A 72,089-nucleotide genomic window follows, 5' to 3' on the forward strand; every position below is an offset into this window, starting at 1 on the left:
GCACATGATTTGCTAGCAGAGTAAATGTTAATGTCATTATATTCTTGCTTGATAAGGCTGTGAACTTTTCTTTTATGAGCAGGTGCTGAAAAAGGTCATATTTACACACTGACATTTTTCCAACTATAAAATACATATTTTAAATGTTTCAAAAAATATTCTTTTTTTTGCATATTTCAAATGAATTGGTGTTCTTTTTATGTTTTATAGTTTTTTTCTTTCTAACTTTTAGGTTCAGGAATACATGTGCAGGTATGTTATTTAGGCAAATTGCATGTCATGGGGGCTTGGTTTACAGATTATTTCACCACCCTGGTAATAAGCATAGTACCTGATAGGTAGATTTTTGATCCTCACCCTTCTTCCGCACATCACCCTCAAGTAGGCCCCAGTGACTGTTGTTCCCTTCTTTGTGTCTATGTGTACTCAGTGTTTAGGCTTTAAGTGAGAACACGTAGTATTTGGTTTTCTATTCCTGTGTTAGTTTGCTTAGAATAATGGCCTTCTCCTGTGTCCATGTTGTTGCAAAGGGTATGATTTCATCCTTTCTATGGGTGCATAATATTCCAGGATATATATGTACCACATTTTCTTTATCCAGTCTACCACTGATGGGCATTTAGGTTGATTCCATTTCTTTGGTATTGTGATTAGTGCTGTAAAGAATATATGTGTGCATGAGTCTTTGCGACAGACTTATGTTCCTTTGATTACATACCCAGTAATGGGATTGCTGGGTTAATTGGTAGTTTTGTTATTATGTATTTGAGGAATTGCCACGCTGTTTTCCACAGTGGCTGAACTGACTTATGCTCCCACCAACAGTGTAAAAGTCTTCCTTTTTCTCCAGGACCTTGCCAGCCCCTGTTATTTTTTGACTTTTAAATAATTGATATTCTGATGGGTGTGAGATGGTATTGAAGAGTCCATAGGAAGAAGCTGGGACACAAAAAAGTAATGCAGTAAGAGTAAGGCAGAAATTTACTGCCAAGAAGCAGAGTCCCATGTGTAGGATAGGTGGTGGTGCTTCTCTGCTCCCCTCACCCCTGCAACATGATGCTGACTTCCAAATTGTCAGGGAGACCCTTTGCCCTTGTGACCTTGGGACAACGCTGTTGGTGGAAATCTGAGAACTTCCCAAGGACAGAACACTGAATGGCCAGCTTGTGCTGGTGCACCTGCAACTCCCTTTAGGCCTGAACTGAGATGGCTGATGCCATACTGATTATGCACCTGTTGTGGGCCACTATTTTGCCCAGGGAACCTTGACCCTTTTGTTGCCAAATTACCTGATCTCTCACAAACATACCCAAGAACCTCTCGTGACTTTGGCAACCACAAGAGACCAGTGGTCCCTGGGGAACTGCAGGGTCCCTGGAAATCTAGCCCTGGTGCAGATCACCCCTGGGAGAAGGGGAAGCACAGCTTGCCAAGGCCCCTGTTGAGACAAAGAAAATGTAGGTACAGTACCAATTGCTAAAGGGCGTGGCACCAGTGGCCAGGCATAGACATTGAGAGGGTGTCATCTCTCACTCCCCCATCTACCATTGTGGATACAGCAGAGGCTTTCCCCAATGGGGACTGTTGTGAATGCACTTGGAGAGAGCCTTTCCAGCATTTTTGTAGTAGCTGCACCACTGTGAAAAGTGAGCTCGTGACTCTCAGTCTTACATTAAAACTGGGGCCCATTTCCTGCTCCTTATATAGAGTGGCAGTGTCCTGACAATGAAGGGAAACACAAGCCATAAGGCTCTCTGCTCTAAACTGGGAGAAAAGGTTTTGCTCTAAGTCCATTTTGGTGGTTGCTGCCAGAGGGACGTTTCTGCAAGCTTCTGTTGCACCAGGAGCCAAAAGACAATGTCTTTATGAACTGAAGTTTATCAGCGCTGAGACAGAAGCATGATAGGGAAGTTGACCACATTCCTGACTGCAGAGGACAAGGAGCTGGTGCAGCCTCCATCCCCACATCAGAGACCTCAGTGAACCCCAACATTATTGTCGCCACCACCCCATCATCAACAATTGGTTGACTCGCCTCATTTCTGTGCTACCTGAGGGCAATCCAGTTCTTACCCTTAAGTGCTACCTACTGGACTGGAGACTGAACTGTACCTGCAAATAAAAAAACCTGCCGTTAGAAAGGCAAGGTGCTAGAGCATGAGATAACCTTACTGAGACCTTCACACTCCCAGCCCTGTAGATGATAGTGTGTCGGTTCATATACTCAGCACAATGCAACAACAAGCAGCATTTGAGAAAGCCACCACACAAGAGCAGTCCATAACCACAGAACCAACGTTGGCCCTCTGAAAACACCAAGAAAGGAAGCTGAACAATCATACACCACGTACACCACAGTCAAACCCTCAAGGAAAACAGGAATAGAAAATTTAAGTCTCATCCAAATGATAGAAAATTCAAATATGGCCGGCACGGTGGCTCACACCTGTAATTCCAGCACTTTGGGAGGCCGAGGTGGGTGGATCACGAAGTCAAGAGATCAAGACCATCCTGGCCAACATGGCGAAACCTTGTCTCTACTAAAAATACAAAAATTAGCTGGACATGGTGGTGCACAGCTGTAGTCCCAGCTATTTGGGAAGCTGAGGCAGGAGAATTGCTTGAACACGGGAGGTGGAGGTTGCAGTGAGCCAACATTGCCCCACTGCGCTCTAGCCTGGTGACAGAGTGATACTCCATCTCAAACAAACAAACAAACAAACAAAAGTTCAAATATAAGAAGTGACAGCTCCTTCATATGAAAAAGAATCAGGGCAAAACCTCTGGCAGTACAAAAAGAGTGTTTTGACACCTCCAAAGGATCACACTAGCTTTCTAGCAATGGATCCTAACCAAAGTGAAAATTCTGAAATGACAGATAAAGAATCAAAGTATTGACGGCAAGGATGTTCGATGAGATCCCAGAAAAAGTTGAAAATCATGCAAAGAAACCAGAAAAACAAGAGCTATATTAAAAAAAAAACAAAACAACAACAACAACAACAACAACAACAAAAAACTTCTGGAAATGTAAACTTCACTAAAGGGATTTCAAAATTATTTCTTCTTCTTGGTCTACTCTAGTGGTAAAGCTTTTAATTTTTCTAAGAAGAAAGAATATAAGAGCTTGAAGACTAGTCTTTTTTTTTTTCTTTTTTATTATACTTTAAGTTCTAGGGTACATGTGCACAACGTGCAGGTTTGTTGCATATGTATACATATGCCATGTTGGTGTGCTGCACCCATTAACTCATCATTTACGTTAAGTATATCTCCTAATGCTATCCTTGCCCCCTACCCCCCACCCCACAACAGGCCCCAGTGTGTGATGTTCCCCTTCCTGTGTCCAAGTGTTCTCATTGTTCAGTTCCCACCTATGAGTGAGAACATGCGGTGTTTGGTTTCTGTTCTTGCGATAGTTTGCTGAGAATGATGGTTTCCAGCTGTATCCACGTCCCTACAAAGGACATGAACTCATCCTTTTTTATGGCTGCATAGTATTCCATGGTGTATATGTGCCACATTTTCTTAATCCAGTCTGTCACTGATGGACATTTGGGTTGATTCTAAGTCTTTGCTATTGTGAATAGTGCCGCAATAAACATACGTGTGCATGTGGAAGACTAGTCTTTTGAATTAACCCAGTCAAACAAAAATAAAGAATTACTAAAAATGAACAAAACCTTTGAGAAATAGGGGATTATGATTTATAGATATTCCTGAAATAAGAGAAGAAAAAAGTGATCAATCTGGAAAACATATGTGGGGGAATAATTCAGGAAAATTTTCCTAATCTTGCTAGAGAGACCAAAGAAATCTGCATCCACATAAAAGAAATTCAGAGAACACCTACAAGGCACTACATAAGATGAACATCACCAAGACATATACTCATGAGTCTATCCAAGGTCAACACTAAAGAAAAAATCTTAAAGGCAGCTAAATAAATGGGCCAAATTATCTATAAGGTAAAACCTATTAGACTAACAGCAGACATCTCAGCAGAAATCTTACAAGCCAGAAAAGATTGCGAGCCTATTTTCGGTTTTCCAAAGCAAAAAATCAACCAGCTAAGAATTTTACATTCAACCAAACTAAGCTTGATAAACAAAGTAGTCTTTCCAGACAAGCAAATGCTAAGAGAATTTGTCATCACTATACCAGTCCTACGAGAAATAATCAAAGAAGTTATAAAGATAGAAACATAAAAACCCTAGAGGAAAACCTAGGTAGTACCATTCAGGACATAGGCATGGGCAAAGACTTCATGTCTAAAACACCAAAAGCAACGGCAGCAAAAGCCAAAATTGACAAATGGGATCTCATTAAACTAAAGAGCTTCTGCACAGCAAAAGAAACTACCATCAGAGTGAACAGGCAACCTACAGAATGGGAGAAAATTTTTGCAATCTACTCATCTGACAAAGGGCTAATATCCAGAACCTACAAAGAACTCAAACAAATTTACAAGAAAAAAACAAACAACCCCATCAAAAAGTGGGCAAAGGATATGAACAGACATTTCTCAAAAGAAGACATTCATACAGCCAACAGACACATGAAAAAATGCTCATCATCACTGGCCATCAGAGAAATGCAAATCAAAACCACAATGAGATACCATCTCACACCAGTTAGAATGGCGATCATTAAAAAGTCAGGAAACAACAGGTGCTGGAGAGGATGTGGAGAAATAGGAACACTTTTACACTGTTGGTGGGATTGTAAACTAGTTCAACCATTATGGAAAACAGTATGGTGATTCCTCAAGGATCTAGAGCTAGATGTACCATATGACCCAGCCATCCCATTACTGGGTATATACCCAAAGGATTATAAATCATGCTGCTATAAAGACACATGCACACGTATGTTTATTGCGGCACTATTCACAATAGCAAAGACTTGGAATCAACCCAAATGTCCATCAGTGACAGACTGGATTAAGAAAATGTGGCACATATACACCATGGAATACTATGCAGCCATAAAAAAGGATGAGTTTGTGTCCTTTGTAGGAACATGGATGCAGCTGGAAACCATCATTCTTAGCAAACTATCACAAGAACAGAAAACCAAACACCGCATGTTCTCACTCATAGGTGGGAACTGAACAATGAGATCACTTGGACTCGGGAAGGGGAACATCACACACCGGGGCCTATCATGGGGAGGGGGGAGGGGGGAGGGATTGCACTGGGAGTTATACCTGATGTAAGTGACGAGTTGATGGGTGCTGACGAGTTGATGGGTGCAGCACAGCAACATGGCACAAGTATACATATGTAACAAACCTGCACGTTATGCACATGTACCCTAGAACTTAAAGTATAATAATAATAAGTAATAATAATAAAAAAGATAGAAACAAAAGGGTGACACTTGCTACCATAAAAGTTCACATAAATACAAAGTGTTTAGGTCCTATAAAGCAAGCACAATTGAGAATACAAAGCAAGTAGCTCGCAATACTATGACAGGAAAATAAAAAAAAAAACAACCCTCACATATCAATATTAACCTTGAATACAAACTGCCTAAATGCTCCAGTTAAAAATGCAGGTTGGCAAATTGGATGATAAAACAAGACCATCTACTGCCTACGAGAAACCCACCTAATGTGTAAAAACAACCAGAAACTCAAAGTAAAAGGACACAAAAGAATATTTCATCAAATAAAAAATAAAATGGAACACAGGTTACTATTCTTATATCAGATAAAGCAGACTTTAAATCAAAAACAGTAAAAAAAAAAAAAAAAAAGACAAAGAAGGGCATTATATAATGATAAAGAGTTTAATTCCACAAGGTGGCTTAATATATATATATATGTAACACCAGAGCATTCATATTTATAAAACAAATATTACTAGATGTAAGAAAGTAGATAGCAGCCATAAAGCAATAGTAGGAAATTTCAGTACTCCACTGACAGCATGGACATATCATCAAGGGAGAAAACTAACAAACTCTGGACTTAAGTGGGGCTCTTGACTGAATGGAGCTAATAGACATATAAAGAACATACCACTCAACAAAGACAGAATATACATTTTTCTCATTTGCTTATGTAACATTCTCTAAAATTGACCATATAATTTGCCATAAAGCAAGTCTCAACAAATTCAAAAAAATCAAAGTCATATCAAGTGTCTTCTTAGACCACAGTGGAATAAAATTAGAAATCAATAGCAAGAGGAACTCTCAAAAGCACACAAAGATACAGAAACCTCCCAATGTGAGATCCAGCCACATTGTAGTTGCATTTGACTGGACAACCAGGTCTAAACCTCTCTGAAATGGCGCTCCCAGAGACAGAGGCAGGACCAGGTTGCCATCTTTGCTGTTCCACAGTCTTCACTGGTGATACCTCCAGGTACTGGAAAATCCAAGGCAACTAAGGATTGGAATGGGCCCCTAGTATACCACAGCAGCCTTATGGAAAAGTGACCAGACTGTTATGTGGGTGCCCATTCCCAAATCTTCTCACTGAGAAGGTTCTCCAGGCCTGGGTCTCCAGCCACCTTCCACCAGAGCTATTGAGCCACTAAAAACTCAGCAACCTCCTGGACAGAGCTTCCAGGGGCAACTGAAAGCCTCTCTGTTACTGCCTTTGCAGTGGAAGGAACTGCCCTTGCTACCATCAGACTAATGAAGAAGCAAATACCCTAAATGCTTTACCCACACCTCCAGAAAGTTGAAGTTGACCCAAGGAGAAGAGGCCAATCCATCTCCCACAGGTCCCACACAGTCCACACTGCTTGTCACCAGACAGAGAAACCCTGGCTTAGGCCCAAAGCACAGGACACCTATCTTGGGTTGATTGCACTGAGCAATTGCTGACCTGCATCTGTCTTGGGAGGAGGCTGCAGGAGACAAGCAAAATGTCCTTGGCCAAAACCAATATTAAGGTCCCTTTCTCTGCACCTCTAAGCTGGGGAAGGAATAAAAACACTGAGATCTCCCCAGAGCTGCAGTAGGCAGCTCTGGAGTGCCAAGTCACAATCTCCAGCCAGTACTCAAGAGGGAGAGAAACCCACACACTTTCAGAGCATTGAGAGAAAACATAGCTCTGGTGGAAGGTGGCTCCCCTAGGGGAGCCACACAACCAAGCAAGAATCTACCAACTAACCAATAAGCTGAAATGCTACCTACTGAATCATACCCCAAAACTTTAACACTAAAAATATCTCACTAACATTCTCCCCTCTGAAACCAGAGACAAGAAGTAAGCTTCAAATAAAGACCCAGCACTAAGCCTTGTCCCAGTGAAAACATCCAGAAAATAAATCTATTAACTGTACTCAATCTACATGGCAGTTAAAGGAATGCCCACATGCAGAGATGAGAAAGAACTATAGTAACTTAAATGGCCACAGTGTCATATGTCCTTTGAACAACAGCACCAGTTCTCCAACAAGAGTTCTTAACTAGACCAAACTGGCTGGAATGGCAGAAATAGAATTAAAAATATGAATAGGAATGAAGATCATCAAGATTCAGGACGATGACAAAACCAAATCCAAGGAAAATAAGGATCACAATGAAGCAATACAGGAGTTGAAGATGAAATAGCCAGTATAAAAAAGAATTTAACAAATCTGACAGAATTGAATAGCACAATACAAGAATTTCACAATGCAATCACAGGTATTAACAAAAGAATAGACCAAGCTTAGGAAAGAATCTCAGAACTTGAGGGCTAGTTCTCTGAAGTAAGACAGACAAAAACAAAGAAAAAAAATAAAAAGGAATAAACAAAACCTCCAAGATGTATGGGATTATGTAAAGAGGCCAAATATATGAATCATTGACATCCCTGAAAGAGAGGGGAGAAAGCAAACAATTTGGAAAACATATTTCAGCATATTGTCCATGAAAACTTCCCCAACCTTGCTAGAGAGGCCAACAGTCAAATTCAGGACATACAGACATCTCTTGCAAGATTCTACACAAGATCATCCCCAAGACACATAATTACCAGCTTTTCCAAGGTTGAAATGAAAGAAAGAATGTTAAAGGCAGCTAGAGAGAAAGGACAGGTCACCTACAGAGGGAACATCATCAGGCTGACAGTGAACCTCTTAGCTAAAACCCTACAAGCCACAAGAGACTGGGGGCCTATATTAAACATTCTTAAAGAAAATAGAATTCAACCAAGAATTTCATATCCAGCCAAACTAACCTTCCTAAGCAAAGGAGAAATAACACCCTTCTAGATAATCAAATTTTGAGGGAGTTTCTTATCATCAGACTTGCCATACAAAAGATCTTGAAAGAAGCACTAAATATATAAAGGAAAGACCGCTACCAGTTAATACAAAAACACACTCAAACACACAGACCAGTGCCACTATACAGCAACCACACAAACCACACAAACCAACACAATAACCAGCTAACAGCACAATGACAGGATCAAATCCACAGGTATCAATAATAGCCTTGAATTTAAACAGGCTAAAGGTCCCACTTTTTTCTTTTTCTTTTTCTTTTTTTTGGAGACAGGATCTAACTCTGTTACTGAGGCTAGAATGCAGTGTGTGATCTCAGCTCACCCCAACTGTCTCCCAGGCTCAAGCCATCCTCCAACCTCAGCCTCCTGAGTAATTGGGACTACAGGCATGAACCACCACCACGCCTGGCTAATTTTTGTATTTTTTGTAGAGATGGGGTTATGCCATGTTGCCCAGGCTGGTCTCAAACTCCCGAGCTCAAGAAATCCACCCCCCCTCGGCCTCCCAAAGTGCTGAGATTATATGTGTAAGCCACTGCATCTGGTCTAAATGTTCCACTTAAAAGGCACAGAGTGGCAAGCTGGATAAACAAGCAAGACCCAATGGTATGCTGCCTTCAATAGAACCTTCTTACACAGAATGAAATCCATGGGCTCAAAATAAAGGAATGGAGGAAAATCTATGAAGCAAATGAAAAAAGGAAAGCAGCAGGGGTTGCAATTCTAGTTTCAGACAAAAGAGTCTTTAAACCAACTAAGATCAAGAAGAAAAAGAAGAACATTACATAATGGTAAAGGATTCAATTCAACAAGAAGCTCTAACTATTTTAAATATATATGCACCCAGCACAGGAGCATCCAGACTTATACAGCGAGTTCTTGGAGACCCACAAAGAGACACAGGCACCCACACAGTAATAGTGGGAGACTTCAACACTCCACTGACAGTATTAGACAGATCATTGAGGCAGAAAATTAACAAAAATAATCAGGACCTGAACTCAACATTGGACCAAATGAATTTGATAAATTTCTAGGAACTCTCCACACAAAACAACAGAATTTACATTTTTCACATTGCCACATGGTACATACTCTAAAATTGAGCACATATTTGGATATATAGCAATCCTCAGCAAATGCAAAAAAACTGAAATTATACCAAGCATACTCTCAGACCAACATGCAATAAAAATAGAAGTCAAGACTAAGAAATTCACCCAAAACTATGCAATTAAATGGAAATTAAACAACATGCTCCTAAATGACTTTTGGGTAAATAATGACATTAAGGCAGAAATCAGGAAGTTCTTTGAAACTAATGAGAACAAAGACCCAACATACCAGTATCTCTTAGACACACTTATGGCAGTGTTAGCAGGGGACTTCCTAGCACTAAATGATCACATTAAAAAGTTAGAAAGATCTCAAATTAACAACCTAATTTCACAACTGAATGAATTAGAGAAGCAAGAACAAATCAACCCCAATGCTAGCCAAAGACAAGAAACAACCAAAATCAGAGCTGAACTGAAGGAAATCAAGACACAAAACAACATTCAAAAGATCAATGAAACCAGGAGTTGTTTTTTAGAAGAAATTAATAAGATAGGTATATCCCTAGCTAGACTAATAAAGAAGAAAAGAGAGAAGATGCAAATAAACACAATTATAATTGAGGAAGGGAATGGTACCACTGACTCCACAGAAATAAAAATAACCACCAGAAACTACTATGAACAACTTTATGCACATAAACTAGAAAACCAAGAAGATGGATAGATTCCTGGCACATACAACCTCCCAGGACTGAACCAGGAAGAAAATGATTCCCCAAACAGATTAATAATGAGCTCCAAATTTGAACCAGTAGTAAATAGCCTTCCAATCAACAAAATGCCCAAGAGCAGATGGATTCACAGCCAAATTCTACCAGATGTACAAAGAAGAGTTGAAATCATTCCTACTAAAACTATTCCAAAAAAATTGAGAAGGAGGGACTCCTCCCCAACTCATTCTATGAGGCCAGCATCATCCTGATACCAAAACCTGTCAGAGAGATGCAAAAAAGCAAAACAAAGCAAAACAAAACAAAAAAACTTTAGGCCAATATCCTTGATGAATATTGATGCAAAAATCCTCAATAAAATACTTGCAAGCTGAATCCAGCAGCACATCAAAAATCAAAAAGCTTATCCACCAAGATCAAGTAGGCTTCATCCCCAAGATGCAGAGTTGGTTCAGCATACGCAAATCAATAAATGTGATTCATCACATACCCAGCACTAAAGACAAGCACTACATGATTATCTCAATAGAGGCAGAAAAAGCTTTCAATAAAATTCAACACCCCTTCATGTTAAAAACTCTCAATAAACTGGATATTGAAAAAAAATATTTCAAAATAATAAGAGGCATTTATGACACTCCCACAGCCAACATCATACTGAATGGGAAAAAGCTGGAAGCATTCCCCTTGAAAACTGGTAAAACACAAGTTTGCCTTCTCTTACCACTCCTTTTCAACATAGTATTGGAAGTCCTAGCTAAGCAAGCAAGAGAAAGAAATAAAGATTATCCAAATAGGAAGAGAGGAAGTCAAATTATCTGTTTGCAGATGACATGATTCTATATCTCAAAATCTTATAGTCTTGGCCCAAAAGCTCCATTAGCTGGTAAGCAACTTCAGCAAAGTTTCAGGACACAACATCAATGTGTAAAAGTTCATAGCATTCCTATGCATCAATAGCAGTCAAGCCAAAAATCAAATCAGAAAGGCAATCCCATTCGCAATTGCCACAAAGATGAATAAAATACCTAGGAATACAGCTAACCAGGAAGATAACATATCTCTACAATGAGAATTACAAAACACTACTCAAAGAAATCAGGAAAGACACAAATACATTGAAAAATATTCCATGCTCACGGATAGAAATAATCAGTATTATTAAAATGGCCACACTCCCCAAGCAATTGACAGATTCAATGCTATTCCTATTAAATTATCAGTGACATTCTTCACAGAAGTAGAATAAACTACTTAAAAATCCAAATGGAACCAAAAAGGAACCTGAATAGTTAAGACAATGTTAAGCAAAAAGAATAGAGCTAGAGCCATTGTTACCCAACTTCAAGCTATACTACAGGGCTACAGAAACCGAAACGTCATGCCATTGCTACAAAAACAGGCACATAGGCCAATGGAACAGAATACAGAGCCCAAAAATAAGGCTGCACACCTATAACCCCGTGATCTTCGACAAAGCTGACAAAAAAAGCAATGGGGAAAGGACTCTTTATTCAATAAATGGTGGTGGGATAACTGTTTAGCCATATGAAGAAGATTAAAGCTGAACTCCTCCCTTACAACATATAAAATATCAACTCAAGATAAACACTTAAATGTAACACCCAAAACTATAAAAACTCTGGAAAACGATCTAGGCAATACCATTCTGAACATGGAAACAGGCAAATATATGACAAAGGCACCAAAACCAATAATAACAAAGGCAATAATTGACAAGTAGAATCTAATTAAATTTAGGAGTTTCTGTGCAGAAAAGGAAACCTGCAGAATGGCAGAACATTTTTTCAAATTATGCATTTGACAAAAGTTTAATATCTAGAATCTATAAAGAACTTCAACAAATTCACAAGAGAAAAACAACCCCATTAAAAATTGAGGCATGAACAGACTTTTTAAAAGAAGGCATAAATGTGGCAAACAAGCATATAAAAAAAAAGCTCAACATCACTGATTGTTAGAAAACTGCAAATCAAAACCATGATGAGATACCATCTCACACCAGTCAGAAGGGCTATTGTTAAAACGTGAAAAAATAACAGATACTGGCAAGTTTTCACAGAAAAGGGAACACTTGTACACAGTTGGTGGGAGTGTAAATTAGTTTAACCATTGTGGAAAGCAGTATGGTGATTCCTCAAAGAGCTAAAAGCAAGCCTACCATTCCACCCAGCAATCCCAGTATTGTGTATATACCCAGAGAAATATAATTATTCCACCATAAAGACACATGCATGTGTATGTTCATTACAGCACTATTCACAATAGCAAAGATAATGAATCAACCTAAATGCCCATCATTGGCAGATTGGATAAAGAAAATGTAGCACATTTACCTATGGAATACTAGGCAGTCATAAAAAATAGTGAGATCATGTCTTTTTCAGGAACGTGGATGCAGCTGGAGGCTATTATCCTTCTCAAACAAACACAGGGACAGAAAATCAAATACCACATGTTTTTACTTGTAGGTGGGAGCTAAATGATAAGAACCTATGAACACAAAGAAGGCAACAACAGACACTGGCATCTACTTGAGGATGGAGGTCAGAAGGAGGGAGAGAAAAAGAAAAGAAAAGATAACTACTGGGTGCAGGGCTTAATTCCTGGGTGATGAAATAATCTGTACAATAAACCCCCATGACATCAGTTTACCTATGTATCAAATCTTCACATGTACCCTCAAACCCAAAAAGTTAAAAGAAGGAATAAAAGAAAAGATTCAAATAAACATAATCAGAAATGATAAAGGCAACATTACAACTGATACCACAGAAACACAACAGATCATCAAAGATTACTAAGAACATCTCTGTGTGCACAGCCAGAAAATCTAGAGTAAATGGATAAATTCCTGGAAACATACAACCTCCCAAGATTGAACCAGAGCAAAATAAAAATACCAAACAGAGCAATAACAAGTAATGAAATTGAATCAGCAACGAAAAAAAATACCAACAAATAAAAGCTCAGGACCAGATAGATTCCCAGCTGAATTTTACCAAACATAGAAAGAAGAGCTGGTACCAACCTTACTGAAACTATTCCAAAAAAAAAAAAAAAAAAAATGAGGAGGAGAGATTCCTCCCTAACTTATTATATAAAACCAGTAGCATCTTCATACTAAAATCTGACAAGGACACAACAAACAAAGAAAACTGGAGGCCAATATCCCGATAAACATACACACACGAGTTTTCAGCAAAATAAAAGCAGTCCAAATCCAACAGCACATCAAAAAGATGATCATGATCAAGTGGATTTTTGATCATGATCAAGTGGGTTTTATTCCAGGGATGCAAGGATGGTTCAACATATGCAAATCCATAAATGTGATTCACTACATAAAGAGAAGCAAAGAGAAAAACCATATGATCATCTCAATAGATGCAGAAAAAGGATTTGATAAAATCCAACATCCCTTCATTATAAAAACAATCAACGAACTATGCATAGAAATAACATACCTCAAAAATAATGAGTCATATATGACACACTCACAGAAAAGATCATAATGAATGGGGAAAAGTTAAACACACTTTCCCTGAGAACTGAAAGAAGGCAAAGCTCTTCTTTCTCACCACTCCTATCCAACATAGTACTAGTACTAGTAGTCCTAGTGCGAGTAAACAGGCAAAAGAAACAAACCAAATGATTCTAAATAGAAAAAGAGGAAGTCAAACTATCTGTGAACACTGATAACATAATCTTATACCTAGAAAACCTTAATGATTCCTCCAAAAGACCCTTAGACTTGACAAATGACTTTGGTAAAGTTTCAGGATACAAAATTCGTATACAAAAAGCAATAGCACTTCTATACCTCAACAATATAAAAGCTGAGAACAAAATCAAGAACTCAGTTCCATTTACAATAGCTAAAAAATAACTGGGAATACATTTAATGAAAAAGTTGATAGACTTCTACAAGGAGAACCTTAAAACATTGATAAAATGAATTGTAGGTTAAACAAACAAATGGAAAAACATTTTATACTCATGGTTAGGGGGAGGCAATACTGGTAAGATAACTGTACTGTCCAAAGCAATCTACAGACTCAATGCTATTCCTGTCAAATTACCAATGTCATTTTCACAGAATTAGAAAAAGCACCACAAAATTCACATGGAACCAAAGAAGATCCCAAATAGCCGTATATAGCAATCTTTAGCAAAAAAAAAAAAAAAAAAAAAAAAAAGCTGGAAGCATCACATTACTTGACTTCAAATTATACTATAAGGTTATAGTAACACAAACAGCATGTTACTGGTATAAAAATAGACACATAGGTCAGTAAGACAGGTTAGAAAACCTAGAAATAAAACAACATACCTATAGCCATATGATCTTTGAAAAAATCAACAACAATAAACAATGGGGCAGGACACCGTCTTAAATAAATGGTGCTGGAAAAACTGGCCAGCCTTATGCAAAAGAATGAAACTGAACCCTTATCTCTCACCATATACAAAAGTGGACACAAGATGGATTAAAGATTTAAATGTAAGACCTAAAACTATAAAATTACTAGAAGAAAATATACAAAAAACTATTCTGGCCATTGGCCTAGGCAGAGAATTTATGAAGACCTCAAAAGCAAATGCAAGAAAAAGTAGACAAATGTAACTTAGTTAAACTAAAGAGCTTCTCCATAGCAAAAGAAACAATGAGCACAGTAAACAGACAATGTACACAATGGAGAAAATACTTGCAAACTATGCATCAGAAAAAGGACCAATATCCAGAATCTATAAGCAATTCAAACAAATCAACAACAAAATACCAAATAATCCAATTAAAAAGTGGGCAAAGGATATGAAGAAATATTTTTCAAAAGAAGATATACAAGTGATCAAAAACGTATGAAAAAAATGGTCTTCATCAGTAGTCATCAGAGAAATTCACATTAAAATCACAATGAGATACCACTCATGCCAGTCAGAATGGCTATTATTAAAAAGTCCATAAACAACAAGGTGAGGATGTGGAGAAAAGGGGAGAAACGGGAACACTTATATACTTTCAGTGGGACTGTAAATTAGTACAACATTTATGGAAAACATTATGGAGATTTCTCTAGGACTAAAAATGGAACTACCATTTAATCCAATAATCTCACTGATGGGTATCTACCCAAAGGGAAATAAATCATTATATCAAAAAGATGTCTGCACTCATGCGTTTATCTCAGTATTGTTTACAATAGCCAAGAATAGGAAATCAACCCACGTGTCCATCAACAGATAATTGGATAAAGAAAATATGGTATATTATGGAATACTACACAGCCATAAAAACAATGAAATCATGTCTTTTGCAGCAACATGGTTGAAAATGGAAGCCATTATCCTCAATGAAATAACTCAGAAAAAGAAAGTCAAGTACCACATGTTGTCACTTGTAAGTGGGAGCTAAACAATGGGTACACATTAACACACAGAGTGGAATAATAGACATTTAAAACTATGAAAAGTAGTAAGGTGGGAGTGGGTAAAGGTTGAAAAATTACCTATTGGATACAGTGTTTACTATTTGGGGAAAGGATACACTAAAAGCCCGGACTTCAGTACTATGCAATATATGCATGGAGGAAATCTGCATTTGTACCTCCTAAATATATTTTAAAACAACACAGAACAAAACTAAGCAGCATCTATTAAACTACTGCCACTTCAGGCAATATGGTTTTCACATGCGGAGATGAATGCTCATAGTTGCTAAATGCTCTGGCTTTGTAAGGGTAGCTAGACATTCAAATTTTAATATGAACTCTCCCGAGTTTTAACTGTTGGCAAGTAATTCAGTTTTAAAAATTACAAAACACTGTATGGGCCAACAAAACACACCCATGAACTGCAGGCAGATTATGGGACTCTCCTTTGCCACTTCTATTAAAAAAATGCTTACGTATCTCAGAATACAATTAGCTTCAATTTACAGAGTTCACAAAATTATAAATCTTAAATCAATTGCTTAGGCAACACAAGAAATCAGTATCCCAGTTCACTTAAAAGCATACCTTTTGTTTTTCATCTTTTGTTTAACCTGCTTCTTATCTGAGTGTACCTTGTCTTTACGCAGTTGTTTCTTCAAGCAGTTGGGTTGGGTTTTATTAGATATATTTTAAGAAGGAAATTTTATGTTACAATTTTTTTTGTTGGCCCTCTTGTAAATATAGTGGTCTTATAATGTAACAATATTTAATCGTAAAATGTTATGGAAATACCAATGTAGTAATATGCTTATTGATGTGGGCAACCATTAAAATTATATTTGTGTATTAAAAAGCTTTCATATTAGGAAAAATCTGAAATTTCTATTTTTCCATTAATTTTTTGAACAAATACGGATTTTTCAGATAATGTAAATAAGATATTTTTCTGTATTTTAATTATTTTTTTCAATTTTTCTTTTGGATACAGGAAGTATTATGCACAGATTTGTTACATGGGAATATTGCATGTTGCTGAGGTTTGGAGTACAGATCCCATTATCTAGGTAGTGAGCATAGTACCTCATAGGTAGGTTTTTAGCACACCCCTTCCCTCTACACTCTAGTAGTTCACAGTGTCTAATATTAACATATTTATGTCCATGTGTACTCAGGGATTAGCTCTCGCTCATAAGTAAAAACATGCAGTATTTGGTTTTCTGTTCCTGTGTTAATTTGCTTAGGGTTATAGCCTCAAGCTCCATCCATGTTGCTGCAGAGGACATAATCCCATTTTTTTTTATTGTCATGTAGTATTCCATGGTATATACGTGCCACATTTTCTTTATCCAGTCTACTGTTGACGGACATTTAGGTTGATTCCATGTATTTGTTACTGTGAATAGCGCTGTGATGAAAATACACATGCATGTGTATTTTTGGTAGAATGATACATTTTTTTGGGGTATTTACCCAGTAATGGGATTGCTAGGTTGAATGGTACTTCTGTTTTTTTTTTTTTTTTTTAAACAGAGTCTCACTCCCATTACCCAGGCTGGAATGCAGTGTTGTGCTTGTGGCTCATTGAAGCTCAAGTGATCCTCCCACCTTGGCCTTTCAAGTAGCTGTGATTACAGGTACGCACCACCATTCCTGGCTAATTTTTTGTATTTTTAGTAGAGACGAGGTTTTGTCATGGTATCCAGGCTGTTCTCAAACTCCTGGGCTCAAGCTATCCACCTACTTTCAGCCTCCCAACGTGCTAGGATTATAGGTGTGAGCCACCACACTTGGCCTGTTTTGAGTTCTTTGAGAAATCAGACACACAGAAATCTCCTGAGTGCTTTCCACAGTTGCTTGACTAATTTACATTTCCACCAACAGTGTGTAAGTGTTCCATTTTCTCTGTAGTCTCACAAACATCTCTTGTTTTTTGACTTTTTAGTGATGCCCATTCTGACCAGTATGAAACGGTATCTCATTATGGCTCTGATTTGCATTTCTCTAATAATTAGGAATGTGGAGCGTTTTTTATATGTTTGTTGACTGGTTGCATGTCTTCTTTTGAGATGTATATGTTCATAATAGGTTTGTTTTGTTGTTGTTGATTTGTTTAAGTTCCCCATAGATCCTGCATATTAGGCCTTTGTCAGATGCATAGTTTGCGAATGTCTTCTCCCACTCTGTAGATTGTCTCTTTGCTCTGTTGATAGTTTCCTTTGCTGTGTAGAAGCTCTTTAGTTTAATTAGGTCCCATTTGTCTATTTTTGTTTTTGTTGCAATTGCTTTTGGGGGCTTAGCCAAAAATCTTTACCAAGACCAATGTCCAGAAGAGAATTTCCTAGGTTATCTTTCGGGATTTTTATAGTTTGAGGTCTTATATTTAAATCTTTAATCGATCTTGAGGTAATTTTAATATATGAAAAACGTAAGCGTCCACCTTCAATCTGCATGTGGTTGGCCAGTTATCTCAGCACCATTTATTGGATAGAGTCCTTTCCCCATTCCTTGCTTTTGTTGCACGTGGCAAAGATCAAATGGTGATAGATGTGTGGCTTTATTTCTGAGTTTTCTATTCTGTTACGTTGGTCTATGTGTCTATTTTTGTATCAGTACTAAACTGTTTTGGTTAACGTGGCTTTACAGTATAGTTTGAAGTCAGGTGGTGTGATGTCTCCAGCTTTATTCTTTTCGCTTAGGATTGCTTTGGATATCTGGGCCCTTTTTTTGTTTGTTTTACATGAATTTTGGAACAGTTTTTTTCTAGTTTTGAGAATTACTTTGGTAGTTTGATAGGAGTAGCATTGAATCCGTAGATTTCTTTGGGCAGTACGACCATTTTTATAATAAATTCTTCCAATTTATGAGCATGGAATGTTTTTCCATTTATTTGTGTCATCTCTGATTTACTTCAGCAGTGTTTTTTGGTTCTCCTTGAAGAGATCTTTCACCTCCTTGGTTAGCTGTATTCATTTTTTTGTGGCTCTTGGAAGTGGGATTTTGCTCTTGATTTCACTCTTAGCATGGACATTGTTGCTGTACAGAAATGCTACTGATATTTGTACTTTGATTTTGTATCCTGAAACTTTACTAACATCATTTATAAATTCTAGGAGCGTTTTGACAGAGCCTTTAGGGTTTTCTAGGTACAGAATCATATAATCAGTGTGGATTCTTCTTTTCCTATGTGGATGCCTTTTATTTCTTTCTCTTCCCCGATTGCTCTGGCTTGAAATTCCATTAATATGTTGAATAGGAGTGGTGACAGTGGGCGTACGTGCTTGGATCCAGTTCTCTGGGGGAAGGCTTCCATCTTTTGCTCATTCAGTATGCTGTTGGCTGTGAGTCTGTCATATACTGCTCTTACTATTTTAAGGTATGTTCTATGCATAGTCTGTTGAAGATTTTTATCATGAAGGAACGTTGGATTTTATCAAAAGCTTGTTCTGCATTTATTGAGATAATCATATGGATTTTGCTTTTGGTTCTGAATGTTTATGTGATGAATCACATTTATTGATTTGCATATGTTGAACCAGCCTTGCATCCTTTGAATAAAGCCTATGTGATTGTGGTATTAACTTTTGGATGTGCTACTGGATTCAATTTTCTAGTATTTTGTTGAGGTTTCTTGCATCTATGTTCATGAAGGATATTGTCCTCTGGTTTTCTTTTTTTAATTGTGTCTCTGCCAGCTTTTGGTATTAGACTGGCTTCATGGAATAAGTTAGAGAGAAGCCCTTCTTCCTCAAGTTGTTGGAAGAGTTTCAGTAGGATTGATATAACTTTTTTGTTTGTATATCTGGTATAATTCAGCTGGGACTCAATCTGGTTCAGGGATTTTTTTGGTTGGTAAGCTCTTTATCATTAATTCAACTTCAAAAGTTGAAATTTGTCTATTCACAACTTCAATTTCTTTGTGATTCAATCTTGCCCGGTTGTGTGTTTCTGGGAATTTATTCATTTCCTCTAGATTTTCTAATTTGTGTGCATAGAATTGTTTCTAGTAGTCTCTGAGGATCTTTCGTATTTTTGTGGGATCAGTTGTAATATTACCTTTGTCATTTCTGATTCTGCTTATTTGGATTTTCTCTTTCTTTTTCTTTGTTAAGCTAGCTAGGGGTCTATCAGTTTTTTTAAAAACCAACTCTTTGTTTTATTGATCTTCAGGATAAATGTTTACATCTCCATTTTATTAAGTTCTCTAATTTTCATTGTATCTTTTATTTTGCTAGCTTTGGGTTTGGTTTGTTCTTCTTTTCCTAGTTCCTTTAGGTGAAAAGTTAGATTGTAAATTTGAGATCTTTCTGACTTCTTGATGAAAGTGTTTAGGGGTATAAACTTTCCTCCTAACACAGCTTTGGCTGCATTCCAGATATTTTGGTAAGTTATGTCCCTATTTTCATTAATGTAATATAACTTTTTTTCTGCACTAATCTCAATGTTCACCAAGGAGTTATTCAGAAATAAGTTGTTTAATTTCCATGTATTTATGTAGTTTTGAGAGATGTTCTTGGTATTCATTTCTATTTTTATAGCACGGTGGTTCAAGAGTGTGCTTGGCATGATTTTAATTATTTTAAAGTTATTGAGACTTGTTTTATGGCAAAGCATGTGGTTGATCTTGGAGGATGTTCTGTGTGCAGATGAGAATAATGTATATTCTGTGGTTTTGGGGCAAAGTGTTCTATAGATTTCTATTAGGTCCAATTAGTCAAATGCTGAAGTTAGGTCCATCATTTCTTTATTAGTTTTTTTGCTTTGATGATCTAATACTGTCAGTAGCCTGTTGAAGTCTCCCATTATTATTGTGCGGTTGTCTAAGTCTTTTTGTAGGCCAATAAGTTGTTTTATGAATCTGGGTGCACCAGTGTGAGTTCATGAATCTTTAGAATAGTTATGGCTTCTTGTTGGATTGTACCTTTATCATTACGTAATGCCCTTCGTTGTCCTCATTTTTTATTGGCTTAAAGTCTCTTTTATCTGACATAAGAATAGTGACTCCTGCTCTTTTTTGTTTTTCATTTGCATGGTAGATCTTAATTCACCCTTTTACTTTGAGTGTGTGGGTGTTGTTACATGTGAGCTGGGTCCCTTGAAGACAACAGATGGTTCAGTCTTATCTTTTTGTCCAGCCTGAGCCTGTGTGTCTTTTACATGGGGTTGTTAGCCCATTTATGGTCAAGGTTAGTGTTGATATTTGAGATTTTTATCCTGTCATAGTGTTGTTAGCTGGTTGTTGTGTAGACTTAACTGCACTGTTGTTTTATAGTGTCAGTAGGCTATGTGCTTACGTGTATTTTTGTGGTAGCAGGTGTCATTCTTTTGCATCCATATTCAGCATTCCCTTAAGGACCTCTTGTGAGGCTGGTCTAATTGAAATGTATTCCCTCAACATTTGTCAGAGAATAATTTTATTTTTCCTTCACATATGAAGCTTAGTTTGACAGGATACAAAATGCTGGGTTGAAATATCTTTTTTATGGACACTGAAAATAGGCCCCCAATCTTTTCTGACTTCTAAGGTTTCTGCTGACAAGTCTGCTGTTATCCTGATGGAGTTCCTTCTCTAGGTGACCTTACCCTTCTGTCTAGCTGACTTTAAGATTTTTCTTTTGCATTGACCTTGGCGAATCTGATTACTACGTGCCTTGAGAATGATTGTCTTGTATAGTATCTGGCTGGGGTTCTCTGTATTCCTTTTATTTGCATATTTACCTCTCTAATGACATTAGGGAAATTTTCATGGATATATCCTCAAATATATTTTCCAAGTTTCTTATTCTCCCTTTCTCTCAGGGATGCTAATTAGTTGTAGATCAGCTCCCTTCATGGAATGCATATTTCTTGGAGGTTTTGCTCATTTTTCTTAATTCTTTTTTCTTTATTTTTGTCTGTGTTGTCTCAAAGAACCAGTCTTTTAGTTCTAAGATTCTTTCCTCAGCTTGGTTTATTCTGCTAACACTTCTGATTGCATTATAAAATTTTTATAGTCAATTTTTGAGCTCAGTAAGTAGTCTTTCTTAAAACGAACATTTAATCTTTTAGCTCTCGAATAATTTTACTAGATTGCTTGGCTTCCTGGGATTGAGTCTCAACTTTCTCCTAGATCTTGATGAGCTTCCTTGCCATACAGATTGTGAATTCCATTTCTGTCATTTCAGACAATTCACACTGATTAAGAATTATTGCTGGGGAAGCTGTGGGCTCATGTGGAGGTATGGGGACACTGACTTTTTGAATAGCTAGAGTTCTTGCACTGATTCTTTTTCATTTCAGAGGGCTGTTTTCTTTTATTTTTACTTTTTTTGAGACGGAGTCTCACTCTGTCGCCCAGGCTGGAGTGCAGTGGCACAATCTCGGCTCACTGCAAGCTTTGCCTCCCGAGTTCACGTCATTCTCCTGCCTCAGCCGCCCGAGTAGCTGGGACTACAGGAGCCCGCCACCACGCCCGGCTAATCTTTTTTTTTTTTTTTTTTTTTTGCATTTTTAGTAGAGACGGGATTTCACCGTGTTAGCCAGGATGATCTCGATCTACTGACCTCGTGATCTGCACGCCTCGGCCTCCCAAAGTGCTGGGATTACAGGCGTGAGCCACTGCGCCCGGCCTGAGGGCTGGTATTATTTTAATTTTGGTGTAAATTGAGTATATTCATTGGCTTTGTTTCTAGAAGTTTTCAGAAGATTAAGGTCTGTACAGGGTCTTTGTTGTTCAATGCTTGCTCTTGGTTTTGCAGGGGGCAGAATTAGTAATTATTGGTGCTGTAGTTTGGGCTGCAATCCAGTAGATGGCACTTGAGAGCAATGGACCGTAGACAAATTACTACAAGTGGTTCCTCTGTGTTTGCAGCTGTGTTCCCTTCCCCGGGCACTGGTCAGAAAGAGAAACCAGCCCTAATGTTTAGGCACCCCACCTGGGGTTCCCAGCTTCCTCTCTCTCCAACCTCAGCAACTGTGTCTTTTCTCCATCCACATTCAGCACTTTCTCTCCAAAGATCTCTTGGGATTGGGAGTGGCACTTCCCAACTGCATCTAATTGACCATCCTGTAATTGTGACACTGTGTCTACAAGAGATGCCAGCTTCCTGACTTTTATCGCATTTTGATTTCTTACTGAGCAGCAAAAGGCCAGGTTCTTCTCACACACTGCTTGGGGTAGCCACTGTCACACTCACCCTCCAGGAGCTCAGGACACTGCCTTTTTATTCATTAATTATTTTATACATTCTACTTTTATTTTAGATTCAAGGGGTACATGTGTAAGTTTGCTACCTGGGCATGCTGCATGATGCTGATGTTTGGGGTGTGATTGATTCTATCACCCAAGTAGTGAGCACAGTAGCCGATAGTTTTTCAACCTTTGTCCGTCTCCCCACCTCCCTCCTCCGTTCCCAGTGTCTACTTATTGCCATCTTTATGTCCAAAAATACCCATTGTTTAGCTCCCACTTGCAAGTGAGAACATGTAGTATTTGGTTTTATGTTCCTGCATTAATTTGCTTAGAATAATGTCCTCCAGCTGCATCCATGTTTGGCAAAGGACATGATGATTTGGTCTTTTTTATGGCTGTGAAGTATTCCGTAGTATATATACCACATTTCCTTTATCCATTCCATGGTTGATGTGCACCTGGGTTGGTTCCATGTCTTTTCTACGGTGAATAGTTCTGTGATGGACATATGTGTGCATGTGTCTTTTTGGTAGACTTACTTTCTTTTGGACATATGCCCAGTAATGGGATTGCTGGGTTGAATGGTAATTCTGCTTTAAGTTCTTTGAGAAATCACCAGACTGCTTTCCACTGTGCTGAACTAATTTACATTAGAACCAACAGTGCATAAACATTCTCTTTTCTCTGAAGCCACACTAGCCTCTGTCATTATTTGACTTTTTAATAATACCCATTCTCACTGTTGTGAGATGGTATTTCATTTTGGTTTTGATTTGCATTTCTCTGATGATTAGTGATGATGAGTGTTTTTTCATGTGTCCATTGGCCACTTACATATATTCTTTTGAGAAATGTCTGTTCATGTCTTTTGTCTGTTTTTAAAAGGGTAATTTGTTTTTGAACTGCTTAAATTCCTTATAGATTCCAGATATTAGACCTTTGTTGGATGCATACCTTATGACTGTAAATAATATTTTTATTATGTATTCAGTGTGTAATTCTTAGAAATATTGCTTTGAATATGCTTTATATTTTTGATAAGTATTTATTTGCATTTCTTGAAAAATACATGTTTCTCCTTTTCTTAGTAGAAAATGACCCAGAATTCCAGAAGTCAGAATAGAATCTAAGTGAGGAACCTGGAACACAACACTTTTAGCATAAATTATTTAACAACAACAATTTTAACAATTTATGACCATGTTTGATACATCACTACCTGAATGGGATGTCCCTTTTTGTATAATTTATTATGTTGCTCTGATATTGTTTTTCCTAATGGGGTAGGAACCTGTTTGTGTGACTGATTTCTTCACGGGAGCGTTATTTGACTTTTTCACTGAACTACAAATTCCTACATGTAAAGGTATGTTTTTCATTTTTAAATACATTTTGTTTTACTTTTTTCTTATAAAATTAAAGTCTCCTAGTTGAAGAGTTAATGATTGTTTTTTAACTTTTAAGTTCAGGGGTACATGTGCAGGATGTGCAGGTTTATTACATAGATAAATGTATGCCATGGTGGTTTGCAGCACAGATCATCCCTTCACCCAGATATTAAGCCCAGTATCCATTAGCTATTCTTCCTGATGCTCTCGCTCCCCACACGCCTCCTGCAGGTGCCAGTATATGTTGTTTCCCCCCACACGTGTCCATGTGTTCTCATCGATCAGCTTCCGTTATAAGTGACAACACACGGTATTTGGTTGTCTGTTCCTGCATTAGTTTGCTGAGACTAATGTCTTCCAACTCCATTCATATCCCTGCAAAGGACATGGTATTATTCCTTTTTATGACTGCATAATATGCCATGGTGTATATGTACCACATTGTCTTTATCCAGTCTATAATTGATGGGCATTTAGATTGATTCAATGACTTTGTTATTGCAAATAATGCTGCAATGAACATACACGAGCATGTATCTTTATAATAGAATGATTTATATTCCTTTGGGTATCTATCCAGTAATGGGATTGCTGGGTCAAATGGTATTTCTGCCTCTAGGTCTTTGAGGAATTGCCACACTGTCTTCTACAATGGTTGAACTAATTTACATTCCCACCAACAGTGTAAAAGTGTTTGTTTTTCTCCACAACCTTGCCAGCATCTTTTTTTTTTTTCACTTTTTAATAATAGCCGTTCTGATTGATGCAAGATGGTGTATGAGTCCATTCTCATGCTGCTATGAAGAAATACTTGAGACTGGGTATTTTATACAGAAAAGAGGTTTCATTAACTCACAATTCTGCATGGCTGGAAAGGCCTTGGGAAACTTACAAACATGGCAGAAGGTACCACTTCCCAGGGGGTAAGGAGAGAGAATGAGTGCTGAGTGATGGGGGAAGCCCCTTATAAAACAATCAGTTCTCATGAGAATTCACTTGCTATCATGAGAACAGCATGGGCGAAACCACCCCCATGATTCAGTTATCTCCACCTAGTCCAGCCCTTGACATGTGGGGATTATTACAATTCAAGGTGACATTTTGGTGGGGACATAGAGCGAAACTGTATCAGATGTTATCTCATTGTGATTTTGATTTGCATTTCTCTAATGATCAGTGATGTTGAACTTTCTTCATATGTTTGTTTGTTGAATGTATGCCTTCTTTTGAGAAGTGTCTGTTCACGTCCTTTGCCCAATTTTTAACGGTTTTTTTTCCTTGTAAATTTGTTTAAATTCCTTAAAAATAAAATAAAATACATTTTAAATTGACATTTTTAAAAATAAATAATGATGCTTATTGGCATCTCAATATAAATGTAGGGAGAAGCTTGTAATAGAGCAAACGTAAAGAAGCAAGGAGGTGACCATAACTCAAAATACCCTTGAGAGTTTTGTAACTTAGCATAAAGCTTATGTTACCTGACAGATCACTGAAATTATATTAGTTTTTATTAGAACCATTTTTATGTGTTCTTATTTGTATTACTATTGATCTTGTCTTAATGAGCCAGACTTTGTTTTTCTGTCATTTGTAAGCAGGGCTAGTGTTCTCTGAAAGCATACAAGAACATTTTTAGCTCAGATTTTCCACTTTTTAAGATGGTCATTTCAGAAAGCTCATTTTAGTGCATGTGTCATAACTTTAACTCTGGAGTTTGCCATTGATCTTCAATACACAATATCTGAAAATTCACCATGTCTATTAAGTTGGTAATTTTTTTCAAGATCTATTATATAATAATTCAGTGTTTCTTTGAGCTGTCTTCACCAACACTTTTAGAAGTTCAAGGCTACTAACCTAGCAAGTTATGAGCACCAAATTCTCACTTACTTCCTCTCATGATTTCTCATTTTATAATTGATTCTACAAGCTGAACTATTTTACTTTTCTTTCAGCATTTCCTTTTCAATATAGGTTATTTTTCATTGACCACTTCGTCTTCTTAGAAGTTATATATCTTAAATATTTAGGGAAAGACATTCTACCTCATGAAGTTTCCTACTGTTAGACAATTCTCCTCTCTTCTTGACATTTTTAATGAGGTTTTTAAACAAAGGACAATTTTTATTCCTAGTTCTGCTTTGGGATTATATGACATACAAACAGCAGATACACATCTGCCTTAATGAAGCAAAGATGCGACTGTGGAAATTTACATCTTTCTTTGTTTGCTCCAAATAAATAAGCCAATATAAAGGTTGCTCTCCCATTCCTAAGCAACCAACAGCTGCTCCAGCAGTAGTTGGCACAAATTGGCATCCTTGCTGACATTTTTAGAGGCATAGCCAAAGGGTAAATGAACCTACAATTTAGCCTAGACTATTTCCATGACAGGTGTGCCTACAAAAGAAGTTCAGGATCATTTTAAAGGATTTGTGTAGAAAATACAACACAGCTGCTGAGACCTGTTAGTACTGTGTAAAGGCACTCCTATTTCCAAGACAGTTAATTTGATCATTTTTTGAGGGTCACAATCTACATGGCATGAACAATAGGTTCTTTCTGAGAGAGTTTAAAATAAAATATAGTATAATTTTTAAAGGCTGGTGTTGTTACTACAAAATAGAAAAGCTCTTTCTTTCCAGTGAGGTGAATTACCATGCTGTACCTGTACTAGGCATATGAATAGCGCAATTCATGTATAAAGATAGCTTCAAAACATGAGGCTGTCTTGTGAAAGGAATATCATTTTTAAAGTATAAGCATGAAGGATTTTTCAAAGATGAGTCTTTTTCTCAGAGTAATGTTGCATACAAACTGAAGATTGCCTGTTCTGTTGGATTGTATAATGAAAAATCAATCAGTTTAATGGTTGACAAACTTTGACATTCAAATAAAAATGTTGCTGCTATTTTCATAAAGACCTGTAGGCAAAACGAGATTCCATGACTTTAATTTATGCAACAGCAAATGTCTGCCAAAACATTGTACAAATGACTGTATAATGAGGCAATAATAACAGAAAGAATCAAGGGAAAGGGAGCAGACACCAAACTTTTCCACTTCTTGTAGATTGCAGAACTGCTTTGACAAAACCAAATGAAATAAACTAAAAATGTCCCTCTGCTCTCTCATTACACCAGTGAATTTTGTTTGTGGAGAAATTCTTTTAAATTCTTTGTTATGATGCTTTGGTTATACTGCCCCTATCTTTTCCTCTTTCACAAAATAGATCATTTAAAACTTCCTTTCTTATGTTTAAAATGTATTCTTTCTCTCCTGTGTCTTAGATGAGCTTATAAGTGATCTTTTTCAACTAAGCCTTATGGCAACAAAAGAAAACACTAGAGGTCCTAATTAGTAAAATTGCCAATATTATTAGTCTCAGACATTACCAGTTGCTTTGATGCTGATAGTATGAGAAATCTTAGTATATGCTCCCTGTGTAGTCTGAATGAGACTGTTTCTATTTTATCCAGGTGTCACATGGGGCTTAAGCATATTTGCAAAGGAGAGACTATAGAGATGTCAATGAATTTAAGCTGAGTGCATAGAGATGAACAGAAATAGGGAGGGCTGTTTAGTGAAAAAATGGTTAGGTACTTAGTGTAGAGGCTCAATGAGTTTGAAGAATTAATGATGTGGGGGAAATTAAGTAATTGAACAAAAATTTAAGGAATTTGGGGTTAGAGTAGAATACTTAAATTTAATACTTTGGAGGCAATGCAATGATTGTTGATGGGTAGAGTGTAACAACGGGGGTTAGTGGTTAAGGTGGACAGGAGGAAGAAATCATTAAAGGGAGAATACATCAACACTGAAAAGCAAGAATTTTGTATATATTATCTAAATGAATGTTGTAGTTATCAATAATGCTAATAGTATTCATGATGGAGAGAGAGGAAGGCAATGAGCCAAGTGCTAAAGATGGAAATGAATGGGGAGAAGTAAGCAGCATTTTAGTAGTTAACAATGACAAGGAAATGCAGCAGATGGCATGACTGTTAGCGTAAACTCCATAGGATCTTCAAAGGAAAAAGGGGAAATGGTTTTGAAGCAGCAATGTGGAGCAAGGAAGATATCTATTTTACCTCAGACTCTAGGTTACATGGGTGTGAAAGTTAAAATAATCACCTTTTGGAAGGACTTCAGGGAAAGTAGTATCCCCATTGGATACCTAGGTTTCGGTTAAAGCAAGAGGGTGGAAGGAATGTTAAGAATTTTAAAGCATTGTGAAGAGTAATAACAAAAAATGGCAGACTACGAAGTTCTAGGCTCTGGTTCTACTGCAGAAATATCAGGAAATAATAAGAAACTGACTAAAATAAACTTATAGGATTGTTGGAAAATAGTCAAGGAGCTACAGCAATCAAGTAAATGCCCAAAAAAAAGTCATATTCAAAATGGTAAGATATTTTGTGGCATTTTTACCTCATTTGTCCCAGCCCATCCCAGGTACAGCACAATATTGGTTTGGAGGAGGAGGCAGTCCAACTCTCAGTTCCATCTTTTGACTGAAGGGAGTTTATCCAACTTTATGTGTGAACTTTTAACCGCTTTAGGGGCTGCATGAAGGACCAGTTTGTTTCACCATCTCAGATCTCAGGTGGGAAAAGCAGCAGACACAGTTTGGGAAATGTGTAGATAGATGGACTGTAAATGTGTGGACCCCTAGGGCAAATAATTATCGATGGAAACATCTAATAGACCATCTAAGGCCCTGAAAAGAAGCTAGGGCGAGACTTTTAGGAAATTAAGACATTGAAAAGCAACCACGTGTATGTGAGACTCAAATAGTCACACATAGGTCCAGGCAGAATGCATGCTCAGAAAAGACCTGAGAAGAACTTAAGTTTTCACTTCAGAATAATTGCAAGACCCATAATACAGTCAGCTAATTAGTGAAGGACTGCTTTGGCAAAAAGCCTGTCTGCAAAGACTGAGAAAGATGACTTTTTTTTTTCAAATGCTAAATTTTTAATAAAAAGTTTATAACGCATAAAAGAAATAGAAAAATGTAGCCATTGAAAGGAAAAAAAAATGTCAAAAACCATCCCAGAATAATGACAGGCATTGGATTTACCAGGCAAATACATTAAGACAACTATTTCAAATGTCCTCAATGTGCTGAAGAAAAACACAAAGAACTAAACTAAATAAGGAGAATGATAATACGTTAAAATGAGACTATTGACAAAAGATAAAAATTATAGAAAGGAAACAAATATCATTGGATTGGAAAAAAATACTTTTTGTTACTATGATGATATGACTGAAAACAATCCATAGATTCAATTAATCACTATCAAAATTCCAGTGACATTTTTGGGGGAGCAGAAATAGAAAAACTTATGCTAAAACTTACATGAAATTTCAAGGGATGCTGAATATATAAAACATTTTTTAAAAAGAAAAACAAAACTGGACGACTCACACTTCCTGACTTCAAAACTAATTACAAAACTATAGTAATAAAAAAAGTGTGGTATTGACAAAAGCACAGACATATAAGACTAATGGAATAGAATAAATAATTCAAAAATAAAATTTTCTATATATGGTCAAATGATTTTCAATGAGGATGCTAAGACCATCCAATGGAGAAAAGGATAGTGTTTTCAACAAATGGTGGTGGAAAAACTGGATATCTATATGGAAAAGAATAAAACTGGATTCTTACCTTATACCTTATACAAATATTGAGAACATTAATTGAAGACCTAAACATAAGTGCTAAAATTGTAAAACTCTTAGACAAAAAATAAGGACAAATCTTATATGTGCCTGCTTCCCCTTAACCTTTCACCATAACTGTAAGTTTCCTGAGGCCTCCCCAGAAGCAGAAGCCTCTACAGCCTGCAGAATGATGAGCCAATTAAACCTGAAGATGTGCCTGCTTCACTTTCACCTTCTGCCATAATTGTAAGTTTCCTGAGGCCTCCTCAGGAGAAGCAGCCTGTACAGCCTACAGAACTGTAAGCTGATGAAACCTTTATTAAAAAATAAATTACCCAGTTTAAGATATTTCTTTATAGCAATGTAAGAATGGACTAATACAGACAACATCAAGAGAATGAACTAAGGCAACACGTAGAATGTGAGAAAATATATCTGTTGAGGGATTAATGTCCAGAATACATTAATATAAAGAATGCCTACAACTCAACACAAAAACCACCCATTGGAAATGGGCAAAAGATTTTGGTAGACATTTTTCTAAAGAAGATATGCAAATGGCCAATAAGCATATAAAACATCACTAATCCTTAGGAAAATGCAAATCAAGCCACAATAAGATACCACCTCAGAAGGATTGGAACTGCTATTTAAAAAAACAAAACAACAAAAAATAACAGACATTTTTGAGAATGTAAAGAAATGGAAACTCTTGTGCATTGTTGCTGGGAATGTAAAATGGTGCAGTTACTATGGAAAATAGTACAGTAATTCCTCAAAAAATTAAACTTACAATTATCATATGATCCAGCATTTCTACATCTCCGTCTCCCTCTTTCTGTCTCTCTCATTCTCTCTCTCTCTCTCTATGTGTACATATATGTATCAGAAATATTTAAAAGCAGTGACTTGACTAGACATCTGTACAACAATGTTTATGGCAGCATTATTCACAATAGTCAAAATGTAGAAATGACCTAATTTTCCACCACAGTTAAATGGATAAACAAAATATGGCAATACATAAAATGGAATAATATTCAACCTTGAAAAGGAATGAAATTCTGACCAATGCTATAACATAGATGAAGCTTGAAAACATTATGGTGATATAAGACAGACACAAAGGACAAATACTTTAAGAATCCAGTTATACCAGGCACCTATGATGGTCATCCATAAAGACAGAAAGTAGAATGGTGATTTCCAAGACCTGAAGGGAGGGGTAAATGGAGACTTACTGTTTAATGGGTATAGAATTTTTAGTTTTGGAGGATGAAAATATTCTGGAGGTAGTGATAATGATTGCACAACAATGTGAATGTAATTAGTGCCACTGAACTGCATCTGTAAAAATGATTCAAATGATAATTTTCATGTTATGTATATTTTACAACAATGAAGAATAACAATTTAAAGACAACTTTTTTAAAATTTTAATTTGAAATGTACGTTGTTTTTTTCTTCTGATTATAGATTGTGAGTTGCCAGAGGATATGGTGAATAAACTCAGGGTGGGAAAGGGGTGTGAGATTGGTACAGACTGGGAGTAGCATAGAGACAAGAGGTAAGTGGTCGAGAGATGACCTGGGAACCTAGGTTTCCTGTGGTGACTGAGGAAAAATGTAGGCAACTCAAAATTGGGAGGTGATCTGGGTATGGAGAGATTTCATGAAGAAGGTACTGCAAAAATCTTAGAATATCGGCTTTTTATTGGATCATGATTGTTTAATAAAGGCAATATAGAAGAATTGTTTCCCTTATGAAATTTTGGTTTCTAACAAAAAGAGAATTGAATCATGTTTCTACCACTTACCATCAGTGCAGTCCTTTGACTAAAGTTTTGGAACTTATTTTTTCAACTGTAAAATAACAATGATAAGACTTACCTGAAGCAGCTGTGTGACTCTGAGGCAATTACATAGTTAGATGCAGTTAAGTGCTGAATATATTGTCAATACTAAATACTGTTGAGAACAGGCCCCCAAATCTGGCCATAAACTGGCCCCAAAACTGGCTGTAAACAAAATATCTGCAGCACTGTGACATGCTTGTGATGGCCTTGACGCCCATGCTGGAAGGTTGTCAGTTTATCAAATGAGGGCAAGGAACACCTGGCCCACCCACGGTGGAAAACCGCTTAAGTCATTCTTAAACCGCAAACAACAGCATGAGCGATCTGTGCCTCAAGGACATGTTCATGCTGCAGATAACTAGCCAGAGCCCATCCCTTTATTTCAGCCCATCCCTTTATTTCCCATAAGGGATACTTTTAGTAAATCTTATGACTGGCTTTATGTCAATAAATATGCAAGTAAATCTCTGTTCTAGGCTCTCAGCTATGAAGGCTGTGAGACCCCTGATTTCCCACTCCACACATGACGTTTCTGTGTGTGTGTCTTTAATTCCTCTAGCACCACTGGATTAGGGTCTCCTTGACCGAACTGGTCTCGGCAAAACACAATGGTTAACTTTGTTTTGATTGTTGTAATTATTCTTATATCCATTATTATAATCATCCTTCTCTTTTTCTGAAGAACTGTAGTAGTATAAAAGGCCTGGGAATCTCTCTCTTTTAAAGGAAAGAGAGAGGGGCATAGGTGAGAAATTGCTGGAGATGAAACTAAGCTCATCTTTCCATTTTGATATGGGTTGGCTCTGTTAATGTAATTGATGAAGAAAGAACGCTCATGAGAAGTTTAGAAAACATTAAGGGAAGAAATATGATAGTTAAAGGCTGTGGCTCCACACAATTGAAGATTCTATTATATCAAAACAATAAAAATGTATTTTTGTTTATTAGTATAAACTTCAATGCATCTGAGTATTCTAAAATCATTTTTTTCTTATTTCATCAGAACTACATTTTCACTGTTGAAAATTATAAATTTCAGGTAAGCAGAGACAAAAATAAGAATGACACATGAGCTCCTAAAACCCACAGATAACCACTATTTACCTTTATGCATAGCCTCACAGTTTTTTTCAAGTCATATATAATCTTTCAAATAAAAATAAGATCCAATGCCATATACTAATTTAAACTTGAATTTTTTACTTAATACAAAATCTTGAACACATTCCCATGTCAATAAATACAGGGTTACACTGTTACTTTTTAGGTATATAGTATTCTGTTGTGTGAAAATACCGTAATTTATTCAACAGTTTTATTGTTGTACATTTAGTTTATTTTCATTTTTCACTATCAAAAATGGCACAGTAGTGAACATATTTTTAAGTAGATTTCTATCCATCCTATATAATTTTCTTTACATAAGTTGTTGGGGAGAGATTCCTGAACCAAAAGTTATGTAAGATGGTAAGGTGTACATCAATAAAGAGGAATGTCATTGTGGTACCTGGAATCAGAAAGGCATGAGTTAGAATTCCAGCACCTAAATTTACTAGCTGTGTGATCTTGGGGAAGTTTCTTAACTTACTATGATTCTGTTTTCTCAGTGAGTTATTTATTCTCAATCTCTGTAATAATATAAATAAATATTTGCTTGTCACATAGGGTGGTGTGAGAAAATACATGTGAACTGCTCAGCAAAGTGCCAGGCATCTAGTAAGACTTGTTGAAATATATCTTAATATATTTAAACTGTATGTATTATTCAATATAGCTACAATAAACACTATAATGCAAGGTCCTAGAAGTAACAATGAGGCCCCTTCACAGTTCTGAGTTAAACTAATAAAGGCAACACACAATGGATGGACTCAGGCACATGCAAATATCACAAGAGAAAGAGTGTCTTCCAACCCGAAAGGAGGAAGAGAGTACTAGACTGCAGCCTAATCAATGGTATTGACAAGGCCAAATATTCTAATAACAGAAAAGAATTTGTCAATTTGGAAATAAAATACGTTTATTCAGGGTAGGTATTATAGGGGCATGATCTAGGAGAAAAGCTATCAGTGAACTAACATGAATGTTTGTTCAGTTGGTCTATCTTTCCAGTGAAGATGGATTAATTACTATCCTAGCTGGAAGACAGTAGCCATCAAAATCATCCAACTCATTCCCTTGCTGTATCACCAGGTTTATTTGATCACCTTCTGATTATAATGTGGCTTTCCATGTAAACTTTCCTATAGAGAAGATAATGTATGTATGTAAGGGAATAAATGAATCTATGTATTCCAGCCCTTGTAACAACTGTACTCTAAGAGTAACTTAGTAAATTGGTATTCTATTTCATATTTCAGTATTTTTGTGAATTTGGTGGGCAAGAACTATTCCCCCAAATTTTTGCTATCTTAGAAGCAGTATCAAGACTCAGTTTCTTGCCCTAAAAAGCTACATCAATTTAGCAATCCCATCTATCTCTGTCCTCTCTGTTCCCAAAGCTGTTTTCAGTCAAAGAGGATAATATTCCCAGAGATAAGTGCCATCAAAGGTATCAAATGACTGTGTTTCTATACTATTGTGTATGACACAAACCCTATTCCCTGAGTTCTGGACTTCCAATTCAAAAATATTTTGATCAAATAACTATTTGAATCTGTCCTGAGTTTCAAATGTCTGTATTAAAACATAAAAGACAATGATTGTTTTTTTCCTCCTCTGGTTCTATTGTAATAACACTTTCTTATTAGGCCTATAATTCCAGAATCCTTCCAAACAAAGGCAGTTGTATCCTGGAAAGTGGTATTGCATAGCACTTTAGAGGCTGGGTGTAGCTCAGTCAAGACCAGAGGAAAATGCTCTCCATTGAGCTCCAATATTGCCCCAGATCACTGGAGGCATTTCTGTTTCTTATAGAACACATGATGGCTTTGGTGACCTTTGTATGACACCCTCATAATTCATTCACCCTGCACCACAATTTCTGTCCTCTCTTGTATTTTATTTTGACTCCTTATTGGTAGGATATTCTCTGACTGCTCTCTATTGAGATAAAGATAGGTAAATGCCAACTTCTCCATATGGATTATGTGGGTTACTTTGAAGTTCGAATAGACAACCTTAGCTATTTTGGTATCATTGATAGGTCTCTCTGGCAAAATCATCCTCTTTGACTTAAATCAGCTTTGGGAGCAAGGAGGGTAGAGAGAGATGGGTTTGCTAAATTAATCCTAATGATCAATGGAATGGCAAACATGACAACAAGCTTAGTCTCCTATTCAAGTACAACTTCACTAATGGAAAAAAAATAGCCGAGATGCAGAGCACTCACAGAGAGTCAATAATATCTTCTTCCTACTCAAAATTATAGGGCCCATACTGGAATACATTTTTTAAAACCAAATTACGTTAATTTTTTGAAATAGCTAATATATATACATGGTATAAAATACAAAACAAATAAATGGGTATACAATTAAAATTGTCTCCCTTTTACTTAGATACCCAGTTTCCCTCTTCATAGGCAATCGTTAACAATTTTTTGAGTATAGTTTCTGACATATTTTATGCATATTTAAGTTCTTTTTATACAAAATAGTAAAGTAATATAATGCCTTGCTTCATTAATTAAAACTATCACGGGGATTGTTGAATATCAGTAGAGAGCTGCATCATCTTTTTAATGGCTGCATGATATTCATTAGCAATATATCACAATTCATTTAACCAATTCCTCTGATGGTAGATACATAAGCTTCATTCAGAGAATTCGTATTTTACCTCTGGGATCTTCTTTTTCTTCCTCACTCTTCTTGGCCCCAAAGGCATTCAATGCTTTTTCGCTGCTCTCTGGGTGCTCAAAATTCTGTATTTTCTGCCCCAGATTTTCTTATCTTTGGTAGAAATATCCTTTTTCTAATTTTACAATTATATAGCATAGTATCTGTCACCAAGTGCTCCATAAATACTAGATTTGTTTCCTCAGACTGCTTATATGAATTGCTATGTGCCACAAAGAAAATAGTCTGATTAACCAAATGACACTAATGATCAATAATACATCATCTTGTAATGCATTTAGATATGTTTGCATTTTAAAAGAAGACTTTAAAAATCAGAGATGAATTTCCAGGGATTTAAAAAGAAAATTAATGTGAATAAATCAAATCAAATAATGTGAATAAATCAAATAAATCTAATACAAGTATCCGGAGGGTCATCTTCTCAGAATCTCTTAAACATCATTAAACTAACTCTTGTCTGGTTTATTTATAACTCTTGGCCTTCAAAGGCTGGCTCTGGATTAGATAGTCTCTAAGGTATTATTCAGTTCTATCTTTCTGTGATTCCTAACTCCATTATGGAGAAACCACATTTGTAAACATGTTTTTAACATAAAAATTAAGCCAATTACAATCTTAGCTGTTTTATTTTTGCCAATTCCATGTTGATTTAACTATACTTGAATATCACCTTTAAAATATATATCAAAGTTTTATATTATCAATATATTAATAATGAAAATGTTTAATCACTACTTTGCTAAATTAGAAAAAGGTAAGTGCTTGTTCAACAGCAGAAACACCATGGTACCTGAACAACCATAAGAACAAGTGCTTCTTTAAATTTTGTACTCTAGGACCACACTTGCTTCACCCTATTTCCAGCCTTGGTTTCAGCTTTGAACTAAGCTTAACTCTAAGGACTAAAAGGAGACCTTTCTCTCCTCTAAGTCCTGTGCCAGTGATTTTCAACTTGTGCGTGCATCAGTATCACTGAAGGGCTTGTTAAAATACAGATGTCTGGGCCTCAACTGCAGAGTCTATGCTTGAGTAGTTCTGGAGCAGGACTCGAGTATTAGCATTTCTAACAAGTTTCCAGGTGATGCCAATGACACTTGTGCACTTTTGGAGGAGTGTGGGAGGAACACACTTTAAGAACCACCATCCTAATTGCAGTGCCTAAGAGCGTCCTGCCTTGTAAACTTCATGCTCCAAAATTTACAAGTGCAGGCTCTATCCCTGTTGGAGGAAGTCTGTCTCAGTTCACTGCTGTTGATGACTGAGCTGCTAATTTTATTTCCAGGGTTAGTATTAGGAGGCCTGTTTGCTTGCCGATATATCACATGCTTCAATATGAGCTTTATTCGTACAGGCCAAATTTTAGACTCCCATATTCTGACTCTTCAGTCTTAATTGGTTCAGAACACTTGTAAGAAAATGAAGTGCTATTCTACCCCCGAACCCTAAAATACACCAAACATTATCAGACACATTAATCTCTTATAGAGTATCTTTATTATGTCTCAGTGGATTCATTCCAGAGTCTGGAAATACACTCAGGTATCTGGCTGAGAAAATCTGTCAGGAGTAGGGGTGGAATTATTCTAAGCAAAACAATGTTTGCTAGGTGAAATGTTATTCATTTATACATTTACTCAGTAGCTAATCAATCAGTATTTTTATCAACAAAAATTATTAAGTATATTATACATGGCAGACATTTTTATCTGCTGAGAAAAAGTGTTGAAAAATGGACAAGGTCCCTACTGTTGTGGAACTTACATTGAAATAAACACACACACACATACATACACACACACAAATAAACAATAAAATATTAACTGGTTACAAGGACTACAATGGACTATGAAAAAGTGGTTCATAAGAGTAAGTTAACACAGGAACAGAATACCAAATACCACATTTTCACTTATGAGTGTGGGCTAAATTTTGAGTACACATGTATACAAAGAAGGCAACAGTGGATACTGGGGACCACTAAAGGAAGGAGAGAGAGAGGGATAAAGATTGAAAAAGTAGCTATTGGGTACTGTACTAAATTCCTGGGTGAGGGGATCAATCATACTCCATACCTCAGCATCACACAAAGCACCCATGTAACAAACCTACACCAGTACCCCCTGAATCTAAAGTAGAAATTGAAATTGTAAAATAAATAAATAAATAAAAATAAATAAAATTTGAAAACAACTTGCTTGGTGAGATGTATTAAATCAATAAAATACTCACTAAAGAGTTAAACTTTAGACTGAGCTCTGAATAATGAATAGAACAGAAAGAGCAAATCAAAGTTCTGGAAAAAGTGAAGCAGGAAGATAACTTAGAAGGTTGTTAAAGTAATTCAATGAGAAACTCTGTTAACTAGGACTGTGCAGGTATCAGAGGATAGCAAACGAGGGATGACTTCAAAAAACATTTAGGAAGCCAACCTATGATGGATTGTGTATAGCATCAAAGAGATGAAAGTACACCTAGTTTCTGGCTTTGGTCACTGGATTGTTGGTGGTGCCATGCTCTAAGACAAATAAGAGTAGAAGAGAAACAACTTTGGGGGAAAGGAAGAGATCAAACTATTGGAGATATAGATAGATTTAGATTAGATAGATAGATAGATAGATAGATAGATAGATAGATAGATAGATCTGGAGTTCAGGTTAAAAGTCTGAGCTAGAGCTGGGAGTTGTCAGCATGGCAAACAATCATTTGAACAATGGGAATGAATGAGATAGTTAATAAGTGTGTAGGAAAAAAAGGGGGCCAAGGGCAGAACTTGCACATTACTAGAGTGGTTAATTAAATATTGAGTCTCAAATATCATTTAACTATGTGAATGTTCACACTCTTCAGTTATAAATTGTCTTAAAGCAATGACACACAAAGCAGAAATAAAATATTGCCTATAATTAAACATTCCAAAAATCACTTCAAATCTGATAGTTATTATTTTTACCCCCAAATTAAGATGGGATACAAGTCTGTTTATCTGTGTGTATGTGTTTACAATTTGGCTATTTGACTCTATGATTTTATTTTTATTTTAAATCATCCTAGTAATTCTTTGTCTGAAAATTTTCTCACTACCAAAAAATAATTCAAAAATTAGGTATGCTGGTACCATTTTTCCCTCACGTGTAGTTCAGATATACTTAAAAGCTGACACCAAAATGGAACTAGATGTACAAGAGATTTATTGGGGGAGGGAGCAGGAGAAGAAAGAGAGAAATTTCAGACCACAATTCAGATATGATACTAATGGAAGAAGAGATGAAAGGAAAAAAGATTGGCTGAAAAGAGTCTTGAAATGCAGCAGAACAAGCCAACGATAAGTCCTCAAGCCTAAGTCTCCCATTGAAAAAGTCTCATATCTCTCAAGAATCATCTTGTTATTTTATCTCCCCAGTGCTTAGTCTTTGGCTGGGAGCAGCTCACAGGAAACATAGCATCATAAATGCAGTGGTAGTCTCTCTCTCTTTGCCTGCCTCATCCATGTAAGATGTGACTTACTCTTCCTTGCTTCCTGCCATGATTGTGAGGCCTCCTCAGCCTCATGAAACTTTATTCTGGATCTTCATGGCAGATGGGAGGCAAAACTAGATTGCAGCTCCAATTTACAAGGACATAGCCGAGTGTGGAGGCTTGCATCATGAATTTTATCTCCAGAAGGACTGCAAGAACAAACCTAGAATCCCAAGAGGACCCACAGACCCTCTGAGAGAAGTGGACTGTTACTTCAAGACCCAGAAGACATCCCACATACTGTGAGTATCCAAACTGTGAAAGTGGGAAAGGGAGATCTTCTGCTCCTGAACACAGATCACCACTGGGGAAACTGAAGGTCTTATTTGCAGGAGAGGTTTCTGACCTTACCTGGAGCTGAGTCAATTTAGAAAGCCAAGTGAAATACAGGGGAAGAGAAAGCAGCAGGAAAGGCCCTGGGAGCTCACTGAGTTCCCAAGTGGGCCACTCCTGACTGGCACCAAAGGGATCCTTTGGGAGGCAGGCCAGAGGTGTGAGGGAGAAGAAAAAGTCTCCGGTTGAATTTTATAACAACTTGAACCAGGATAGAAGCCTCCTGGCTGGAACTCAGAGGAGGGTGCAAATCCAGTGTGCAGACTCCACAGGTGGGGGAAGAACCAAAGCCCTTTACTTTTGCAGTTGGCAGGTGGGTAGCCCTGCTCACCCACTGCATGAAAACAGACTCAGGGCTGTTGGGAGGGGGCACGGTGGTAGTGCGACCGGTCCTTCAAATTGTGTGGGACCTGTGTGAGGCCTGTAACTGCCAGCTTTCCCCACTTCCCTGACATCCTACATGACACAGCAGAGGCAGCCATAATCCTCCAAGATACACAACTCCATTGACCTGGGAACCTCACCCCCATCCACCACAGTAGCAGTAACAAAACCCACACAAGGAGAGTCAGGGCTCAGACACACCAGTCCTGCCCCAACCTGATGGGCCTTCCCTATCCACCCTGGTAGCTGAAGACAAAGGGTGTATACCTAGGGCCTCACTCATCACCATTTCCTCTCCATACTGCCACAGCTGATGCTCTCTGGAAAACACCACCTCATGGCAGGAGGCCAACCAGCTCAAAAATTGAACATTAAACCACCAAAACAGAGAACCCTCACAGAGACCATTTCACCCCCTTGCCACCTCCACCAGAACAGGTGCTGGTATCCATGGCTTAGAGACCCACAGATGGTTCACATTACAAGACTCTGTGCAGAAAACCTGAGTACCAGCTCAGAACTGGGTAGAATTTTCTGAGTAGCTAGACCCAGAAGAGAGATAGCAATCACTGCAGCTCAGTTCACAGGAAGTCACATCCATCGGGAAAGGGAGAGACTACTGCATCAAGGGAACACCCTGTGGGACAAAATAATCTGAACAACAGTCTTCAGTCCTAGACATTTCCTCTGACAGAGCCTACCAAAATGAGAATAAACTAGAAAACCAACTTTAGTAATATGACAAAACAAGGCTGTTTAGCACCTTCCAAAAATCACACTAGATCACCAGCAATGGATGTAAACCAAGAAGTCCCTGATTTACCTGAAAAAGAATTCAGGAGGTTAGTTTTTAATCTAATCAGGGAGGCACCAGAGAAAGGTAAAACCCAATGCAAGGATATCCAAAAAATGATACAAGAAGTGAAGGGAGAAATAGTCAAGGAAATAGATAGTATAAAGTAAAAATGATCAAAACATCAGGAAACATGGGACACATTTATAGAAATGCAAAATGCTCTGGAAAATCTCAACAATAGAATTGAACAAGTAGAAAAAAGAAATTCAGAGCTAGAATACAAGGTCTTCAAATTAACCCAATCCAACAAAGACAAACAAAAAATAATAAGAAAATATGAACAAAGCCTCCAAGAAGTCTGGAAGTCTGGAATTATGTTGAACGACCAAACCTAAAAATAATCGGTGCTCCTGAGGAAGAAGAGAAATCTAAAACTTTGGAAAACGTATTTGGGGGAATAATCAAATAAAACTTCCTGGCCTTGTTAGAGACCTAGACATTCAAATACAAGAAGTACAATGAACTCCTGGAAAATTCATCACAAAAAGATCATCACCTAGGAGCATTGTCATTAGATTTCTCAGCAGAAACCATACAAGCTAGAAGGGATGGGAGGTCTATCTTCAGCCTCCTCAAACAAAACAATTATCATCCAAGAATTTTTAATCCAGTGAAACTAGGCATCATATGTAAAGAAAAGATACAGTCTTTTTCAGAAGAACAAATGCTAGACAATTTGTCACTACCAAGCCATCACAAGAACTGCTAAAAGAAGCCCTAAATCTTGAAACAAATCCTGGAAACACATCAAAATAACCTTTTTAAGGCATAAATCACACAGGACCTGTAAAACAAAAATACAATTTAGAAAGCAAAAACAAACAGCAACAACAACAACAACAACAAAACAAGGTACAGAGGCAACAAATAACATGATGAATGCAATGCTACCTGACATCTCAATACTAACATCGAATGTAAATGACCTAAATGTTCCAATTAAAAGATACAGAACTGCAGAATGGATAAGAACTCACCAACCAACTATCTGCTGTCTTCAGGAGACTCCCCTAACACATAAAGACTCACATAAACTTAAGGTAAAGGGGTTGATAAAAGCATTTCATGCAAATGGACATCAAAAGCAAGCAGGGGTAGCTATTCTTATATCACACAAAACAAACTTTAAAGCAACAGCATTTAAAAGAGTCAAAGAGAAACATTATATAATGGTAAAAGGCCTTGTCCAACAGGAAAATATCACAATCCTAAACATATATGCACCTAACACTGGAACTCCCAAATTAATTAAACAATTACTAATAGACATAAGGAAGAGGTAGACAGCAATACAATAATAGTGGAGGACTTCAATACTCCACTGACAGCACTAGATAGGTCATCAAGACAGAAAGTCAACAATGAGATGATGGATTTAAACTATACCTTGGAAAAAAGGTACTTAACAAAATATAGAACATTTTATTCAACAACTGCAGAATACACATTATATTAAACAGTGCATGAAACTTTCTCCAAGACAGACCATATAATAGGCCATAAAACAAGCCTCAATAAATTTAAGAAAATTGAAATCATATCAAGCACTCTCTCAGACAGCAGTGGAATAAAACTGAAAATCAACTCCAAATGAACCTTTAAACAATGCAAATACATGGAAATTATATAACCAGCTCCTGAATGAGCATTGGTTCAAACATGAAATCAAGATGGAAATTTAGATATTCTTTGAACTGAATGAGAATACAGACAAAACCTGTCAAAATCTCTGGGATACAGCAAAAGTGGTGCTAAGAGAAAAGTTCATAGCCTTAAATGCCTACATTAAAAAGATGGAAAGAGCACAAACTGGCATTCTAGGGTCAAAATCCAAGGAACTAGAGAAACAAGTGCAAACCAAACCCAAACCCAGCAGAAGAAAGGAAATAACCAAGATTAGAGTAGAACTAAATAGAATTGAAAAAAAAATACAAAGATAAATGAAACAGAAAGCTGGCTCTTTGAAAAAATAAATAAAATTGATGGACCATTAGCAAGATTAACCCAGAAAAGAAGAGAGAATATCCAAATAACCTCATTAAGACATGAAATGGGAGATATTACAACTGACAACACTGAAATACAAAAGATCATTCAAGGTTGCTATGAACACCTTTTCACACATAAACTGAAAAACCTAGAAGAGATGGATAAATTCCTTAAAAAATACAATCCCCTTAGATTAAATCAGGAATAATTTGATACTGTGAACAGACCAATTATAAGCAAAGAGATTGAAGTGGTAATTTAAAAATTACCAACAACAAAAAAAGTCCAGGAGCAGATGGATTCACAGCAGAATTCTACCAGGCATTCAAAGAAGAATTAATACTAATCCTTTTGACACTATTCTATAAGGCAGAGAAAGAGAGAATCCTCTCTAATTCATTCTATGAAGCCGATATCACCCTAATACCAAAACCAGGAAAGGACATAACCAAAAAAGAAAATTACAGATTGATATCCCTGATGAACATGCTAAAATCCTTAACAAAATACTAGCTAACTGAATCCAACAACATATCAAAAAGATAATCCACCATGATCAAGTGGGTTTTATACTGGGAGTGCAGGGATGGCTTAACATACCTAAGTGAATAAATGCGATACACAACATAAACAGAATTAAAAACAAAAATCACATGATCATCTCAATAGATGCAGAAAAAGCATTTGACAAACTCCAGCATCCCTTTAACATTACAACTCTCAACAAAATTGTCATACAAGGGACATACCTCAATGTAATAAAAGCCATCTGTGACAAACCCACAACCAACATAATATTGAATGGTGAAAACTTGAAAGCATTCCCTCTGAGAACTGGAATAAGACAAAAATGTCCACTCTCACCACTCCTCTTCAACATAGTACTGGAAGTCCTAGCCAGAAGAGTCAGACAAGAGAAAGAAACAAAGGGCATGCAAGTCAGTAAAGTGGAAATAAAATGGTCATTGTTTGCTGACGATATGATCATTAAACTTGAAAACTCTAAAGACTCCTCCAGAAAACTCCTAGAATTGTTTAAAAAAAAATTCAGCAGAGTTTCTAGATACAAGATTAATGTACAGAAGTCAGTAGCTATTCTATACTCCAACAGCAACCAAGCTGAGAATCAAATCAAGAGCTTAGGCTGGGCGCAGTGACTCACGCCTGTAATCCCAGCACTTTGGGAGGCTGAGGTGGGTGGATCACGAGGTCAGGAGATTGAGACCAGCCTGGTCAACATGGTGAAACCCCGTCTCTACTAAAAATACAAAACAAATTTAGGCTGGCGTTGTGGCACGTGCCTGTAGTCCCAGCTACTCAGGAGGCTGAGGCAGGAGAATTGCTCGAATCCCGGAGATGGAGTTGCAGTGAGCTGAGATCACATCACTGTGCTCCAGCCTGGGCGAAAGAGCGAGTCTCTGTCTCAAAACAAAACAAAACAAAACAAAAAAACAAAAACAATCAAAACAAAACAAAACTTAGGATTATACCTAAACAAGGAGGCAAAAGACCTCTACAAGGAAAACTACAAAACACTGCTGACAGAAATCATATATGACACAAACAAATGGAAACACATCCCATGCTCATAAATGGGTAGAATTGATATTGTGAAAATGACCATACTGCTAAAAGCAATCTACAAATTAACCTTTGAAAATAGGCATAGAGACCAATGGCACAGAATAGAGAACCCAGAAATGAACCCAAATACTTATAGCCAACTGATCTTTGACAAAGCAAACAAAAACATAAAGTAGGGAAAGGACACCCTTTTCAACAAATGGTGCTGGGATAATTGGCTAGCCATACGTTAGACGAATGAAACTGGATCATCATCTCTGACCTTATACATAACAAACATCAACTCAAGATGGATTAAGGACTTAAATCTAATATCTGAAACTACAAAAATTCTAGAAGATAACATCGGGAAAACCCTTCTAGACACTGGCTTAGGTTAGGATTTCATGACTAAGAACCCAAAAGCAAGTGCAGTAAACAAAGATAAATAGATGGAACTTAATTAAACTAATGAGCTTCTCACAGCAAAAGGAACAATCAGCAGAGTAAACGGACAACCCACAGAGTGAGAGAAAATCTTCACAATCTATACGTCTGACAAAGGACTAATATCCAGAATCTACAATGAACACAAATCCATCAAAAATGGGCTAAAGACATGAACAGACAACTCTCAAAAGAAGACATAAATGGCCAACAAACATACGAAAAAATGCTCAACATCACTAATGAACAGGGAAATGCAAATCAAAAGCACAATGTGACACCAATGCAATACCTGCAAGAATGGCCATAATAAAAAATCTAAAAACTGCACCATTGGCATGGATGTGGTGATCATGGAACACTTCTACACTGCTGGTGGGAATGTAAACTAGTACAGCCACTATGGAAAACAGTGTGGAGATTCCTTAAAGAACTAAAAGTAGAACTACCATTTGACCCAGCAATTCCACTACTGGGCAGTTACACAGAGAAAAAGAAGTCATTATACAAAAGAGATACTCTCACACGCATGTTTATAGCAGCACAATTTGCAATTGCAAAATTGTGAAACTAACCCAAATGCTCATCAATCAATGAATGGATAAAGAACCTGTGATATATAAGATGGAATACTACTCAGCCATTAAAAGGAATGGATTAATGACATTTGTGGTGACCTGGATGCAATTGGAGACTTTTATTCTAAGTGAAGTAACTCAGGAATGGAAAACCAAACATCATATATTCTCACTGATATGTGGGAGCTAAGCTATGAGGATGCAAAGGCATAAGAATGATACAATGGACTTTGGGGTCTTGGGGGGAAGTGTGGGAGGCGGATGAGGAATAAAAGACTACAAATAGGATGATGAGTGCATTAAAATCTCACTAATCACCACTAAATAACTTACATAACCAAATACCACCTGTACCCCAATAACCTATGGAAAAATTAAAAAAAAAATGAAGTGGTACAGAATTAGGAAAAAACTATTTTAAATTTCATATGGAATCAAAGAAAACCCCATATAGTCAAGACAATCCTAAGCAAAAAGAGCAAAGCTGGAGACATCACACTACCTGACTTCAAACTATACTACAAGGCTACAGTAACCAAAACAGCATGGTACTGCTACCAAAACAGACATATAGACCAATAGAGCAGAACAGAGAACTCAGAAATAACACCACACATACAACCATCTGATCTTCGACAAACCTAATAAAAACAAGCAATGGGGAAAGGATCTTTTATTCAGTAAATGGTGCTGGGAAAACTGGCTAACTATATGCAGAAAACTGAAACTGGACTCCTTTCTTACACCTTACATAAAACTTAACTCAAGATAGATTAAAGACTTAAATGTAAAGCCCCAAACCATAAAAACCCTAGAAGAAAACCTAGGCAATACCATTCAGGACATAGGCATGGGCAAAGACTTCATGACAAAAACTTCAAAAGCCATTTCAACAAAAGCCAAAATTGACAAACGGAATCTAGTTGAACCAAAGAACATCTGCACAGCAAAAGAAACTATCATCAGAATTAATAGGCAACGTACAGAGTGGGAGAAAATTTTTGCAATCTATCCATCGGACAAAGGTTTAATATCCAGAATTTACAAGAAACTTAAACAAATTTACAGAAAAAAAACCATAAAAAACTGAGTGAAGAATATGAACAGATACTTCTCAAAAGAAGACATTCATGGAGCCAATAAACAAAAAAAAGCTCAACATCACTGATCATCAGAAAAATACAAATCAAAACTACAACGGGATACCATCTCATCCCATTCAGAATGGTGATTATTAAAAAGTTAAGAAACAATAAATGCTAAAAGTAAAACTACCATTTTAGGCTGGTAGAAATAGGAATGAGGCTGTGGAGAAATAGGAATGCTTTTACACCATTGGTGGTAATGTAAAGTAATTCAACCATTGTGGAAGGCAGTGTGGCAATTTTTCAAGGATCTAGAACCAGAAATACAATTTGATCCGGCAATTCCATTAATGTATATATACCCAAAGGAATATAAATCATTCTACTATAAAGACACATGCACACGTGTTTATTGCAGCACTATTTACGATAGCAAAGACATGGAACCAACCCAAATGCCCATCAAAGATAGACTGGATAAAGAAATGTGGTACATATACACAATGGAACATTATGCTGCCATAAAAAGAAATGAGATCATGCCCTTTGCAGGGACATGGATGAAACTGGAAGCCATCATCCTCAGCAAACTAGCACAGAAACAGAAAACCAAACACAGCATGTTCTCACTCATAAGTGGGAGTTGAGCATTGAGAACACATGGACACAGAGAGGGGAACAACACACATCAGGGCCTGTTAAGGGGTGGGGGCTTAGGGGAGGAACTTAGAGGATGGGTCAGTAGGTACAACAAACCACCATGGCACACGTATACCTATGTAACAAACCTGTACATTCTGTACATGTATCCCATTTTGGTTTTTTTTGTTTTTAGAAGAAATAAAAATTCTGAAAAATGCAGTGGTAAATCCAGAGGGGCCACAGCTGGAGCCATCAGTCAATCTCCTTGTAACAGGAGATCTGAGTGGCATGTTTACATGGGTGCCACATCTTAATAATACTTGGTACTGCATAATTAACAGACATTTTAAACAGTGGATTCTCATTTTGCATTCTAGCTATACATAGCTCTTGCTAACTATATGACGTTGAAACCATTTTGGTATTGAGCTTAACTATTGGTAGTATGCGAGTGATAATATTTACCATGCCTGCTTTAACTAATTTGTAGGGATCAAATGAGGTGATAAATTGAAAATTACCATAATGTTGTATACCTACCTAGTCCAGTATGGCCTCCTCTAGCCACTTGTGACTACTGTGCTCCTTTTTACTTAAAATATTTTATTTGCCAGATTCTTATTAAAATTCAATTGTAATTTTTAGTATTTGTGCATGTTATGATTACTGAGACAGGGTTTCACTCTCTTGCCCATGCTGAAGTTCAGTGGTGTGATCATAGTTCACTGTAACCTCAAACTCCTGGGTGCAAGTGATCCTCCTGCCTCAGATTCCTTAGTAGCTAGAAACTATAAGCATATACAACCATGCCAGGCTAATTAAAAAAAAAATGTAGAGACAGTGTCTCGCTATTTTTCCAAACCTATTCTCAAACTTCTGGTCTCAAGCAATCCTCCTGCCCTCCCAAAATGCTGCGATTACAAGCATGAGCCACTGTGCCCAGTCTGTCACTATTATTAATATATCTTTTGCTTTCATTTAGTATTCTCTATTTTACATATTTTTAGATGTCTTTACTGCCTTTGTTTGCTAAATTGTTCTTTAACTTATACATTTCTTTTCACTTTTAGTTTCAGGGGTACATATGCACGTTTGTTATATAGGTAAATTGCATGTCATGGAAGTTTGATGGACAGATTTCTTTATCACCAGGGTAATAAGCAAATAAGCATAGTATCCAATAGGAAGTTTCTTGATCCTCAGCCTCCCCCTACCCTCCACCTTCAGGTAGGCCCTGGTCTCTATTGTTATCTTCTTTGTGACCATACGTACTCAGTGTTTAACTCCCACTCATAAGTAAGAACATGCAGTATTTGGTTTTTTATTCCTATGTTAGTTTCCTTAGGCTAATGGCCTCCGGCTCCATCCATGTTGCTGCAAAGAGTATCATCTCATTCTTTTTCATGGCTGTATAGTATTTCATGATATATATCTATATCTATATCTATATATAGATATATATATACACACACACACACACATATATATAAATATTTTTTAAATCGAATCTACCATTCATGCACATCTATGTTGATTCCATGACTTTGCTATTGTAAATAGAGCTGTGATGAACATGCATGTGCATGTATCTTTACGGTAGAATGATTTATATTCCTTCAGGTATATACCCAATAATGGAATTGCTGAGTTGAATGGTACTTCTGTTTTAAGGTATTTGAGAATTGCCAAACTGCTTTCCACCGTGACTTAATTAATTTATATCCCTGCCAGCAGTGAATAAGATTTCCTTTTCTCTGCAACCTCATCAGCATCTGTTATTTTTTGACTTTTTAATAATAGCCATTCTGACTGGTGTGAGATGGTATCTCATTGTGGTTTTGATTTGCATTTCTCTAATGATTAGTGATGTTGAGCATTTTCTCATATGCTTGTCAGACATATATATGTCTTCTTTTGAAGAGTTTCGGTTCATGTCTTTTGCCCACTTTTAAATGGTGTTGTTTGTTTATGTCTTGGAAATTAGTTTACATTCCTTATAGATTCTGAATATTAGACCTTTGTCAGATGCATAGTTTGCAAACTTTTCTCCCATTATGTAGGTTGTCTGTTTACTCTGTTGATAGTTTCTTTTGCTGTGCAGATTAGTTTAATTGGATCCCATTTGTCAATTTCTGGTTTTGTTGCAATTGCTTCTGGAGCCTTCATCATAAAATCTCTGCCAAGGACTATTTCCAGAATAGTATTTTCTAGGTTTTCTTCAAGGGCATTTAGAGTTTGATGTCTTACATTTAAGTCTTTAATTAATCTTGAGTTGATTTTTGTATATGGTGTAAGAAAGGAGTCCAGTCTCAATTTACTGCATATGGCTAGCCAATTGTACTGGCACCGATTATTAAATAGTGATTCCTTTCCCTATTACTTGTTTTTTGTCTACTTTGTCAATGATCAGATTATAGCATTCCATTGGTCTGTCTGTTTTTGTACTAGTACGATGCTGTTTTGGTTACTGTATCCTCATAGTATAATTTGAAGTTGGGTAGCATAATGCCTCCAGCTTTATTATTTTTGTTTAGAATTGCTTTGGATATTTGGGCCCTTTGTTGGTTCCATATGAATTTTAAGTTAGTTTTCCATAATTCTGTGAAGAATGTCATTGGTAGTTTGATAGGTACAGCACTGAACCTGTAGATTGCTTTGGGAAGTATGACCATTTTAAGAATATTGATTTTTTCTACCAATGAGCATGGAGTATTTTTCCATTTGTTTGTGTCATCTCTGATGCCTTTCAGCAGTGTTTTGTAATTCTCGTTGTAGAGATCTTTTAATACCCTGGTTAGCGGTATTCCTAGGTATTTTATTTTTGTGTGTGGCTATTGTGAGTGGGTCATATTCTTGATTCCACACTTAGCTTGGATGTTGTTGATTTATACAAATGCTAATTTTTGTACATTGATTTTGTGTCTTGAAACTTTGCTGAAATTGTTTTTCAGATCTGTGAACTTTTGGGAAGAGACCATGGTGTTTTCTAGGTGTAAAATTATGTCATCTGCACATAGAGATAGTTTGATTTCCTCTCTTCCTATTTGGATATATTTTATTTCTCTTGCCTGATTTCTCTGGTTAGGACTTCCCATAATATGTTGAATAGGAGTGGTGAGAGAGGGTATCCTTGTCCTGTTTTGGATCTTATGGGGAATGGCTCCAGTTTTTACCTGCTAAGTGTAACGTTGGCTGTGGATTTGTCATGGATGGTTTTTATTATTTTGAGATGTTTTCCTCCAGTGTCCAGTTTGTTGATAGTTTTCTTTTTAACATAAACAGATGTTTAATTTTATTGAAACAATTTTCTGCGTCTATTGATATGATCATGTGTTTAGCTCTGTTTATGTAATGAGTCACATTTATTGATATGTGTATGTTAAGACCACCTTGAATCTCAGGAATAAAGCCTACTTGATCATGGGGAAGTAGCTTTTTGATCTGCTGCTGCATTCGATTGGCTGGTATTTTTTTGAAGATATTTGCATCAAGGATATTAGCCCAATGTTTTCATTTTTGTTATTGTTGTTGTGTGTTTGCAAGTTTTGGTATCAGAATGATGCTGGCCTCATAAAATGAATTAGAGGAGTCCCTACTCCTAAATTTTTGAAATGGTTTCAGTAGAAATGGTACCAGCTCTTTATATGTTTCATGGAATTCTTTATATGTTTCATAGAATTCAGCTGTTTAATCTGTCTTGTCCTGTGCTTTTTCTATTTATGGAGGGATGTTGAATTTTATCGCCAAACTTTTCTGCATCTACTGAGATAATCATGTGGTTTTTGTCATTGGTTCTGTTTATGTGATGGATTACGTTTATTGATTTGTATATGTTGAACCAGCCTTGTATCCCAGGGATGAAGCTGACTTGATCATGTTGGGTAAGCTTTTTCATGTGCTGCTGGATTCGGTTTGCCAGTATTTTATGGAGGATTTTCACATTGTTGTTCATGAGGGATATTGACCTGACGTTTTCTTTTTTTTGTTGTGTTTCTGCCAGGCTTTGGCATGAAAATGATGCTGGCCTGAAAAAATAAGTTAGGGAGGAGTACCTCTTTTTCTGTTGTTTGGAATAGTTTTAGAAGGAATAGTAACAGCTCCTCTTTGTACCTGTAGTAGAATTTGGCTGTGAATCCATCTGGTCCTGGGCTTTTTTTGGTTATTAGGAAATTAATAATTGCCTCATTTTCAGGACTTGTTATAGGTCTGTTCAGGCATTTGCCTTCTTCCTGATTTAGTCTTAGGAGGGTGTATGTGTCCAGGAATTTATCCATTATGTCTAGATTTTCTAGTTTATTTGCATAGAGGTGTTTATAGTATTCTCTGATGGTAGTTTGTACTTCTGTGGGATCAGTAGTGATATCCCCTTTATCATTTTTTATTGTTCTATTTGAGTCTTCTCTCTTTTCTTCTTTATTAGTCTATCTAGTGGTCTATCTCTTTTGTTAATCCTTTCAAAAAAACAGCTCCTGAATTTGTTCGTTTTTTGATGGGTTTTTCGTGTCTCTATCTCCTTCAGTTCTGCTCCGATCTTAGTTATTTCTTGTCTTCTGCTAGCGTTTGAATTTGTTTGCTCTTGATTCTCTAGTTCTTTTAATTGTGATGTTAGGATGTTGATTTGAGATCTTTCCCACTTTCTCCTGTGGGGATTTAATGCTGTAAATTTCCCTCTTAACACTGGTTTAGCTGTGCCTTAAAGATTCTGGTACCTTGTGTCTTTGTTCTCATTGGTTTCAAAGAATTTTATTTCTGCCTTCATTTTGTTATTTACCCTGTAATCATTCAGGAGCAGGTTGTTCAATTTCCATGTAGATGTGAAGTTTTGAGTGAGTTTCTTAATCCTGAGTTCTAATTTGATTGCACTGTGGTCTGAGAGACTGTTTGTTATGATTTCCATTCTTTTGTATTTGCTGAGGAGCGTTTTACTTCCAATTATGTGGTTAATTTTCAAATAAGTGCCATGTGGCACTGAGACAAATGTATATTCTATTGATTTGGGGCAGAGAGTTCTGTAGATGTCTATTTGGTTCACTTGATCCAGAGCTGAGTTCAAGTCCTGAATATCCTTATTATTTTTCTGTCTTGTTGATCTGTCTAATATTGATAGTGGGGTGTTAAAGTCTCCCACTATTATTGTGTGGGAGTCTAAGTCTCTTCATAGGTCTCTAAGAACTTGTTTTATGAATCTGGGTGCTCCTGTATTGGATACATATATATTTAGAATAGTTAGCTCTTCTTGTTGCATTGACCCTTTACCATTATGTAATACCCTTCTTTGTCTTTTTAAAAAAATCTTTGTTGGTTTAAAGTCTGCTTTATCAGAGGCTAGGATTGCAACCCCACAACCCTTGTTTTTTTTTGTTTTTTTTTTTTTGTTTTTTTTTGTTTTTTTTTTGCTTTTCATTTGCTTGGTACATATTCCTCCATCCCTTTATTTTGAGCCTATGTGTGTCTTTGCACATGAGATGTATCTCCTGAATACAGCACACCGATGGGTCTTGACTCTTAATCCAATTTGCCAGTCTGTGTCATTTAGCCCATTTACATTTAAGGTTAATATTGTTATGTGTGAACTTGATCCTGTCATTATGATGCTAGCTGGTTATTTTGCAAATTATTTGATGCAGTTTCTTCATAGCGTCATCGGTCTTTATATTTTGGTGTGTTTTTGCACTGGCTGGTACCAGTTTTGTGTGTGTGTGGGCGGGGGGGTGTGCTTCCTTCAGGAGCTCTTGTAAGACAGGCCTTCTGGTGACAAAATCACTCAGCATTTGTTTGTCTGGAAAAGATTTTATTTCTCCTTTGCTTACAAAGTTTAGTTCAGCTGGATATAAAATTCTGGGTTGAAAATTCTTTTTTTAAAGAATGGTTGAATATTGGCCTCCACTTTCTTCTGGCTTCTAGGGTTTTTGCAGAGAAATCCACTGTTAGTCTGATGAACTTCCCTTTGTAGGTGATCTGACCTTTCTCTCTGGCTGCCCTTAACATTTTTTACTTTGTTTCAACCTTCAAGAATCTGATGATTATGTGTCTTGGAGTTGATCTTCCTGAGGAGTATCTTAGTGGTGTTCTCTGTATTTCCTGAATTTGAATCTTAGCCTGTCTTTCTAGGTTGGGGAAGTTCTCCCAAATAACATCCTGAAGTGTGTTTTCCAACTTGGTTCCATTCTCTCCATCACTTTCAGGTACACCAATCAATCATAGGTTTGATCTTTTCACATAGTCCCATATTTCATGGAGGCTTTATTTATTCCTTTTTGTTAATTTTTTTTGTAATCTTGTCTTCACACTTTGTTTCAGCAAGGTGATCTTCAATCTCTGATATCCTTTCTTCTGTGTGATTGATTCGGTTATTAATACTTGTGTATGATTCACAAAGATCTCATGCTGTGTTTTTTGGCACCATCAGGTCATGTATGCTTCTCTCTAACTGGTTATTCTAGTTAGCAGTTCCTATAAACTTTAATCAAGGTTCTTACCTTCCTTACATTGTGTTAGAACATATTCCTTTAGCTCAAATGAATTTGCTATTATCCACCTTCTGAAACCGATTTCTGTCAATCCATCAATCTCATTCTCTGTCCAGTTTTGTGCCCTTGCTGGAGAGGAGTTGAGATCACTTGTAGGAGAAGAGGCATTCTGGTTTTTGGAATTTTCATCGCTTTGTGCTGTTTTTTTCTCATCTTCATGTATTTATCTACCTTTGATGTTTGGGGATGATGACCTTTCGATGGAGTTTTTGTGTGGAGGTCTTTTCTGTTGTTGTTGCTTTCTGTTTGTTAGTTTTTCTTCTAACATCTAGGCCCCTCTTCTGCAGGTCTACTGCAGTTTGCTGGAGGTCCACTCCAGACCCTGTTTGCCTAAGTATCACCAGTGGAGGTGATAACAATTGCTGCTTTAAAGTCCATAGCCACACAATCTCTCTTATGGTTTCTGCTTGCATGGTATATATTTTTCCATATTTTTACTTTCAACCTATTTACGTGTTTGAATATAGAGTAACATCTATAGACCCCATATAGTTGAATCTTGATTTTTTAATCTAGTTGGACAATCAGTGCCTTTTGACTGTAATGTTTAACTCACTCACATTTATTATTGACATGGTTGGATTCATTTTTGCAGTTTTGCCTTTTGTTTTATGTATGTTTCATGTCTTTGCACTATTAATATGTCTTATTGCCTTCTGGTCTCCACTGTTTCTTTTTAGAAATCAGCTGTTAATCTTCTTGTAATGAGTTATTTTTCTCTTGCTCCTTTCAAAATTTTCACTTTTTCTTTGTCCCTGAAAGTTTTCACTATGATGTGTTTGGGTGAAGGTCTCCTTGAATTTTTCCTACTTGCATTTGCAGATCTTTTTAGATGTGTAGATTAATGTTTTTCATGAAATTGAGGAAGTTTTCTGCTCTTATTTCTTTATTTTTTTTGCTTCCTTCTCTCCTTTGTTTACTCAAATTATGTGTATATAGGTGCAATTAATTGCATCTTACATTTCTCTGTGTCTGTCCATTTTTTTACTCCCTTTCTTTCTGTTCTTTGGATTGTATAGATCCTCTGATTCTTTCTTCTGAAGCTCATTTCTACTGTTGAGACCTTTAGTGATTTTATTCACTTTGGTTGTTTTGCTTTTAAATTCCAAATTTTCTATTTCATTCCTTTTATAATTTATTTTTCTTTATCTATATTCTATATTTGAATGATAATTGTCATACTTTAATTATTTCAACATAGTTTCCTTTAGTTTTTTGAAGTATTATACTTGCTTTGAAGTCTTTTACTGCTAAGTTTGGAAGCTGGAGCCTCTCACAGGCAGTTTACATTGGCTGGTTTTGTGTGTGTATTTGGGCCATAGTTTCCTATATCTTTGTATAAGACATTCAAATAAATCAATTTTCCAAGAGGTCCAGTTTTCAACAAAGCAGGATCTTTCTGAGAAGACTTTGTAGCAGCTCTGGATATTGATTTCTCCCTTTGGTTGTTTGCTTATTTACTTAGTGAGTTAGCTAAATTAATTCTGCAGAGGCTTGTGGAGATGGCGGCTGCCACACAGCTAACAAGCTCAATGTAGCAGCTCTCCTACAGCATACGCTGTGTGGTAGAGAGGGACTTTACGAGACTGCATATGTCCCACATGGTGGGAGTTGGAGGTGGGAAAATGGGGACTGTCTACTTGCCACAGTCTTTTGGATATTGACCTTCTGCGCCAGAGCTAAGGAAAAAGGAATCTTCTGATGTTCATTATTTGTGGAAACTTTCCAGGATATCTCTTCCATCCTAGAGATCTGAACAAGATGGGGAGTTTCACTCTGCTCTTATGCTCTCTTAAACAGTTCTCCCACAAAGAAGAGCTATGGAAGGATGAGTGAAGCCTCTACTTCAAATGCCATAGCTTCCCACTGTTCTTGTCAATTTTGCATATATTTTGTTGAAAAACTGATTCTCAATTTATTCTAAGCCTTTTTCTCAATCTGTTGAGATCACAAATTATTCTCTTTGCTAATTTCGATTGGCTTAGGAGATGACTCTCCATGATATAGTTCTCTACTCACCAACTTCTCACACTAATGTTCTTTTTGAAAATTAATTTTAATAACAAATAATTGTGTGTATTAATGGGGCACAATGTTATGTGCTGACTTTTGTATACATTGTAGAAAGATTCAGTCAAGCTACTTAACATATCCATTACATCACTAACTTATACATATATTTTTGTGATGAGAATTTTTGTCCAACAGATATATCAAAAAATGCTCATCATCTCTAATCACCATCAAAATGCAAATTGAAACCACAATGAGCTATCACCTCGCATAGGTTAAAATGTCTATTTCAAAAAAGATGAATGATAACAAGTGTTGCCAAGGATATAGAGAATAAACTCTTCTTCACACCACCATTCTTGAAGTCCCATCTCTGCACATAAATTTAAAATGTAGAATGTTAATGAAGACACCTAGTGGGTAATATAGGTCATCATAGGAGATATTAAAGATAAACTACATTAATATTGGGTATATAAAGGCTGAATGTAATTTGGGTTAAAGCAAGAAGATATATTGTTTGAGTTACTTTCCCACCTTACATTTTGAACAGAAGCACACATTATTCAATAAATGAATATCATGTTAGCTGCATGTCCTTGGACTCCCCAACCTTCAGTAGGTTACTTTTTCTTTTATCAATTATCTGAATGTTTGTAGAAATTTATAATCTTTTATCAACTTCTGCCTGCAACTTCCAAAAATATGTTTTAATAGTCATTTATTACATATTTCTTCAGATGGCTGCTTTAGGTTTTTTTCTTTAATCGATAATTACTTCTTCACTAAAATATTCTCACTCAAATGTGGACCATTCCTTAATTTACAACTAATAGAAGGCTGTAGCTTTAACTAAATTTTACTATCAGCTTAGAGGTAACAGGTGGAAAATACTGTGTAGAAAAAGAAAACACAAAACTGTATATCAGTTATCAATACCCCATTTATACGGGTCCCACAATGACCATCTCTCTTTTAGCCCTTTGTCAACTGTCAAGTGCCCGCTCACAAACAGGAGTCTCTTTTGACCAATCCTCTCTCCCAGTTATCCAATTCTAACTATTCTTGACTCCAGAAAAGGGAGATGCACCCCAATTTAAGTTCTATCTAAATTCCCTCTCCAGGATAATTGAGGGTGTTAATATCTTCTTTCTTCAATTGTCCTGCCCTCTTGATCCAAACAAAGCAATACAAATAGCCGTATCTTAAATAATATTACGTGTAAGACACTGTCTAGACACCAAACAATCCAGTTTCTTTCCACCATTTTCTCCAACATTAGATGAATAAAATACCAGACCTGCACTCCTCTCACTCTAGGGTCAGGTCTGGTCTTTCTATCTCTTGTTAGCAGATAAACAGGGGAAAAATGATATCCTACCTCCTAAAGGGAAAATAGCTTGGTATATGCAGTTCTGGCTAAATATATATTGAGAAAAGAAAATGAAACCTCTACAATGGAACATTCTCCTTAAAAATAAAACCAATTTACATTGTTAATCAGGATAACCATCTGAAGTTCCTGAATTTGGTTTCATTTCATAATCTAGGACTTCTTCAAGAAAAATAAGAAAGCAGTAGTTATCTTACATCTGTCTGACTGAAAAGGTTCAATGAAGATCTTTCTCTGGAAAAAGACTAATTCCAATTTCCTCAAGAAAGTTCCAGGTTTCCCAAGAATTCAGAAACCATTTATTCTCACCCCAGTTGGATACAACTCAAACAAGTGTTCATCAAAAGCCACTAACTGGGCTAGGCATAGAGGCTCATGCCTATATTCCTAGCATTTGGGGTTCCAAGGTGGGAGAATAGCTTGAGGCCAGGAATTCAAGACCAGCCTGGGCAACATAGCAAGACATCATCTCTGCAAAACATAAAAACAAAATGATCCAGCCTGATGATTTGTACCTGTAGTGACAGTTTCCCAAGAAGCTGAGGCAGGAGGATCACTTAAGCTGAGGAGTATGAGGCTACAGTGAGTACAGTGAGCTATGATCACACCACTGCACTTCAGCCTGGGCAACAGAGTGAGACCTTGTCTCATTAAAAGAAAAAAATGCCCATTAAAGCCACTAACCCACCTCATGCTGTATGTTCATTCCTAATACGTTAAATTTGGGTGACATGGATGAAATTGAAGTTAGAAATAAAGAATTCTTGGTGAAGGACTTAAAGACGGCTCTCTAGATGTATTTGAGACTCCCTTCTCCCACAAGAAAATAAAATAGCAGATAATCACATTGCAGCATGGTGCCATTTTGACAGACTAGCCCCCAACATGCTGCATCCTTTCCTGGGGCTCAGTAGCCTCTGCATCTTCACATCCCTGTATCCCCATTAACATTTCCCGCAGACAGATTATCTGCCAGAAACAAGGCAGGAGCCACTGGCAGTGACTATGTTCTCTATCACAGCAAAGGAACAGTCCTGCATTTTCACCTGCCTCAAGGACAAATTTTACTGCCCACAACCACTGCCATTGCCAGCTGCTCTGGGGCCAAGGCATGAGCAAAGCAAGTCCCACTGCCCAGCCACCTACCTACAGCTGCTCCCATTGAAAGCAGCTCTACCCTCCTCAATAACAGGACTGCAGTGCAGCCACACCTTCCCTTAACTGAACATTCTGCCAAAAACCTGGGAATCACCTCACTTGTACCTACAACAGACAGTGCCTTCATGTACCCCTAGGAAGAAAGAGGGTAGGCTACCTAGGTTGACTGCACTCATCCTAGTACCCAAGCATGTCATCCAGGAGCTCAGCTCAGTCCACAATATTTGAACCTAAGCACTCCTGCTAGAGATCTGAGGTGGGACCCACTCAATCTGCCACTACAACCACAGCTGACACCCACTTCCCTGCACCAACTGTAAAACTGGACTGTTCAGTCCATTGCAGCCTCTGGCAAAACCACTATGGATTGTTGGGGTCCCAGAGGGTTGTCCCATCACAGCTCCTGCCATTGCTCATGCCGTGTCTGCTGCCCAGGAGCTCAAAAATCCTTCCACTACTGTCATTCCTGGAACCCGAGCAAGCAACCTGGAGGTCAAAGAATCACCCTGCATGGACCTGAAAACACTGGTGCCACTGTTTGCCACAATGGCGCCCAAGGTCAGCATGCTTGGCCCACTGCTGCCAACCACTGGTGCCTGATGACTGACTCACCTGCCATCCCAGTCTCCAGCAAAATTTCACCACAGTCTCTATTAACAGCCACAACCTAAGCCACTGAGGAAATTACGTACACCACAAATTCTGTTTACAGCCATATAAATCATACAGAGACTGCACTACTGCATGTGCCCAGGATCAAAGCTAAAGTACTGCACCCCACCAACACCATAGATGTATCTTAGAAAAACATCTTCCCCTACAAAAGCAAATTCAAAAAATTGGAATGCACGATATCAACTTAAGGACAGGAAAAACAACAGCTTAAGGAGACAGAAACATGAAAAAGCAAGGAAGTATAACATTCCCCCTGAAGAAACAGTAATTATCCAGCAACAGAACTCAATCAAAAGTAAATTTATGAAATTTCAGAAAAGGAATTCAAAATATTTATACTAAAGAAGCTCAGCAAGATACAAGGTAATTCTGAATAACAATACATAAAAATTAAAATGCAATTTAGGATATGAATAAGAAATTTACTAAAGACATAGATATAAAAAAGAACCAGATAGAAATTCTGGAACTCAATAATTTATTGAATGAAATACACAATATAATCAAAAACTTAAAAACAGACTACATCAAGCAAAAAACAAACAAACAAACAAACAAAAAAAAAAACTATCTCAGAACTTGAAGAGAGGTCTTTAGAAATAACCCACTAAGACAAAAAAATAAAAATAAAAAGAATGAGTAGGAACTAGGCAACATGTGGGAAAGCATAAAGGGAGCAAATACTTGAATTTTCAGTGTTCCAGAAGGTGAAGAGAAAAGTAAAGGGTGAGAAAACTTATTTAATGAAATAATAGATGAAAACTTCCTGAGTCTAGCAAGAGATTTAAACATCCAGATATTGGAGGATACACCAAAATAGATACAATTTAAAAGATCTCCTCTGTAACACATTATAGTAAAACTGTTCAAAGTCAGACAAAGAGAATATTCTAAGAACAGCAATAGAAAAGCATGTGGTCACTTATAAAAGAATTCCCATAAGACTAACCGTGGATTTTTTAGCAGACACTTTCAGTGCAGGACAGAATGGGATGATATATCAAAGTTCTGAAAGAAAAAAAAGAAAACAAAAAACCTGTCAGCCAAGAATACTATGACCAGCAAAGTTGTCCTTTATAAATAATAGAGAAATAAAGTCTTTACCAGACAAACCATAGCTGAGGGAATTCATCGCCATTAGACAGGCTTTATAAGAAAGGGTTAGGAAGTTCTATACCTGGATGTAAAAGAATAACTACCATAATGAAAACATATGAAAATATAAAACCTATTGGTAAAGCAAACACACAAATGAGTATTAGCAAACCTCAAATGTTACCACTACACAATACCACAAACCACAACAACAAACAATAAGAGGGAAAGAAATGGACAAAGGAGATACAAAACAACCATATGCTATTGTTATTATTATTTATTTTTTTTTATTTATTTTTTTGAGATGGAGTTTCCTTCTTGTTGCCCAGGCTGGAGTCTAATGGTGCAGTCTCAGTTCACTGCAACCTCTGCCTCCTGGGTTCAAACAATTCTCCTGCCTCAGCCTCCCAAGTAGCTGGGATTATAGATGCCCACCACCATGCTCAGCTAAGTTTTTTGTATTTTTAGTAGAGACAGGGTTTCACCATGTTGGCCTGGCTGGTTTCAAACTTGTGACCTCAGGTGATCTGCCTGCCTCAACCTCCCAAAGTGCTGGGATTACAGACACTGTGCCTGGCCAACAACCACATATTATTAATAAAATGTCAGGCATAAGCCCTCACATATCTCTAAGAGCCTTGAAGATAAATGGTTTAAACTTTCCACTTAAAATACATTGACTAGCTGATTAAATTAAAAAAAAGGCCCAACTGTATGCTGCCTACAAGATATTCATCTCAACTGTAAAGACACATATACGTTGAAAGCAAAGGGACAGAAGAAGCTGTTCCATTAAAACGGAAACCAAAAGCAAGCAGGAGCAATTATACTTACATGAAATAAAGCATACCTTAAGTCAAAAATAATAAAAAGAGACAAAGAAGGCAACTATGTAATAATAAAGGGATCAATTCAGCAAGAGGATATAACAATTCTAAAATATGTGAGCCGACACCACAGCACCCAGATACAGAAGGCAAATATTATTAGACCTAACAGGAGAAGTAGACTCCCACACAATAACATAGGAAATTCTACACCTCACTCTCAGCATTAGACATATTATCTATACAGAACATTAATAAAGAAACATCAAATTTAAACTGTAATTTAGACCAAATGGACCTAATAGACATTTACAGAACATTTCATCCAACAGCTACAGAGCACATATTCTCATCAGCACATGGAAACTTCTCCAGGATAGACAATAGGTTAGAACACAAAATAAATCTCAAAAATAATTTAAAAACTAGCATCAAATCAAGTATCTTCTTAGACCACAGTGGAGTAAAATTAGAAATCACTGACAAGAAAACCTTTGGAAACTGTACAAATACACCGAAATTAGACAACCTGCTCCTGAATGATCATTGAGTAAACGAAGAAGGAAATCAAATAATTTTTTGAAACAAATGAAAATGGAAACACAGCACACCAAAACCAGTAATGTAAAGTCAAAGCAGTAAAAGGAATTCTATAGTAATAAACAAACCTACGTCAAAAAGTAGAAAGATTTCAAATAAAAAACTCAACAATGCACCTCAAGGAACTAGACAAACAGCAACAAACCAAATCTAAAATTAGTAGAAGGAAAGAAATGATAAATATCAGAGCAGGACTAAATGTAGTAGAGATGAAAAAATAAATATGAAGGATCAACAAGATAAAATGTTGGTTTTCTGAAAAGATAAACAAAGTAAAAAACTAGTTGTTATACCAATTATGAATAAAAGAAGACTCAAAATCAGAAATAAAGAAGGAGGCAGTAAAACTGATACCACAAAAATAAAAAAGATCACCAAAGACTGTCATGAGCAACTATGCACTAACAAGCTAGAGACTGGAGGAAATTGATAAATTCCTAGACACATACAACCTCCCATGATAGGTTCAGAAAAAAGTAGGAATTGGTACAGACCAGTAATAAGAAATGACAATAAATCAGTAATAAAACATTTTCCAACAAAGGAAAGTCCAGGACCAAATGGCTTCACTACCAATTCTACTGTATTTTCAGAGAAGTAATACCAATTATCCTTAAACTTTTCCAAAAAGGTGTAGAAGAGGGATTTTTTTTCTAAATTATTCTATAAAGTCAGCATTACCGTTATACAAAAACACACAAGGACAGAGCAAGAAAAGAAAACTATGGCCAATATACCTGATAAACATAAACACAATAATTATCAACAAAATACTAGCAAACCAAGTCCACCACATCAAAAAGTAATACACCATAATCAAGTGGAATTTCTACAAAGGATGGAAGAATTGTTCAACATACACAAATCAATAAATGTGATACATCACATCAACAGTATGAAGATAAAACATATATGATAATCTCAACAGGCACAGAAAAAGCATTTAACAAATTTCAACATTCTTTTATGATAAAACTCTTAACAAACTAGACGTAGAAGGAACATACTTACACATCATAAAGGTTATATATGACAAACCCATGGCTAATGTCATACTGAAGTGGAAAAAGACAAGAATGCCCATTTTCACCACTCATATTCAACTTACTACTGGAAGTCCTAACCAGAGCAATTAAACAAAAGAGAGCAATAAAAGGCATGCAAATCAGAAAAAAAGAAGTCATGTTGTCTTATTTGTAGATTACACAATCTCATATATGGAAAAACCTAAAAAGTCCACAAAAAAACTCTTAGAACTGATAAATTAATTGAGTAAAGTTTCAAAATACAAAACCAACATACAAAAATCAGGAGTGGTTCCATTCACCAATAACAAACTATCTGAGAAGGAAATTAAGAAGGCAATCTCATTTACAATAGCTACAATAAAATAAAATACCCAGGAATAAATTCAACCAAGAAGGTGAAAGATGTCTATAAGGAAATCTACAAAACATTGATAAAATAAATTGAGGAGGACACAAACTAATAAAAATGCATCCCATGCTAATGGATCAGAAGAATTAACATTATGAGAATGACCATACTGCTCAAAGCAATCTACAGATTCAATGAAATCCCTACCAACGCCATTTTACAAAGAAATAGAAAAAAAATACTAAAATTTGAAAGTAAAAATGAGCCTGAATAGCCAAAATAATCTTGATCAAAAAGAACAAAGCTTCCAACACTATGTTGAATATGTATACATATGTAACAAACCTGTATGTTGTGAACATGTACCCTAGAACTTTAAGATATGTGAAAAGTTGCTCAACATCACTAATCATCAGGGAAATGCAAATAAAAACCACAATGAAATATTACTTCATACCCATTAAGGTAGCAACTATTAGGAAAAAGGAAAACAAACTAGGAAGTAACAAGAATTGAAGAGGACATGGAGAAATTGGAACCCTTGTGGACCGTTGGTGGGAAGGTGAAATGGTACAGCCACTATGAAAAACATATGGAGGTTCTTCAAAAAATTAAAAATGTAATAACCATATAATCCAGCAATCCCACTTCTGGGTATATATCCAAAGGGTTTGACATTAATTTATTGAAGAGATATCTGCACTTCCAAGTTCATTAAAGTATTATTCACAGTATTTATGGTAACCAAGATATGGAATCAATTTAACAGTCCACTGATGGATGAATGGATAAAGAAAATGCATTATATGTATACAATGAAATAGCATTCAAATTTTAAAAAGAAGAAAATCTTGCCATATGTGACAATGTGGTTAACCTGGAAGACATTATGCTAGATGAAATAAGTCAATCACAGGCAAATATTACATGATTCCATTTATAGGATGTATCTAAAATAGCCAAACTCAGAAATGAAAAGTACACTAGTGGTTTCCAGAGACTGGTGGAAGAGGAGTTGTTGTTCAACAGTATGATGTTTCAGTTATTCAAGATGAATAAAGTCTTACAATTCTGTTGTACAGCATAGTGACTAATTTAGCAGTACTGTATTGTTTTATATTTTTAATTTTTGTCAATGCATAGTAGGTATATATTTATGGGATAGGTGGGTTGTTTTAATAAAGGCTTGCAATGTGAAATAAGCACATCATAGGGAATTGGGTATCCACCCCTCAAGGATTTATCCTTTGAATTACAAAGAAGCCAGGTATATTCTTTAAGTTATTTTAAAGTGTACAATTATTACTGACTACAGTCCCTCTATTGTGCTATCAAAGAGCAGGTCTTATTCATTATTTCTATTATTTGTTCCCATTAATTATCTCTACCTCCCCAGCCCCCAACTACATTTATAAGCCTCTGATAGACATCTCTTTCTGTCCATGGGTTCAATTGTTTTCATTTTTAGTTCCCACAAATATGTGAGAATATGTGATTTTTGTCTTCCTGTGCCTGACTTATTTCACTTAACATTATGATCTCCAGTTCCATCCATGTTGTTGCAAATTAATGCATCTCATTTTTTTATGGTTAAATAGTACTCGATTGTATATACCAGTTTTTCTGTATCCATTTATCTGTTGAAAACTTACATTGCTTCCAAGTCTTACAGTGCTGCAACAAACACAGGACTGCAGATATCTCTACAACAAACTGATTTTCTGTCTTTTGGGCATATATCCAGCAGTGGGATTTCTGGATCATATGGTTGCTCATTTTTTACTTTTTGAGGAACCTCCAAACTGTTCTCTATAGTGGTTGTACTAATTTACATTACCACCAACAGTGAATGAGGGTTTCCTTTACTCCACATCCTTGCCAGCATTTGTTAATGCCCATATTTTGGATGAAAGTCATTTTAACTGGAGTGAAATTATATCTCATTGTAGCTTTGATTTGCACTTCTCAGATGATTAACAATGTTGAACAACTTTTCATATGCCTATTTACCATTTTTATATCTTCATTAGAGAAGTTACTGTTCAGATCTTTTACCTATTTTTGATCAGATTATTATATATTTCCTATAGTGTTAAGACTCTTATATATTCTGGTTATTAATCCCTTGTCAGATAGGTGGTTTGAAAATATTTTCTCCCATTCTGTGGGTTGTCTTTTCACTTTATTTATTGTATCCTGCACTGGACAGAAGATTTTTAAATTGATATGACCCCATTTGTCCATTTTTGCTTTGGTTGTCTGCGCTTGTGGGGCAGTGCTCAAGAAATTTTTGCCCAGACCAATATCCTAGAGTTTCTCCAGTGTTTTCTTGTAGAAGTTTCATAGTTTGAGGTGTGAGATTTGTCTTTAATCCATTTTGATTTGATTTGTGTATATGGTGATTTAGGGGTTTAGTTTCTTTCTTCTGCATATGGATATTTAGCTTTCCCAGCATTATTTATTTAAGAGGGTGTCTTTTTCCACAATGTATTTTCTTGCCCCTTTGTCAAAAATGAGTTCACTGTAGCTATGTGAATTTGTTCCTGAGTTCTCCATTGTGTTTCATTAATCTATATGTCTGTTTTTATGTCAGTATCATGCTACTTTGGTTATTATAGCTCTGTAGTATAATTTCAAGTCAGGTAAAGTTATTCCTCTAGTTTTGTTCTTTTTGCTTTAGTGGATCTTTTGTGGTTCCATAAGAATTTTAGATTTTATTTTCCATTTCAGTGAAGAACATCATTGATTTTTTCATAGGGATTGAATTGAACTATAGATTACTTTGTGTGATATGGACCTTTTAACAGTATTGATTCTTCCAATCCATGAACATGGAATTTTTTTTTTCATTTCTATTATGTCCTCTTCAATTTTCTTCATCAGTGTTTTTTACTTTTCATTATAGAATTCTTTTACTTCTTTGGTTAATTCCTAGGTATTTAATTTTATGTGTGAGTATTGCAAATGAAATTACTTTTTAAATTTATTTTTCACATTGTTCACTGCTGGCATATAAAAATGCAACCAATTTTTTATGTTGATTTTGTATCCTGCAACTTTACTGAACCTGTTTATAAATTCTAGTAGTTTTCTTGTGGAGTCATGTTTTTCCAAATATAAGATCATACCATCTGCAAACAAGAATAATTTGATTTCTTCCTCTCCAATGTGAATTTTTTTATATCTTTCTCTTATCTGATTGCTTTAACTAGAACTAAATGCCAAATAACATTAGTGACCAGGGAATCCTTGTTGTGTTCCAGATCTTAGAGGAAAGGCTGTCAACTTTTCCCCATTCAGTATGATATTAGTTGTGGGTCTGCCACGTATAGCTTTTATCATGTTGAGATATGCTCCTTCTATGTCTAATTTTTGAAGATTTTTATTATGAAGGGATGTTGAGTTCTATCAAGTGCTTTTTCTGCATCAATTAAAACGATCCTATGGTTTTTATCCTTCCTTCTGTTCATATGATATATCACGTTGATTGATTTGCATATTTTGAATCATCCTAGCTTCCAAGAAATAAATCCTAAAAGGTCATGAGAGAGTTCTTTATAGGTTCTGGACATTAGCCTTTTGTCAGATGAGTAGATTGCAAAAATTTTCTCCCATTCTATAGGTTTCCTGTTCACTCTGGTGGTAGTTTCTTTTGCTGTACAGAAGCTCTTTAGTTTAATTAGATCCCATTTGTCAATTTTGGCTTTTGTTGCCATTGCTTTTGATGTTTTAGACATGAAGTCCTTGCCCATGCCTATGTCCTGAATGGAATTAGCTAGGTTTTCTTCTAGGGTTTTTACAAGAAAAAAACAAACAACCGCATCAAAAAATGGGCAAAGGATATGAACAGACACTTCTCAAAAGAAGACATTCATACAGCCAACAGACACATGAAAAAATGCTCATCATCAATGGCCATCAGAGAAATGCAAATCAAAACCACAATGAGATACCATCTCACACCAGTTAGAATGGCAATCATTAAGAAATCAGGAAACAATGGGTGCTGGAGAGGACGTGGAGAAATAGGAACCCTTTTACACTGTTGGTGGAATTGTAAACTAGTTCAACCATTGTGGAAAACAGTGTGGCAATTTCTCAAGGATATAGAACTAGAAATACCATTTGACCCAGCCATCCCATTACTGGGGATATACCCAAAGGATTATAAGTCATGCTGCTATAAAGACACATGCACACGTATGTTTATTGTGGCACTATTCACAATAGCAAAGACTTGGAATCAACCCAAAAGTCCATCAGTGACAGACTGGATTAAGAAAATGTGTCACATATACACCATGGAATACTATGCAGTCATGAAAATGGATGAGTTTGTGTCATTTGTAGGGACAGGGATGCAGCTGGAAACCATCGTTCTCAGCAACCTATCGCAAGAACAGAAAACCAAACACTGCATGTTCTCACTCATAAGTGGGAATTGAACAATGAGATCACTTGGACACAGGAAAGGGAACATCACACACTGGGGCCTATTGTGGGGAGGGGGGAGGGATAGCATTAGGAGATATACCTAATGTAAATGACGAGTTAGTGGGTGCAGCACACCAACATGGCACATGTATACACATGTAACAAACCTGCATGTTGTGCACATGTACCCTAGAACTTAAAGTATAATAATAATAATAATAAAGAAATTACCATTAAAAAAGGTCATGATCAATGATTTTTCTAATGTATTGTTGAATTCAGTTTGCTAGTATTTTTTGAGAATTTATACATCACTATTCATCAGAGATATTAGCTGTAGTTATATATTTTTTGACATATTTGTCTGGTTTTGGTGTCAGGGTAATATTGGCCTTTTAGGAGTTTGCAAGTATTCTCTCCTCCTCTTTTTTTCAAAAAAGTTTGGGTAGGATTGGTACTAGTTTATCTTTAAATGTTTTGTAGAACTCAGCAGTGACGCCATCAGGTCCTGAACTTTTCTTTACTGGGAGACTTTTTCTTATGGCATTGATCTCGTTACTTGTTATAGGTTTGTTCAGGTTTTGGATTTCTTCCTTGTTCAATCTTGGTAGTTTGTATGTGTCTAGCAATTCTTCTAGATTTTCCAATTTATTGGCATAAAGTTGCTCATAGTAGCCACTAATCATTTTTTGAATTTCTGCAGTATCCATTGTAATGTCTCCTTTTTCATTTCTAATGTAATTTATTTGGATCTTGTCTCTTTTCTTCCTAGTTGCTCTGGCTAAAGGTTTGTCAATTTTGTTTACATTTTTAAAAAACCAACTTATTGTTTCATTGATTTTTTTGTATTGCTTTTTCTTAGTAGCAAATATTTTATTTAAATTTTTTTTTAACTTTTACTTTAAGTTTGGGAATACATTTGCAGGTTGTGCAGGTTTATTACATAGGTGAATGTGTGTCATGAGGGTTGATTGTACAGATTATTTCATCACCCAGGTATTAAGCCTAACATCCATTAGTAATTTTTTTCTGCTTCTCTCTCTTCTCCCACCTCCAACACTCCAATAGGCCCCAGTGTGTGTCATTCTCCTCTCTGTGTTCATGTGTTTTCATCATTTAGCTCCCACTTATAAGTGAGAGTATGAGGTATTTGGTTTTGTGTCCCTGCATTAGCTTGGTAAGGTTAATGATCCCCAGTTCAATCCATGTCCCGGCAAAGACAGAAACTTATTATTTTTATGGCTGTACAATATTCCATGGTGTATATGTACCACATTTTCTTTATCCAGTCTATTATTGATAGACATTTAGGTTGATTCCATGTCTTTCCTATTGTGAATAGTGCTGCAATGAACATATGCATTCATGTGTTTTTATAATAACGATTTGTATTCCTTTGGGTATATACCCGGTAATGGGATTGCTGGGTCAAATGGTAGTTCTGTCTTAAGGTCTTTGAGAAATTTCCACACAGCCTTCCACAATGATTGAACGAATTTACAGTCCCACCAACAGGTAAAAGTGTTTCTTTTTAATAATAGCTATTTTGATGGGTGTGAGATGGTACCTCATTGTGGTTTTGATTTGCATTTCTCTAATGATCTGTGATGTTTAGCTTTATTCGTATGATTATTGGTCACATGTATGTCTTCTTTTGAGAAGTGTCTGTTCATGTCATTTGCTCACTTTTTAATGGTTTTTTTTCTTGTAAATTTGTTTAAAGTCCTTATAGATGCTGGATATTAGACCCTTGTCAGATGCATAGTTTGCAAAAATGTTCTCCTATTCTGTAGGCTGTTTACTCTGTTGATAGTATCTTTTGCTGTGCAGAAACTCTTTAATTTAATTAGATCCCATTTGTCAATTTTGCTTTTGTTGCAATTACTTTTGGCATCTTCATCACGAAGTCTTCGCCCATGCCTATCTCCTGAATGGTATTATGTAGGTTGTCTTCCAGGGTTTTTGTAGTTTTGGATTTTACATTTAAGACTTTAATTCATCTTGATCTGATTTTTGTATATCATGTAAAGAAGAGATCCAATTTTTTTTTGTATTTTTATTTCAATTTTATTTATCTCTGCTCTTTATTATTTTTTCTACTAATTTTGGGTTTGGTTTGTTCATGGTTTTCTAGTTTTTAAAAAATGCATCAGTGGATTGTTCACTTTTTCTTTTAATATTGATCTTTTTTTTAATTATTATACTTTAAGTTCTAGGGTACATGTGCATAACGTGCAGGTTTGTTACATATGTATACTTGTGCCATGTTGCTACTTGGAATCAACCCAAATGTCCATCAGTGACAGATTGGATTAAGAAAATGTGGCACATATACACCATGGAATACTATGCAGCCATAAAAAAGGATGAGTTTGTGTCCTTTGTAGGGACATGGATGCAGCTGGAAACCATCATTCTTAGCAAACTATCACAAGAACAGAAAACCAAACACTGCATGTTCTCACTCATAGGTGGGAACTGAACAATGAGATCACTTGGACTTGGGAAGGGGGACATCACACACTGGGGCCTATTATGGGGAAGGGGGAGGGATTGCATTGGGAGTTATACCTGATGTAAATGATGAGTAGTTGGGTGCTGACAGATTGTTCACTTTAAGTTTTCCACTTTTTTGATATAGGCACTGATAACTATAAACTTCCCTCTCACTACTGCTTTTGCTGAATCCCACAGGTTTTGATATGTTGAGTTTCCATTATTGTTTGTTTCAAAAAAATTTTTCACTTTCCTTCTTAATTCCTTCATATCTAGCGATATCTATCTGCAGTATGGCAGGGCAGAAAGTACACTTGTTTTGGAGTTCAAATCTTGTTCGTGTCTTATTGGCTGTGTAGATTTAAGAAATTTAATTAATTTCTCTGAAACTCAGTTTCTTTATCTGACAAATGGAAATAAATTTGCTTGTCTTGTCAATGCTCAAGATTGTTGTGAAATCAAATAAGGGGGTATGTAAATGTAAAATTTGTAAATTTGAGTAAAGGCACTTAATAAACTACAAATGAGTAGATCCACACCAGAGATAATTTTTTGATAAGCTTTCCCAGTCATTACTACATAACAGTGATCAAGTTACTGCTGTTTATTTTTTGTTTAAACACTGGAGGTGAGAGGCAGTATAACATGATTATTAAAAGCACAGATTGTTAAATCAGATTGCCTGTTTGAATCCTAGCATCACCACCAACTCCTGGCTGTGTGACCTTAGAAAAGTCATTCAACTTCTCTAAGCCTGTGTCCCTATCTGTAAAAGTAGAGACAGTAATGGGATCTATCTCATGGAGTGGTTGTGAGAAATAAATGAGAGTGATGCTTAAAGTGTTTGGCATGTAGTAAGCATTCTATATATGTTGACTGTTATCTAATTATATATATGTTTATATATATATGTATATATATATGAAGATTAGTAACCAGAGATTCAAGAATTTTCTCCTTCTATTCTTACACTACACTTACAGATCAAAATCAGTGTAAAGGGTGAGAAAACTCAACAAAAGAATGGGGTAAAGTTCATATTACTCACATTTCATTTATTGAATTTCCATTTAGTTGTTTTGCAAACCCCCTCACCACAGTTTGAGTATAAACTGCAGATTGTACCATAAACAGGTGAATATCATTGTATCCTCTCTTTTATCTGGAGGGCAGGTTGCTTTCTCAGCAGCAAAATGGAAGCTGCTTTCTGTGCTTCAGTATTTGTGTCAGCAGCAAAACTGAAAGTATTTTTTGTCACCTGTACTGCTGTCAACAGAAAGAAAAAAAAAGAGTAAGGGAACATAATTTTAGCACTAACACAAGTATCAGGATGATTTACTTGCCTGTTCTGCTTCACTTTCATCTTAGCTTTCAGAGATTCATTCATCGATATTTTATCTACACACGCATATCTCATTTTTATGCTGTTTCTCTCCCCACTGCCAGATGGCTATGCTGTGTCCATAGTGTTCATCAAGCAGAATGAGGAAGATACGCAGATATATCTTATTGACATTTGGGTGGGGCTCCCATAACCACATTTTCTAGGTTGAATCTCTCATGATTAATGGGTCAGACCAAAGCGAACATTTGTTCACCGTTGAAGAAATACTGGAAATGACTAAACAAATGAGAAACTTGAATCAAAAGAAATCGAATATTAAGGTATCTATTAAAAATTAAACATCAAAAGATTATGAGGTCAATCTCCTTGCTCATATAAAGTTGTTTCAGATGGTATATAGCCCAGTGCTCTGTATCGTCCACTTAAAATATCAAGGGCATGAAGTTGTGACCACATCCAGTGAGAGGTAATTTCACAGTCTAATAGATCTGACTTGAACATTTTTCCTAATATTTAGCCTGAATGTGTCTTACAAAAGAAAACAGACATAATAAGTAAGTTTGAGTAAGTTTAGGTAATTTCTTTTTCAGTCGTAACAAATTTTCTTTAAAGAAAACAACAACCAATTCTGTCAGAAAGGCTTTCTAGCAGTGGTTAAGAGTGAATTGTAGTCAGGCAAGCCTGAGAATTCCAGCTCTGCCACCTACTTGTGAAAACTTAGGTAAGTCTCTTAACTTCTCTGAGTTTCATTTTGTTCATCTGTAACTAGGAACAACAACTTCAATAACAATAACAAAAATGTCATATATATAGAAGAAATTTATTGTGAGAAATAAATGATAATTTAGAAATAATTACATAGTATAGTGCCTGGCATTAACACTAAATAAATGGTAGTTATTTTTGTGGGAGGATCAAATTTGGAGATAACTGAAGTTTTTCTTTCTTGCTTCTGTGAGACCCCTTACCTCCTGAATCACTGGCTTTCAAATTATCTGGAGAAAGTTTTCACCCAAAGGAATCCCTCAAGAACAAAATCACTTGCGTTTCTAAACAGATTTTTAAAAACTCAGAAAAGATAGTAATTTTGAAAGTCAAGGCACTTTTGAATTGCAAAAGTTAAACTTTCAGAGAAGAAACAGTTGTTTTCTTTCTGTTTGTTTTAGTTTTAAAAGCTTGATTTTGAATTAAAAGTTTACAGATACTTGCATGCTAACGCAGCAAACGTTTATTCTAAAGTGTAAGTATTTTGCACTAATATACTGTGGGGTATAGCATAGGTTCAGAAAGCGTGGTTCCTGTACTAGAGGTATTAGTATCACCTGAGAATCTGTTAGAAGTACAAAATCTTATTTCCTAAGACATTGAATCAGAAA

This window comes from Macaca nemestrina, chromosome X, assembly GCF_043159975.1.
Source record: "Macaca nemestrina isolate mMacNem1 chromosome X, mMacNem.hap1, whole genome shotgun sequence".
NCBI lineage: Eukaryota > Metazoa > Chordata > Mammalia > Primates > Cercopithecidae > Macaca > Macaca nemestrina.